Genomic DNA, 71221 nt, shown 5'->3' with positions numbered 1-71221 from the left:
TGTGGAAGTAAAAATATACAAAAGAACTCGTGTGATTGCATTGTGTTTTACACACGAAAAATTGGGTTTTTTCACACGATTTTTTGTGTGAATCACGCGATAAAGCATGAGATTAAGGCCGAGAGAATCGTGTAAAATACGCGATTTCTCATGTAACTGGGCAATTTCTCGTGTGTCATTTTTTCCCCGAAAAATCGTGTGACAATACACAATTTTTTGTGTGATTCACGCGAGAAGAATTTAGTGTGATTTTAAATTTTAGTCTGCGACCTGAGCCTGGCAAGGCTTGCATTTCGATTTGCATGTCTTGGCCAGGGCAACTTGGATTTACAGGGGGTTATAGTGATAAGGACTGAATTTACAGAAGATTTGTTGAATATAAACAACTGTTTTATAGATATCACGTGGAGGACGGTTGGAAGGGCTATTACGACATTGCTCTTCTCCAGATAAATGAGCAACAACCTTCAGATTCCGTTATTAGACTATGTACAGAAACACTTGATCATGGCCATTTGCTACATCTCATCACAATGGGATCTGTGTCACTTAACTACGGCTTATTTCCTTCGTTGTTACAACAAGCTGCGTTCTTTGAGTCGAAATTCAAGCATCTGTTTCCTTAGTAATCCGGCGGAGTATACAAGAATTTTGCAAGGCTTGCAATAATTTTGGTATTTAGAGGAAAAATTGATCACCCAGGTTAATGTCCCAGACCCAAGCCACCTCTGATCAGACTATCTTCAGACTTCGGTGTCTGCTCAGACCGTGCCAGGCCAAAATTAACGCTTATCAGATTCTCGTGCAAAAATTAACCCTGAAAACGTGGCACGTGACAAAATTTTTTATTCGAAATTTTTGCTCAAATTTTTCTGAAAAGTTACTTTTGACTTGGGAATTAACTTGCAAGAGTTATACAAGTCTTTGTCAAGACTTGTAAGACTTGTAATTATACTTGCCCAGTACTGAAAAGCGATATAAGACTTGTATTTGGACTTGTCTAGTACTGATATAGACTTGGAGTTCGGTTCGGGCGTATTTGCATCTCAGGGGCAAAAATAGAGATTAGAGGGTAACTTCCCTACAAAAAATTATCTTTCGACACAAAGTAATTTTGAACCTCGACCTACGGTCTTTTCATACCCACTGTACACCAATAATGGGTGTGAAAGGACAATGAAAGGACTATGTTGGGTAAGAAAGGACTGCGGAGGAACAAAATTGGGTATGAAAAGACTGTTCTTGACCAATTTGACGTATGAAAAGAATAGTCTGTTGATACCCAATACTGCTCGGCAACAGTCTTTTCACACCCATTGGTCAAACACTGAATTTTCATACACAATATCACTGTACCGCAGTGTTTTCACGCCCAACATTGGTCGATCACAGAGTTTACGCACTCCAATATTGGTCGGTCAGAGTCTTTACATAACCAATATTGGTCAACCACGGATACTTTATAGCCAATATTAGTGTACCAAATTCTCTTCACACCAAATATTGGTGGACCATATACTCTTCACGTCCAATAATGGTGTGCCACAGTCTTCTCAGACCCAGTATTGGTGTTCTGCAGTCTGATCATACACAATAGTGTTGTATCACACAGTTCATACTTTTGATCACTTTTCAAACCCAATTTAGGTCGACCAAACCAATTTTCATACCCTATATTTGTGTACAACAGTCTTTATATTGTAAATACTCTCAAAACTGGTCTTTTCTCATCCAATATTGGTGTACCACGGTCCTTTTATACTCAATATCCGTGTACCTCCTTAAAAACGCAGTCTTTAATGCCCAATATTGGTCGACAACCGTCTTTTCATACTCAATATTGGTGAATCAATGTCTTCTTCACACCGAATATCTATATCAACAACCGGCATTTCAAATCCAAAATTGGTGTACCAAAATCGTTTCGTATCCAATATTGGTCATCCACACTCTTTTGATTTCCAATATTTATGTACCACGGTCTTTTCAAAAACAATAATGGTCGATCACAACAACACTTTTATACCCAGTATTTGAGTAATACATGATGTTCTTGCCCAATATCAGTGAAGCACAATTTTTCATAAACACACAACGGCCGACCACAATTTTTTCAATCCATACATTTGTTTGCCAAAGACTCTTCACACCAAATATCGTCGACCGTCGTCTTACACGCCCAACGTCGGTGTACCACGGTCTTTCTATGCCCAACATTGGTCTACCACAGTTCTTTCATACCCAATTTAGTTCGTCCACAGTCCGTTCGTACGCAATATACGTCGACCACAGTTGTTCATACCCATTATCACACCCGTTAATTGGTATGAACCACTGTCTTTTCATACCCAATTTCAGTCGGTCACAGTCTCTCCATACCCAATAGCGGTCAACAGTGCTCTTTTCATAAGTCTAAGTCTTAACTAGGTGGGAGCTTTTTTGTGCCGAAGAAAAGGAAACAGTTGTCCAATTAAGATACCACAACATCTGGAATACCGAGTTCTGTCCAGATTACAACATATGCACAGATCAAGTCCTACCTGGAACATGGCTCTGCGAAGGAGACAGTGGCTCCCCTTTAGTCGAAATGTTCTGCCCTACCCAAGACTGGACTGGACTAGAGGATTGTCTGGTTGGAGTGGCCAGCTTTCATGAATATCGCATTAGCGAGAGTTTTTTGAACACGGACGAGAGCTTATGCCATTCTGGTAACTACTTCAGTAGCATACCTTATTTCCATGAGTGGATTATAGAAACAATTGAGAACAGTTCTGTGGCTTTGAATGTTATTTAATATCTCATAAAAACTCGTAATTGAAATTTGACCCAATGAATGTTTTACACAGCAGTGTTTCGAGCAAGAGATGTCACCGCCCGGGATCAATTGTCCTCCCCATTTTAATGTGATTTATGGTGGGGGGCACCTGTTGAGGGGAAAAAGTGAGAAAGCCTTTTGTAAAGGGGGGGGAGTTGCCTTTTTCAAAAGTCACTCAAATCATACTAAAAAACCAAAATTTAATTTTTGTCAGATTTATTTTAGTAATTTGTTTTCACTAGGGTTAGGTTTCATCAATATTACGTATTTATTATCCGTCATATCAATTATTCTGCAAGAAAGTGGAGATATTGAAACAAACCCTTGCCCAGCTCGAATAGAAAAATTGAAAACAATAGACCAGTACTACAAAGAAAAAAACAGAACAGACGATAATCTCAAGTTCTGAAACATGAAGCCTAAATAATAAATACGAAAAGTTATCAAATTTTATGACAACTTTCGACCAGTTGTCTTCCCTAGCTGTTAGCGAAACATGGATTAAAGAGAACAATACTATTCCAGATTCTTTTTTGAGCAGTAGTCGTCGATTTATTCACCAGCCGAGATCATCATCGACTGAACTGGAAAAAGGGGGAGGTGTAGACATATGCATACCCAAGAAGTTTTCAATCAAAATAAGAAACGACTTGAACACCATCAACCGGAGTTGTTTTGAATCACTATGGATAGAAGTAACTGAGCCTCTGAAAGAAAAACTGCTCATAAATGTGGCGTATTGTTCAAACGTAAACCTTTCAAAATTCTTCCTTGATGAAATGACATCAGAAATTTCAAATGTTTACTCTAGCACTGACCATCTAATCCTGTTTGGAGATTACAACGTAAATATACTTAAAGAAACTGGGAAACAATTACTAAACAACTTCATTGCAGATAACGAGATTCAATATGAAAACACAAAAAAGCAACATGGGCAAATGGAGAAAAATTTTCTTTAATCGACCACTGCTTTATTTCTAAAAATCAAATCTTCAAAACAGATATAATAGAGTCAATACTTTAAAATGATCATTTCACTATTGTAAATCAATCATCATTGAAATTAGAATGGAAGCAGCAAAAGACAGAATATCTATTGCGAGATAAAAAGAGATGCACAAGAACTAAGTTTAACCGTGATATTGCTTTGCAAGACTGGTCACTAATGTACAAAATTATCTGAGCAAATGAAGATTTTCATAAATTTATTGAAATTTTCCAAAATGTATTAAATAGTCATGCACCTTTGAAAAATATAGAAATGAAAACAAAAAAAGAGCACAAAAAATGGCTATCAAAAGAACTGCGTAGTCTCATTAATGAAAAGCATCGTGTAATCAATGATTGGAAAAAAGATCCTAATCAAGAGCTCTTTAACAGTTACAAAGTACTTAGAAACAATGTTAATAGAAAATTGCGTAAAACATCTGACGATTATACAAAACAAATTTTCGAGAATCTCCCAACTTCAAAAGAACAATGGAAATTTATCAAGAACAAAATTAACTCAAATAAACAGACAGAAAAAATTGCAAAGCTGAAAGAGGGCCATAAGGTAATATGAGATGAAAAAAGCATTGCTAACTGTTTGAATAATTGTTTTGCCCGTCTTGGACTTTACAAGGGCGAAATAATTGCCCCTAAGTTGCCATCTTTTAATTTTAAGGGAAATGAATTCTATTTCAGGCCTGTAACCAGAAGAGAACTATACAAAGTTATTGACAAACTACCAACACAAAAATCAGCTGGACCAGGGTATATACCGTCTTGGGCATTGAAAGATTGTAAGTTGTCCATTGGAACCCATTTACAGTTTGCTATTAATGAGTGTATAAACGCAAACACATTCCCTGAAATTTTTAAAGAAGCCTATGTCACTCCCATCTATAAGAAAGCAGACAGGCATAACCCTGAAAACTATCAACCAATTTCGGTCACTCCAACGTTAGCAAAAGTTTTTGAAAGACTTCTCTTGGAGCAAATGTCCGAACATTTAGATATGAATAAAATAATTAACAAAAATCAATTTGGTTTCCAAAAACAAAAGTCCTGTCTTAATTCAATAATTGCACTGACAGAGAAAATAAATCATTATGTTGAAGAAAAAGATATAGTCTTAACGATCTTTTTGGATTTAGCGAAAGCTTTTAACTCAATATCTTTGGACATTTTTATTCAAAAAATTGAAAAATATGGTTTTGGAGAAAACGCAAGAGTCTTATTGAATTCGTTTCTAATTAACAGGAAACAGTGAGTTAGAAACGAAATAGTTGGATGCGACTGGACAATTATAAATCATGGTGTTCCACAAGGTACTATACTAGGACCACTAGTATTCATACTTTATGTAATTGATTTCGGTGAGGAAATAGGGAAAAGTTCGAATGTTTTACAATTTGCAGATGACACAGAAATATTATGTCCTGAAAAAAATGAACAGTGTTTAGAAGCAAAGGCTAAAAAAATATTGATGGAAACTGAACAATATATGAAACAAAACAAGTTAACTCTAAATGAAGGGAAAACAGAAATAATGGTTTTCAAAAATGAAAAGTTAGCAACTGTCAATTGCGTTGAATTTAATAGTCATTCATTGAAACCAACAGATGAATGCAGATACTTAGGTGTTATTCTTGACAAAGAGTTGACATACCAAAAACAACTTAACAATGTGATCAGTGAAATGGATTTAGCTATCAGATCAATGTATTTGGTACGCAATCAAATACCTCTAAAGGCGCGAATAAATCTCTTTAGATCATTTGTTTTATCGCATTTAGAAATTAGTGCAATATTTTTTCAAAGTTTGCCGTCCTACTCAATTGACAGAATAAACAAACAAATTAGATGGGGCATAAAATATGACAGTTCTCATAAACTACTTCTTGAAAACAAAATAATTCCCGTAGAACTTCAAATAGCAAAAACTTCATTAAATAGACTTTTCGATATTGTCCAACAAACAAACATACAAGACCAAAAAAATTCAGAATAATCGGAGACGTTGAAATTAAAGTTAATAATCGTACATATGATTTTTCTCTCACAACATAATGTAAATCAAAATGGAGTCAAAATTCTATTATAAGAAACTTTGTTCGGAAATGGAATAAACTTCCAAGAGCTCTAAGAAAGGAAAAATCAAAGAAAAAGTTTAAAAAAGAATTAAAGGAAGAGATGCAAAAAAGACACGAACGATTTCCAATGGACAAAAAAAATTGAAGGCTTTAAAAGTTTATTTTTATAAAATAATTCACGAGAACTAGAAACTGACCCTTAGTTTTTTTTATTATTATTATTATTATTATTATTATTATTATTATTATTATTATGTTTAGTTATTCAAGGTAAAGATGTAGTATGTTTGATTTATAATATTACAACATGTAACTCTAACATTGGGGTTATTCGAATTTATATGTTTGAGATTCAAAAAAAGCTGGTGTAAGAAAATTAACATCGGGGACAGACGTTGAATGCTTCATTTTATGTAAAAGTTTTTCATGTGGCAGTTAGGTCATTTGGTAATTACTTCACGTGGCCAAGAAGTACCTCTTGGCAATACTCCTAGGTTGTGGATCTGTTTGGTCTGGCCGAGGGTTTGTGGGTCTGGCCGAGGGTTGGTCTTGAGTCTGTTTGGTCTGGTCCTGTGTTGGCCTTAGGTCTGTTCGGTCTGGCCCAGGGCGACCAAAGTTTGTTTGGTCTTGCCCAACAAGAATTTGTTTCTGTTCGGTCTGAACCCCCCCCCCCCCCCTGTATGTGACCGAAATCCGTCTGGCCCATCTATGTTTTGAGTCGAGGACCTCATCGGGATAGCCTCTCCATGTTTTCTAGAAGAAAAAGTTTTTTCTGTTGTTGTTAAAATCTTAAATGGCAGTGCTGAATAATTCAGTCGAAATAATATGAGCAGCTGGTTCAGTTGTTGAACTAAAACTATTTTTTTAAAACCCTCGATGGATCAGAGCATTCGTCAAGGAAAATCTGTAACCTTTTTCTGGAACTCTATGTCTGATTGAGTAAACTAACTTCATACAAACTGCCATATTCCTCCCCGGGTTGAATTCGAATGGTTAACTTGTAAGAACATGCAAGTTTCTTGAAAGTTCTTACAAGGCGATGCATCGCCTTGCAAGTTTTTCGTTCTAGCAAGTTTTTCGTGCAAATTTTTACAAGTTAACCATTCGACTAACAAGTTAACCATACGACTTGCTAGGCTCTTGACAGTTAAGCATCGACTCACAGTGTTTTTACAAGTTAAACATCTGACTTAATTTATATGTTCTAACATGAGTTCTTAGAATATTAAGTTGTTAAAAAATATGAATTCTGCCTATTTTGTAGCAAAAAAAAAACAATAAAAAGTTGCAAGATATGAATGTAAACAGATGGTTAAAAATATGAATCTGGAGAGGTGTGAAAATAAAAAAAAGATATATGAAATGAAGGTTCAATAAATTATTTTGGAAAACTGATGACATATGAATTTGAAACATCAAACAAAGTCAAAAAAAGGTATAAAACTTAAAGAAGTTTTTAAAAATTCAATCGTGAAGAAGCTAATTGAGATCTTTTTTGAAAAACTGAATTGAAAAAAGACTTCTTGAGTTGATAAAATTGATAAACACTATTTTTGTTAAATTAGTTTGCTGGGTATTGTGTTATCCAAACTGAGCAAATAACTCCCACGCGCTTTCTACGGTTAATGAGTGAATGTTAAATTGAATTAACAAAAAAGAGTTCAGCCCAACCGGAACTAACTCGCAAGAAACTTAAAGGTTAACCATTCGACTTGCAAGTTCTTACAAGTTCACAATCTTTTGCGAGAAACTTGCAAATTTATACAAATTAACTATTTTTCAGCAGGAAACTTGCAAATTCTTAAAAATTAACAATTAGGTATCAGCCGGCGTCAATGGGGTGTTGGCATCTTTGTTGAGGGAAGAAACCTCATTATATTGCTCAAATTGAACATCATTGCATTTCCTCAAAACACAACATCCGATCAACTTTTTTTTCTCTTTGCTAGAATTTTTGCCAGCATAAAATTATTTGAAAAAATTTTTATTTAGGTTCAACTTCTGTTGAAAATGTTGGCTATCACAGGTTCTGCCAGTTGTAGTTCAAAATTTTTCAACATAGTTAGAATCATCATTCGTTTGATAAAGCAACCAAATTTTTATATCTATTTGAAATAATTGGGCATAAAACAATGCGCACATTGTGTACTTATTTAATTTTTTGAAAAAATTTAAACTGTCTGCTAAATTTTTGGCAATTAGAATATAACCTCTCAAAATTGCTTGTAAAAATTAATAGTTCCTTGAAAGTCTCAATTGAAAACGGTAATAGACCAAATAAAACAATATAATATGATATAATTATTGTAGCGAAAACTTAAGCACAGACACTTGTTGTATCAGATTTTAGCTTATAGAAAACGCCAACAATTAAAACTAGATTATTTTAGAAATTGTTTGACGAAATTGAAAAGAAAACAGCGGAAAAAGTCTTTCACTATTGTAAAATTTCATTTAAAAAATGCAGCACTCGCAAAACAAATAAATTCATCAATTGGATCAAGAAAAACCGTGGCTGATGACAATATTTTTTTCATAGGTAGAGGTGAACTGTATTGATTGGATTAATTAAACCAAAATTTAAAAAAGTGTAATGTGTATACTGCTTCTGAAGCGGTAAGATAGGGGGAGACATAAAAAAATTGTGTTGTTCATTTTTGATGTATTTCTGATATCAATAATAAAAATACAAAAACGTTAAAACTGTGATTTTATTGTAAATTCCCCAGTCGATTTCGAATGGTTATCTAGAAAGATTCTGCCAGAATCTTGCAAGATTATGCATAATCTTGCAACATTTCTGCCAGAATCTTGTAAGATAACCATTCATTCTGCCAGAAACTTGCAAGATAACCATTTTTCTGCCAGAATCTTGCAAGATAACCATTTTTCTGCCAGAATCTTGCAAGATAGCAATTTTTCTGCCAGAATCCTGCAAGATAATCATTTCTCTGTCAGAATCCTCTAATATATCCACTCTTTTGCACAAGACCCTATAAGATGAATTGATTAATGCGAGTAATTCTGACAGCAAGAGATTTGCGCGAAAGCTCTTCTAAAGTCCTTCGAAGCTCAAAAAAAATGGCAAGCCGTGAATAATCACATTTTTTGGGCATTGGCAAGAAAACTTAAGCGCAAGGAGCTGAATTAAATGAAAGGAAGCTGTTTAAGATGCAAAGAATAATATCAAATAATTTTTTCATCAAGAAAGGTAATCTAGAATTTATAAATCTGGATAAAGTTGAAAAAAAAAACAGTTTTTAATAGTAATTTATTTTGTGCTAACAATTCTCAAAGGCAGATTTTAATTTGTTTCCTTCAGATAATTCATATTTCCAGATTCAAAATCTATTTAAATGATTATTTTTCTTAAAAAACACCCAACTGATTCTGAAGTAAGTTTCTGGTCAAAATGAAATGTGTTGCATGAATGAGAGCCAATAAGAGGACAGCTCGACCGGAACGAACTTGCAAGAATCTTGGAAGATAACCATTTTTCTGGCAGATCTTGCAAGATAGCCATTTTCTGGCAGATCTTTCAAGATAACCATCTTTCTGCCAGATCTGGCAAGATAGACAGTTTTTGCAAGATTTTGGCAGAATCTTGCAAGATAACCATCTGGTCTCGACTGGGGTTTATAATTGATATCGAAATTATGTCAAAAATGAAGATCACATTTTTTTTATGTCTGCTCCTCTCTTACCGCTGCGGGTACATTTTACAAATTACTAAAAAGTCATAATTAATATCTTCCGAATCTCTGAAAATTATTAACGTACAATACAAACTGTACCAAAATTTGGACCAAATCATAGCAAGTGTCCCTAAATCAAAGTCTGAAAACTAATCAAAAGCGTGAAAACATTTGAAAGTAAATTTTGCAGAAGTTCACGGTGAAAGGCATGAGTATAAGCGTTCTCGATTTTACATGTCGCTTTATACCGGTTTTGGTGTTATTTTGAATTGCTTGAAAAGAATCAAGATCAAAATTTGATACTCCTCAAAACCCGTGTCAAAGTTACTCCCCTGATTATCTCCCAGATTGATGTAAGAGTACGGGTTAATTGTCTATGGGGGGGGGGGGGTAAAACGATGTAAGATTGGGAGGGCGGTAAGGGGGAATTTTTAGTTTTTACCCCCCAAAAAATTACCCCCCCCCCCCAAAAAAAAAGATTTAAGATTAGGGGGGGGGGGGGGGTGAGGTAAATAGGGGTAATGGGGGGAGTTTTAAATTTTACCACCCAAAAAAGACCCCCAAAAAAGATGTAAGATGGGGGGTAATTTTTGTGGGGGGGGGGGGGGGGGTTGGGTTGGTAAAACGATACCTCACAAAAATTATAATAAGAGTTTTTTTGTTTCTGAGTGGTCCATGTTTTAAATGAGGTTTAATGATGTTTAAGTTTGAACTTTTGTTTTTAAATATTTTGATTTTGATATTATATTTAGACACCAACACTTATTGGATGATCGCATTCTTTGTTTCTGCAGAAAAAAACTGAGGAGTTTTTTTAAAATTCTGACCATTGAGCAGATCCTAATCATTCAGGAAAAGTTTGAAAAGGCGGATTACTTTGGTCAAGTTACCTTTTATAGTTATATTCCTAACTTTTTTATAATTTTGTGCCAACTAGGGTTCAAGTTTTCAAATAATGATAGCAAATAAAGCATTGTGCCCAATAAGTTGGAAGCTCAAAGGAGCGTTTCAAAATTGTTTGAAATTTTCTAAGGTCAAATGGATTAGCAAAACGCGAAAAAATCTAGCTTGCTAATTCGGCAGTTCATCAGCGTTCACTAACTTAATGAGAACTCAACCGTATTAGTAAATTGGATGCACCGCTTTACACTGTTGCAATAAAAATAGCTATTAAAATCATGATCCTTTTTAATTTCCATCAACTGTTCATGAAAATAGTGATTTGAATCCATGGAATAAAGTAGGGCACATTCGCAAAAAATATTCCACTATTACCGAACTCTTTTTCTCTCCCCAAAATGACTGCACTCGAGTCAACCTGCGAATAACTGGCCAATCCCATCAAACATTCGGACTTAAAAATACAGTCCACTTTGTAAAGTGGGCTTCCGCCGTCTCCAAAAGTGAGCAGAGTTCCAGGAATCGCTGGTGCTGCACATACGTTGTACTCTGGACATGTTTCTAGGTTCCAGATGTTGGCGTATCTGAAATGAGACCCGTAAAAAGAGACTCGTTGCAGCTCTGTTGGTATGTCAATGTCCATGGACTGTTCACTGGATTCCTTTGAAGTGGAACCAAAACTTACAAGGTGGAACTTAAAGTCCACTTGGCGGCTTGCCGGACAAATTTTGATTGTGTGTGAGACATCAACAGGGTTTACAAGTTTCAGCAGCGCAATGTCGAATATTGGAAATCCGGTCTCAATTTTGAACCTATAACAATGAATTCTATGATGATAATGTTGTCACCCTTGGAAACTGGTCGAGAGGGATCTTAACTTTTTCACCTACCTGTATCCCACCTTCCGGTATCATTTATGACCCCCCCCCCCCCCCCCACTTATAAATTACTTGATATATAGCTCGTCACTAGGTAAAATAATAGCATGGAAGAGCGTACAAAGATACGGACATAAATGATGCGGACAGCAGTATGTTGATTATTCCGCTCTTTTTATGTCCAGATCTTTGTAAAAATTGTCGTCTCCATCCAAGTTAGTTAATCTTTAAGAAATCTGGATCAGATTTTAAATTTAAATTAATACAGATAATGAACAGAAAATTTTAAGAATTTTAACTCTGACATTTTTTTGCTCATTCTCTACATTCATTTAATTTACAATGTGCTCAGATCTCAGAGTTTAATCAACAAATTTTGATAAATTGATACAAAGAGTTTAGTAGATATCTAAGAGTAGTAGAGTCTAGTAAATTTTTGGAAGTATGGAAATTGTGCAAGAAAATGGCTGAAAAAGGTGCTGAATTTTTGCAAGAAATTGGTTGACAAGTGCTGAAAATATTTTTATTCAGCACCTTCAGCGCCTAAGGCTAAATTTTCAACACATTCAGCATATTTCTTGCATAATTTCATCACATTGAGCGCATTTCTTACCAAACTTTCCGCTTACACCCGCTCACCTCTCGACCCGGGATCTCATGAACCGAAACTTAATACATCTTGATAAAACTAATAACATAGCATAATAAATCCTGCCAAGAGCTTAACTAAAAACTTCCTAGAAATCTAAATGCAAAATTGCTTTTGTCTTTGAAATCAATACTTTTGAGTTTTTGAAATTAAAATCTTGAGTTGTGAGAAAAAAATACTCCAATGAAAAATAACAGTTAGAGGTCTAAGGAAATCCTTTGACAAATATAGACTAAAAACTACATCCTTTATAGAGAAGTTGACCCAAACCAAAATAAAAAACGCATATCTGTTCGTGTCCGAATGCTTTAAAACTCTCTCGCAAAATTTGACATTGATTTTATTTTTAAAAAAATTGTGAGAAAAACAGTTAAATAAAATGCTAGATTTGCTTTTGATAATATTATCATTGATTCTGCTTTATTCGAAAAGTAATTTTGTAGTACTGTTGTAAGAAATGTAAAAATTGTCATTGTTTGGCCTTTTCAACATTATTTTCCAAGATTAGCTTCTTCTGCTCAGTTTTTTTAGTAAATGACTACTGTGTAATTAAAATAGATTTCGGCTTCTCTATATAAATATTTGCTTACTTCTTTAAGGGGATGTTTTTGGCTATTCAATTTCATATGAAAAATTCTATCGAGTCTTATTTCAATTACGTAACCAATTGGTGATTGACTCTGAAACAGCTCCTAAACGGTGCTTAGACAGACAAAATGCCTCCTATGAATCGTTTTGAACGGCGCTAATTGATTACTAAACTTAAAGTATTTTTTGTTATTGTAATCGTACCAAAAACGAATTGATTTTAAAAGGTCATTTCGAAATTCGGAAAGCGGTTTACTGTAGATAAATTCAGCAGATCTCTCAAAGCCTCTTAAAAATGGCTAAATATTTTGAGTACTTTGAACTCTTCTTGATAATCCTCATTACACTGTCGCGCACGCGCGCTTGAAATTATCAAAAAACCCTTTACCTGAAAATATGAAACGAAGCTTTCGAGCTACAATTAACCAACCGATATCATCTCTTGGTGGATGTTTCTTAAAAGCTCATTTCCTACATTGCAATAATTTTTCTCAAATATTACATTTCATTCCGTTCAACCCATTCTTTTCATGCATTTCTACAATACGTCGCCTTCATTTTTTATTTTTATCATGTATATTCCGCGCATATCATACTCTATTCTGCTGTTTCTACTCATTTCCTCGATAAAAATTATTCTCACTGGAGTTTGTTCACTTACAATTTTTTTGCTCATTCTCTACATTCATTTAATTTACAATGTGCTCAGATCTCAGAGTTTAATCAACAAATTTTGATAAATTGATACAAAGAGTTTAGTAGATATCTAAGAGTAGTAGAGTCTAGTAAATTTTTGGAAGTATGGAAATTGTGCAAGAAAAGGGCTGAAAAAGGTGCTGAATTTTTGCAAGAAATTGGTTGACAAGTGCTGAAAATATTTTTATTCAGCACCTTCAGCGCCTAAGGCTAAATTTTCAACACATTCAGCATATTCCTTGCATAATTTCATCACATTGAGCGCATTTCTTACCAAACTTTCCGCTTACACCCGCTCACCTCTCGACCCGGGATCTCATGAACCGAAACTTAATACATCTTGATAAAACTAATAACATAACATAATAAATCCTGCCAAGAGCTTAACTAAAAACTTCCTAGAAATCTAAATGCAAAATTGCTTTTGTCTGTGAAATCAATACTTTTGAGTTTTTGAAATTAAAATCTTGAGTTGTGAGAAAAAAATACTCCAATAAAAAATAACAGTTAGAGGTCTAAGGAAATCCTTTGATAAATATAGACTAAAAACTACATCCTTTATAGAGAAGTTGACCCAAACCAAAATAAAAAACGCATATCTGTTCGTGTCCGAATGCTTTAAAACTCTCTCGCAAAATTTGACATTGATTTTATTTTTAAAAAATTGTGAGAAAAACAGTTAAATAAAATGCTAGATTTGCTTTTGATAATATTATCATTGATTCTGCTTTATTCGAAAAGTAATTTTGTAGTACTGTTGTAAGAAATGTAAAAATTGTCATTGTTTGGCCTTTTCAACATTATTTTCCAAGATTAGCTTCTTCTGCTCAGTTTTTTTAGTAAATGACTACTGTGTAATTAAAACAGATTTCGGCTTCTCTATATAAATATTTGCTTACTTCTTTAAGGGGATGTTTTTGGCTATTCAATTTCATATGAAAAATTCTATCGAGTCTTATTTCAATTACGTAACCAATTGGTGATTGACTCTGAAACAGCTCCTAAACGGTGCTTAGACAGACAAAATGCCTCCTATGAATCGTTTTGAACGGCGCTAATTGATTACTAAACTTAAAGTATTTGTTGTTATTGTAATCGTACCAAAAACGAATTGATTTTAAAAGGTCATTTCGAAGCTCGGAAAGCGGTTTACTGTAGATAAATTCAGCAGATCTCTCAAAGCCTCTTAAAAATGGCTAAATATTTTGAGTACTTTGAACTCTTCTTGATAATCCTCATTACACTGTCGCGCACGCGCGCTTGAAATTATCAAAAAACCCTTTACCTGAAAATATGAAACGAAGCTTTCGAGCTACAATTAACCAACCGATATCATCTCTTGGTGGAGGTTTCTTAAAAGCTCATTTCCTACATTCCAATAATTTTTCTCAAATATTACATTTCATTCCGTTCAACCCATTCTTTTCATGCATTTCTACAATACGTCGCCTTCATTTTTTATTTTTATCATGTATATTCCGCGCATATCATACTCTATTCTGCTGTTTCTACTCATTTCCTCGATAAAAATTATTCTCACTGGAGTTTGTTCACTTACAATTTTTCCATAATTACGCTCAAAACATTCAAAATGAAAATTTTTCATCATGCAGCTCAATATGACCATACGAAAATTACGTTTTCACTCTTTATCCGACACTCTTTGAACGATTGAAGAAGTTTTGTCAATGTGTCTTTTTTCACAAACTGCTTATGGTTCAAGTTGAAGAGCTTAAATTGCCAATATTTGCACACACTGATTTAACTGTGACAGTTATTGAACAATTGAAGCCAGATTAATTCCAGTTTGATGGTCTACTAAGACCAATGCAAGTCTGAGCATTCATAATCGAGTGAACAAGAGAGCTCTGCGCGAAAATTACAGTGTTGAGGGCCAGAAGAAGGCATGAAAGTGTGGTCAAGTGCCTAGCACCTCAATCTTGAAGGTGTCTGATCAGCGCGCATACCATCCCTCAAAAAGAGTTCCGTTAAAGTCCGATAAGAGTTGTCTTTAGACTGACAAATCCCAATGAGTATGTAATGTAAATTTTAAGTTCTTAGAGTGCATAAAAAATTGACAGCTCAGTTCAATTTTCTTGAAGAGAAGTCAACCTAACCCAGCGGCCTTTTTTATTATAAACAATGAAAAGGATATTTTTTGCTTTGAACTCCTAGTTCTGCCGACCTCAAAATTTATTTGGGGGTCATAAAAACTATTGCGCCAGTTTGGCTCTTTTTAGTCATTTGCGGATGGATAAAAAAGTACCATAAAACCGCTCTTGAAAACTGAAAAGATTCCTCGAAAGACCAGTTTTATCTTCTCTCCAGGAAAAGTGAGGCTTGACTATTTAAATATTAGTTTTTGTGTTTCCCTATTTTTCTTGAAATGGGTACCTGTGCTTAATCAAAATTTAGATAAATTAGAAAATGCATATTTTGCAATTGCTGAAAGAAATTTAAAAAAATTCGGCAGCTATAGAATGGCAGCAGATACATGACAAAATTTAAGGTCGGACAAGGCAGAAATATTAACCAATTTTAGAAGTCGTTCGTCGGAAGTTTCGGACTTTTTTCAAAGGTTTCATCATTTTTGATCTCGTCTCCTCCCCCCTTTTCCCACATACACTTGTTTCCCCAGATACACTTGGTGTCAATTCCCACTTGGTGTCAAGTTTTTATCATAGCATATTGGAGGTACTCATATATATATATATATATATATATATATAATATATATATATATATATATATATATATATATATATATATATATATATATATATATATATATATATACACATTTATATACATTTTTATATATATATATATATATATATATATATATATATATATATTGTTACGTAGTAAATAGACGAATTTTAGCCAATCAGAATCGAGTATTTAAATAGGAATTTAAATGCGTATAAAACGTTCAAATATATGTAGAAAGTTCCAAAAAAGTTCATTTAACATAACTTTAAGTAAATATAACCACTATATGTATCGATTAAGCTGGGTTTCGGCCTAATATTTTTAGAGGTTTTCTAGACAATTGTCGACTGAATACGAACTGATTTGCCGTCAATGACATCAGACAAAAACCGGTAAAAGAGCATCAAAAAACCTTGCCGTCTAAGTTTCACGCGTTGTCTTGATCGTTGATTACACGTTGCTTTGTACATTGATAAAGCTTGTACGTCTTATATGCTAGAACGTCGCTTCCAGAACGTGTTGCTTTATGTCGATAAAAGAATTGAATCGTCCGAACAACTTATCGTTTTGTCAGAGTTTACATAGTGCCGCTCCCGGCTCAAGAACATAAAATTACATTTCTGTTTTAATATTATTGGGTGTCCTCGACCTGCGACATTTCACAATTGCGTCAAGCTGACAGAAGGGTGTGAAGATGTATACAATTTGGCTGGTGACATGGGTGGTATGGGATTCATTAAGAGCAACGGGAGTGTCCTCGTGTTCAACAAATGGACTAAAAACTGTAAGACAGAACTAAATTTTTATACGAATTTTTTTGCAGTAAATTTATTTTGAATTTAGACGGCAAGAAACACAATCCCTAAATTCGTTTTCTCGATTTTGCATGGGGAAGTCAAATCAATTTTTTTGGACAACTGATTACCAATAACCCGTACAGCTGACTTTTTTAAGAGCGGGAAAACATCAATTTTGAAAATTTTTGGCCGAATTATCAAAAATTCGAGAAAAATGATATAGTCGATTGGTATATCAAAAAAAAGCTCTGATATTGAGAAAAATGAGGGAAAATAGGGCTTAATTAAGCATCTTCGAAAATTTTTGGTCAATTTTGAGGCAATTCAAAAAAAATTAGAAAATTAATGCCAAAAATTGATAAACCGTATTTTCGAGCATAAAACTGTCCAGTTAGTGGATTACCGTTCCGTATTAAAGAAATTGCATTAAAATTGATTAAAAAAGAGCAAAAATAGAAAAAAGCATTGAACTTTTGACAAAGTTGTAAAAAATCAATTTCTCCCACAACAAAGTTCGTTAATTGAGTGAAACTCAATACACAGAAAAAGTTGTGAAAATTTTCACTACGTCCGGCCTACAAAAAATTATTGAGTTCCCATAATTTTTCTCGTCGCTCGTTTATGTACCGTTTCATCAGCGTCCTTTTCGTCTTTTAACTTTTCAAGTCTCCGTGTTCCGTTTTTTTTCAATAACGTTGCTCTCCCAAAATTCTCTTATCGTTTTCTTCCACTACTTTTCCGGATTTTGATGTAGTATGTCATATGTGATGAAGCATGTTGTTATTTTTGCTATAGTATGTTGAGTATGCTAGTATGCTGGTTTGTTGTTTAGGTGTTATTGCTTTCTAGGGTGTGACTTAAGGTTATTCTCTAGTTACGGCTGGATTGTCCTTTGACTTTTCAATTTTACTAATTTACTAGCCCTCCTGTTTTAGTATATTAATTTTTCTGCCGTATGTTTGTGTGTACCTGTATGATTGCTAGTTGGTTTGTTCTCTTTGCCTTCTAGGGTGTGACTTAAGCTTATTCTCGAGTTACGGCTGGATTGTTTCTTGATTTTTCCAACTGCCTTAGTCTACAAATACACTATTGTAGTTTATTCAATTTTGCTGTAGTTTGCTTAATACCGTTAGTATGCTGATTGTTTTTGTGTTGTGGGTTTTGCTAGGATGTGACTTAAGTTTATTCTGGATATACGGCTAGTAATTTTCTCGACCTTTTCATCCTTTTAGTGTACTACTGCATTGCCGTAAATAAATTTATTGTTATATTAAGCCCCATAATGAACTATGCTAGATTGTCTTGCAGTAGCTTCTCTCCTTGAGTTAAGTTCGTGACTTAAGTTTGTTCTAGAGTTACGGCTAGGTTGTTTGGTTGAGCTTTCGCTGTGGTCTGCTAACATAGTTCTTTCCAACCTCATTTCCCGCCCGTTCTTTCCCACCGTCCCGTTTCGTTGTGTTACGCGTTTTTCGCTCGCTTTCCCGCACGTCCCGTTTCCGATCCGTCGCGCACTGCTCGCTCGACTTCTCGTCTGTCCCGTTTCCGTTGCGTCGCGCGTTGCTCGCTCGACTTCCCGTCCGTAACGTTTCCGTTTCGTCGCGCGTTGCATAGCATTCAGCGCTGCACTTCTGTTTTTGTCGGGCACTGTGTGCTCGACGACTTTTTCTGCTCTTTGGGCGGTTTGTTATACAGACCGTCTACAGTGTGTTGTGTTTAGTGTCTGTTGCGTTGAGTTTGTTTTGCGTAGATTTCCTTTGTTTGGAGTGCGGGTATAATAGATAACCGTGTGCAGTGTTAGTTTTGCTCATTTTTCCAAATAGTAACATCGTGATGTCTAATAGTCTGGATCAAAAAGTCAAAAAATTGTACGCTGCCAGGTCAAAGCTGTGAAGCTGAATTGCATGCTATACATGAAGATATCCTTCATTGTCTAAATAGTCAAAGTAGGCGAGTGAAAGTTGAACGCCTAGTAACAAAGTGCAATGAAGCCTTTATAACTGTTGTAGACAAAAATGAGAAATTGATTGCGTTTGCTGGAAAAACAGAGAATCCAAGCGCATTTTTTCCTTCATTAAAGTCTTACTTGGAGGCAATGACAACTAATAACGACAAGATTCTCACTTCAGCACGAAACTACATCAACTCTGCTGATGATAAAGTGAGCGAGTTTCAGGAACCGAGGGCTTCCATTCGTTCTAGAGTTTCTTCACTGATGGCCTCGCCAAAAACTTCTAGTCAGCGTAAACATGATTACGTAATCGCTAAATTGAAGCGCAAAGAAATTGAAAAACAAAATGAGGCGGCCATTCGCCATGCTAAACAGAAAAAGTAAATGGAATTAGATGAACTGGAGGAAAACAACAGGAAACGGTTGGCAGAGGCAACTCTGCAAGAATTTGAATTGCTGGCGGCCGTTTCTAAAGGTAGCCAATCTGAAACAGTCGCAAGTACTAGGAGCTCAATGAGAAGTGAAAAGGCTGTGCAGTACTAGATCAACACCTCACTTGCATTAAGTTTTAACAATGAGGAGAAAACTAGTGAACCAGAGGTTACGAAAGACCCTCCAGAATGCCTTAGACACAACAACGGCGAAACAGTGGAAGATCACAATAATGAAATTTCCAGACACTCTATTCCAAAAAATTGTCAAGGCAATTACATTTTAACCAATGAGACCTTGCAGCAACTCCACCCTTAATATACTCCACCTGAATTTTTTTTGGCTGCTGCTAACACACAGGCGTTGTACCGGGCACACCTACGGGCGCAAATTAATCAAACAGGCCAACAAGGCACGGCGCTTCTGAGCATAACTAACCAAGAAACCGCAGATAGTCACCCGCCTTCTGTACACGCCCCTGAGGCTTCTTCACCACCCATTCAACAGCCCGTTCTACCACAGCCGTTCACACCGCAAGTAAATCAAAATAATGCATCCGAGATCTTTCCACACGCACTTCTTCAAATTTCAGAATCCAGGGGACCTGAAACATGAAGTCTACCCAAAAAAAAATTCGACCCAGCGTGTATGCCCCCGACAACAAAATAATTTTGTTCCCAGTTAACAAACGCCACTATTCCTCCTTTTCCGACAAAAAATCATCCAGCCCCCAAAATAAACGTTCCCTTGCACACAAGCGCCCCATCAAGTCCAAACACTCAGCGGCACAACTCCGAACTCGCTCATCCTAATGACCTTCCAATTCCGAACCCAGTCTTCGCACCTAACCTCACTTCTCCCATCCCACAGGCTTCTTTGATTAATCAGCCTCTCGTCAACAACAATTTTCAGAATAATAATAACCGATTACACAAAGTCGTACGTTCCGTTGCTCCTCCTGTCCCAAATATGCCCAATATCCCTCATGGCCAAAACTTTGTGCCAAATATTAGTCAATGGTGGTTTCCACAGCACAGATCATCAATAGTCAATCAGGACATTAATACCGTGAAAAGTGTACCTCCAAATGTATAAGCTCACATTTCGCCCTCAAAAATTAATATTCCACAACAAATATATTCGAGTTCACCCCCATTGTATTGATATGCAATCACCATCCCGCACACAACAGAAAAACCCAATCGCAACTTCTAGTAATGTTGTACCTGGTCTAGCCACTCCGGTTTTTCAGCCAACATATCCTTATGTTGGGCCCACACCGCTGAGTTGGAGTGGCCCGCAGGTGTCTGCACCTGTCCCTTCAATTGCAGACAATGCGTCATTGATTAAAGAATTGGCTGATGAATTAACAAGTAAGAAAAGCGACCCTTTGCCCAAGTGGAAACTTGCACAATTTAACGGCGACCCATTACAGTGGCATGAGTTGTATAGTCAATTCAAAAGCGCGATTGACTCGCAGGTGCTCATTGATGACGTTAAGTTGACATACCTTAATACACTCGTCACCGGTAAAGCAAAGATTGCAATCGCCGAGTTTGCTTACTGTGGTTTAATGGACAATGATGCACTAAGGACTTTAGAACGTAAATTTAGCCAGCCACAGGCAGTCATAAGTGCACACTTGGATAACCTAAGCAATTTTCCGCCTCTTAGAATGCACAATAGTGATAACATCATTAACTATTCTGCAGCTATATTCAGCCTCGTTGGGGTTTTCAGGTCACTATCATATGATGCTTACTTGAAGAGCGCTTCGCTAATTAACCAAGTGGTACAGAAGTTACCACCAAACATGAAAGAGTCGTGGTCGATCTTTACGGTTAAGGAGCACTGGGTTAAACCTATCCTCCTTGACGTTAACGATTGGCTTAAAGAAAAGGAAGAAAAGGCTGAGGCCCATGATCTTATGAAGCAAAGCGCAACCAAGGCAAGGCCAGCACTTCAGTAACAAAGACCAAACCAGCCTCAAAAGTGTTTGCATCAAATTCACAACAGAGGGAAACAAAGAAATAAATGCCATTTTCTTCCGCAAACACTTACTCTCGCTGCATTGTATGCAAAGGTAGCCACCGGCTATGGGAGTGTCGAGTTTTCAAGGAAAAGACAAGCAGGAAAGTGCAGGGCAGAGGGATGTATTAGTTCGCATAACACACTATTGCATGGAGCAGATAGGGTTTTCCCAGCAAAACAGTCAACCAATTCCAATACTATTCAGCCTTCTGACAACATAGGTCAAAGTAAAGCAACCACTAGTCAACAGCCGTCTAATAAGACCACAACAAAGTCATTTGTTACTGATGTTAAGTGGCTCCTTCAGGTAACGGAATTGCACATGATCAATTCTTCCGGTGTAGATACCAAGGCTTTAGAATTGTGTGATACCGCCTGCGGTAACTCTTGGGTGGCCGGTACTCTCGCAAATAGACTCAGTTTGCACGTTAAAGCACTAAAACTAACTGTCAAGGGTATTACTACCGAAGAATGAGTTGATACTAGAGTTGTTGAAGACATTGTGAAACCAAGAGAACATCAGGATTTCGAACCATTTACCATCAACTCTTTCTTTAAAGAGAGTCTGAACGTTGGCTCTGATATACAAATTGTAGAGGCCCTGCAAGAGACTTACCCACACTTAGCAGTCCTTGATCCCGTGACATATTCCTATAAAGACTTTGAGATGATACTCGGACAAGATGTCTATCATGCCATCCGCCCGTTAGAATACTTCTCTGCCAATAAGGAGCGTTCACCCGTTGCCATACGCTTACCCATGGGTTGGGTCTTAAACGGTCCGTTACCATCAAGTTCTTGTTTAACCTCAAGATGCTTTAAAGTGAATCTCGAAAATGACAATGAGTTAGCAAGTCAAGTAAAGTCATGGTACGACATTGAATCATTCGGGGTAAACAAGCAGATCGACTCAAGATCTGCAGCAGACGCAAGGGCTCAAGAAATCCTTGATAGTCATGGCCTGAGAATGGCCTGAGATACACAATGGCCTGAGATACAATGGCCTGAGATACAATGTTGGAATGCTGTAGGCTGCAGACAACACTAAGCTCCCAAATAATTACTTCTCCTCCCTTGTGCAACTAAAATCTCTCGAAAAACGATTGGCCAAGGATAAAGACCTTAGAGAAAAGTAAACTAGTACCATCAAGGAAGACCTAAATAAGGGGTATGTAATTGAGGTTCCATACGCTCACACGGTTGAGAGCCGGTCCGATAAAGAGTGGTACCTCCCCACCATCCGGTTTTAAACCCGACCAAACCGGGTAAAGTGCGCAGAGTGCTCAATGGAGCAGCCAAAATTCATGGTGCCTCACTGAATAAATCCTTGCTCACTGGCCCTGATCTGTTCCAAAACCTTACTTACGTACTTCTTCGCTTCCGACAACATCCATATGCCGTCTCTGCTGACATCGAGGGAATGTTTCTACAGGTTGGTGTATTACAATCTGATAAGTCATCACGTCGCTTCACCAGAATTAACATTGTAGTGTATCAATATACGCTCCTAGTATTCGGGGCTAAAGACTCGCCCACATGCGCCAACTATGCATTACAACGCACTGCGAGAGACAATGCCAAGTTTTTTCCCGAAGCTGCAAAAGCCGTCCTTGAAAACTTCTACATGGACGACTACCTTGATTCAGTGGAGTCTCCTGAGAAAGCCATCAATAGATCGAAGGAAAAGGTATATCTTCTCCATCTCGTTGGCTTCAAGCTTAAAAAGTTCGTAAGCATTGTGCCAAATCTGGCTGACCAAATTGATGGTTCTCCTCAGTCTACTGGGCCCAAGGTTTTTGTGTCATATCAAGAGGATTCATCGCATGTGCTCAGGGCTAAAGGGAAATCACGCTAATGACACTTTAGTTGTGAGTAGGGGTACAAGCTGCGCTATCACCAAGTCCCTCACGCAACGATTGGTCCTAAGTTTTGTCTCGAAAGTCTTTGACACCATTGGTCTTGTCGCACCGTTTACTGTCGGTGCTCGACTGCTCTTAAAGGACATCTGGCGTGTCACAAGACAACAATGGGATGACGAGGTTCCACAGAACATGGTTCAAAGATTTTTGGTTTGGAGTGCGGACTTACAAAAGCTTGAAAACATCAAAATTCCCCGCCGTTACCTTAGTGGACCCTTTGATAATATAGAGTTGCATATGTTCGGTGGCAGTTCCCAGGATATTTTCAGTGCGGTCGCATTCTTGCGAGCCCGAGTAAAAACTCCCACGGGCGAAGAAAAACAGAGCTTGCGTTTGTTTTGGGGAACGCGCGCGTGGAGCCAATGATACTAATGGTTGTCCTAAAACTCGAACTACAAGCAGCTCTACTTGCCGCTCGACTGAAAAGGGAAATTACACAAGCACTTACTGTAACTGTTAACCAAGTTTTCATGTGGACAGACAGCACGACCGTTCTCCAATGGATTAACTCTAATGAAAAGCAACCAATCCTTGTTGCAAACCGTGTTTGCGATATTTTGGAGTATATCAGCGTTGACCAATGGAACCACGTAGCAACTAATGATAATCCAGCTGACGCTGGCACGCTTGGAATGTCCGCTGAGATTTTGCAACTAAGCAGTTGGGTCAAAGGTCCACATTTTTTAACTTATTCACGTTTCCCGTTCGTACCGAACAAAGACGTCATTAAAAACATCAAACTTGACGTCAACCAAGCAGTGACTATAGAAGACACTGTATCCCTGACTACATCTGTCAAAAATTAGATAACTCCCGCTCTTTCATTTTTTCCGTTTGATAAGTTTACTTCTAATCAAAAGTACTTGCCCATTGCCGCATACGTTCTCCGGTTTTTGCCGAAACATGCCGGCTACCGTAACCTTTATGGTAGCATTACTGACCCTTCTGAGCTTGACGAAGCCGAGCGTCATCTACAGTACTTGGTTCAAGGAGAGTCTTTTGAAACCGAAAAAAATCTTCGTGACAATAAATCTGTTAAACGGAGTAGCCGATTTGCTCCACATTCACGGTTTTTTAGTCCAAATGGGCTAATCCGTTCCTCGGGCCGCATCAAGCAGTTAATGGAAGTTAGGTTTAACGTAAAGTACCCAATCATCCTAAATGCAAATGTAAATCCGTTTGTAAAACTGTTCTTTGAACACACGCACGTAAAGCATTATCATCAAGGCGTTGAATACTTAAGATCAATTGTGCAGGAACACTATACAGTACTGAAACTAAGATTATTTTTGCGTTCCATCAGAGCGCACTGCCTGAGATGCCGAGAATTCCAAGCTGTAACTATGCAACCAATCATGTCTGACTTAATTAAAGAGAGACTTGCTTACCAGTCTCCTCCCATCACGAACACTGGCGTTGACTACATTGGGCCATTCTATGTTACTGTCCGCCGCACTAGTGAGAAAAGGTGGGGCTTCCTCTTCACCTGTCTCACTACTCGCGCTGTCCGTGTCCAGATAGTTACATCCATGGACACCAGTTCTTGTGTTATGGGAGTTGAGCGGTTCGTGGCACGTAGGGGTACACCTGCCATGATTTGGTCCGACAACGGCACTAACTTTATTGGAGCGGAGGAAGAACTCCGAGAAAGTATTGAAAAGTGGAACGTTATCAAAATTGCAGCTTAACACAAAGGTATAAAGTGCAGGTTCAATCCACCCAGCGCACCACATCGAGGTAGTATCTGGAAGAGGTTGGTACGCAGCTTCAAACGCGTGTTGAATACTATTCTTGGCACGCGTCGCCTCACGGATGATGTACTGCATACTACCTTTTGTCTCGTGGAGAATGCTCTCAATTCGCGTTCTTTAACACCCGTAAGCGCTGATCCGTGCAATTTGAACGCTATAACGCCTAACCACTTTCTTTCAGGAGAATACTCTACCGGTATTCCGTCTGTTGTCGGCAATAATGAGTTTGATCATCGTAAACTTTACGCCCGTGCGCAGTCGTACGCTTATGCGATCTGGTGCCGTTGGATCAGAGAGTACGTACCGACCCTGAATCGCCAATCTAAGTGGCAGGCGCCTGCCGAGCAAAACCTTAAGACCGACGACTTGGTTTGGATAGTTGAGGAAACCAACCCTAGGGGTTATTACCCAATTGCTCGGGTTGTGGAACTCCGTTACGGCTCCGATAGCGTCCTGCGCTCCGCCGTTTTACGTACGTCGACCGGTTTACTCGTCCGTCCGCTTGTAAAACTTGTACCAGTTTTCCCAACATCTTCTTCCGGGCCGGAGGATGTTACGTAGTAAATGGACGAATTATAGCCAATCAGAATCGAGTATTTAAATACGAATTTAAATGCGTATAAAACGTTCAAATATACGTAGAAAGTTCCGAAAAAGTTCATTTAAACTAATTTTAAGTAAATATAACCACTATATGTATCGATTAAGCTGGTTTCGGCCTAATATTTTTAGGTTTTCTAGACAATTGTCGATTGAATAGGAACTGATTTGACGTCAATGACATCAGACGAAAAACCGGTAAAAGAGCATCAAATAAACCTTGCTATCTAAGTTTCACTTGTTGTCTTGATTGTTGATTACACGTTGCTTTGTATATTGAAAAAGCTGGTTCGTCTTATATGCTAGAATGTTGTTTCCAGAACGTGTTGCTATATGTCGATAAAGGAATCGAATCGTCCGAACTACTGATCGTTTTGAGTTTACATATATATATATATATATATAAATATATATATATATATATATATATATATATATATATTTACACACACACACACGCACAGACACACACACACACACACACACACACACACACACACACACATATATATATATATATATATATATATATATATATACATATTTAATTGTATCAAAATCTGCTAAAATTGCGCATGAAGACACATTGTTTTATCGAATAAAGACACATATTTTTAGATCTTAGTTGCTGTGATAAGACGTCTTTCGCTGTGTGTGAAAATTACAACCGAGATTTTTTGCTACCCATGCACTGCAAACTCTGAGAGCACGCAAGAAAGTAGAATTCCTTGGACCGGTTTTAGGAGACCCAGAACTCTACGATGTTGTTTACAAATTTGCTGCCCATATCTTTTCCCCAGAGTTTTCCAGTGCTGTGGCATTTAATCAAAACATAACTGTAACATAGTTATCCAAGAGCAACTTGAATGCTAAGACTGTGCAGTTTACAACACGACTACTCTCATCTGCACATAAGAAACATCCGTATGACTGGCTTGTGCCCAGAGCTAATCACATGCCCTTTAGATCCAAATTCTGTTCATAAAACCGTGCACTACAAACGCAAAACTATAGATAAAACTGTCCTTCGTGAGAATGCTAAAACCACCGCTCTATTTTATCAGTTTATATGTCTTGAACTTCCCGAAATCTGTCTGAAAACCAGCTCGAAAGCATCAATAATTATAGGCAACAACAGTATCCAACTGAGCTCACTACCTACACTCTTCAACCGCCCCAACTCTAATCCACCACACACACAATAAAGTACGAATGGAAATCTAAATTTCCTTCGATATTCATAAAACTTGCTCTATCAAGGGCCAAAACTTTTACTTTCATCTTGCAGAGCTACATGCAGGGTCGGTGAACAAGCTTCCGAACGGGAAAGCCCACATGGAAATACGGGATAGAAAAGTGCGCATAGGGCTAGATCCAATTGGATTGTGTCGCAAAATAAACGCTTCCGCCAAGATTGAGCGTCATTTCGCTTATATTTATTTTTTTAGGTAAATTTTTGGTAAATGTTTGTTGTAAAGTAAAAGGAGTTGGCGGAGGGGGTTGAGGGCGGAAAAGGGGGTGAGGTGAGGGCGGGTGTGTGTGAGGTGAGGGCGAGGGGGGTTGGTAGGGCTATACAGTGTATGCAAAGAAAACTGGATGGAAGTGAGTTGGGAAGAGGGATTGATCTTAACTGGTATAAACCAGCTAGACGGTGCAAGGAGGCTATAATAAAGCGTGGGAAGGTGCATGAAACATTTTTTGGTCCCATAAAAAGACTAATTGTTCAGAAAACTCACTGAGAAAGTTTGTTAAGAAAACAACTGAAAAATTAAGTTGGAATGCTGCAAAAACCAGCACAGTTCAATCAGTTATTTACGATCTAACTAAACAAAAAACTTTTTTGATCTAACTAAACAAAAAACAAAAACTGTTGTCTGTTTGTGTGTGCTGTGGGGGGGGGGGGGGGGGGGGGGGTTGAGGACTAGAGGTGGGGGTGGTTGAGAGTATATGTGGAGAGCCCAGTTGGATACTGTTGTGGCCTCTAATTATTGATGCTTTCCAGCTGGATTACAGACAGATTTCGAGAGTGTCAAAACAGATAATCTGATACAAGAGAGCCGTCATCTAAACTTTTGGACTAGCTGTTGAACAGTCGTGGGCGCAGCAGGCCGAGGTTTAGCAAATGTTTTTGACCCAGTTCCCTGACCCTGCAAGTAGCTCTGCAAGCTGAGAATGACAACAACGATTTCATTTAGAAGCAAAGTTTAGTTGGAGATGAAAAGAAAGAATCCCTACAGATTTTGACGAATCAATGAAGGAACGATATTTAGGAAGTTTCAAGTCAGTATAAACACTCAGAGGTCAAAGAATGAAACAACTTGTCTCCTAATCATTAATTTGTGTCTTCATTGATCAGTCTAAGTCACCTTTTTATGTTAATTTTTTCAGTTCACAAAAGCTTGTTCAATGGCGTGTAAAACAGCAGCAAGTAAAGAGAATTATAGAAATGAAAGAAATTGTTTTTTTAAGTAGAGCATAAGAACAATTACCGAGCAAATATTGCACGTTAGCAAGTTGGGTTTGTTCACGCTCAAATGGTTCGTAATTTTTCCGAGCCAGATTAAAACCAGACAAGCGCTACTGATGAACAACTGAAAAGCAGTCTGTTTTAACTGCGTGAACATGATAAAACCTAAGCCAATTATCGAGAATGTCACTTCAGTACAGGCTGTAAATGAAAAAGTACAGGCTGTAAATTATGGAAAGTGACATGTACCTCAAAAACACTTGCAAGATCAGCACGATGCATTGTGGCACTGATTGAGGGCTGAACACCTTTAATAGGTACCTATGGGTGTTCAGAAGCAACTTTCCTTTTGCAGGGTTTGCGCAGAAATTAATTTGAGCGGGCGCAATTATTAGACAGAATTTTATGCATGTAAACTCCTAAATTAAGCCAAATCCGTTTTCAGATTCTGGCAGGTCCGTCTGGTCGTAGGCCATTTTGTTATTTTTGTCTTGGAAGAACAATTAATTTCCCAGAATCTTCAATAGAAATAAAATGCATCTAATTTATTCGGTGATTATCGTCAATCGATTAAAGCCAATTTTGTTGAGATTGTTTTATGAAAAAAATTAAAATAAGACTCTCGTAAGTTGATCTACCGGTAAATCTTTTAAGAAAAAAGTTCTGTTACAATTGTTGATGAGCACCTTCAAATTGGTTTCGAAGGCAATTTTACAATTGTTTGTTCCAAAACTTCTTTGTTCCAAAATATTTTGTTTATGCTGCGATATTAGCGTTTTATTTTAAATTATTTTTCTCAAATATGCAAAGTTGTCTACAACACTTTTTTACCTGAAATTAACAATCTTTTCCGGCGAAGAAAAATCAGTTTTGATGAAATGAACATCCAATTTTTGCGGTCGAGCAACAGTTTCAAGCTACTCATGCAAATGTTCATTTCTGCCGTCAGTAATTTTTGTGACTGTTTGATTCAAAGTCAGTTTCTTTATATTAGTTTACTCAATTAGTCAGAGTTTATTCAAGCTTTTTCGTGAGTAAACTCTATTACCAAAAAAATCATGGATTTGAGTTGCTCCAAACGTGTTTTTGAATCTGGCCAGTTTAGCGGCAGTCGGCACTTAAATCTGTCCAGTTAACAGTCGGTTGACAATTAAATCTGGCCAGTTGAAAGTCGGTCGGCAATTAAATCTGCGCCAGTTGAAAGTCGGTCGGCAATTAAATCTGTCCAGTTGAAAGTCGGTCGACCATTAAATCTGGCCAGTTGAAAGTCGGTCGGCAATTAAATCTGTCCAGTTGAAAGTCGGTCGACAATTAAATCTGGGCAGTTGAAAGTCTGTCGGCAATTACCTGTCCAGTTAAAATTCGGTCGGCAATTAAGTCTGAGCAGTTAATAGGCATGATGACTTCAACCATGTTCATCCAGGGCCAGACTAATGACTCATTAGTAAGGAATTTTTTCATGATAAAAAATTTGTAAATTTCGACTTGAACAGATACATGGCGAGCTAATTTTGCATGATGTTTTTTTAATGATTCATAATGTTATACCTTGTCACCAACCTCCGGGATAGCATCAAAACATTAATTTTTTTTCTTTACCAGGATCCATATCTTGCAAAATTCTTGAAAGAAAATTGCAAGTTTTGCATCCGCTTGCAAGAATCTTGTAATATTTGGACCCTCTAATCTCTATTGGGTGCATCTACTCTACTCACCTTTTCAATTTAAAAGGATCGTCGTGATGAATGAAAATCTCAACGGATATATGACCAACCTCGAAGGTACTTTGATTAAGCTGACATCAGTGCTTCTATTCCTAGCTGCATTAGAATCTGAGAAGTTTCCACTTTCAACTTGCACTCTCGAAGCTAAAACATCAAAGAACAGAACGACTATTAGTCCCTGTGTCTCCTTTCTAGTAACAATAAGCAAATATACTTATTAGCTGTCATAACAAAGACACAAAAAGAGTGTGTCATACGGACTGGATAGTTGTCATTCTGAATAAAACTATTTGAAAAACTCTCCAAACTTTGTTATTTTTTATTATTTTTATATTCTACTAGTATATAACCGGTGAATAAGTACTAATTTTCTGATTATATTTTATTAAAATTTATCAATTTCTTCCACAGGCGGAATTGTCATACGGACTGGATATTTGTCATTAGAATATCCATTACCCTGTTTATTTCTTAGTTAACTTTTTTCTCATTTTCCAGGGCAGTTGATTTAGTTCATTTGTCATTTGTCATATGATTGTTATTTCACATTTGTTCAGTTAGTAGACAGGAAACTGTCTGTTGATACCTATAAACAAATACTTATTTCCTCATTCGTGCGTGAATAAACTCATAATTTTGTTAACTTCCTCTTAATCTAATTTTGTTTAATCTTTATTTTCACTCTTCTCATTTGCGCTCAAATAACTCAATTGCAGTTCCATTTAGCCAACTGCTTTTCAAAATGAAGCTTTAGTACAGCATAATCATTCCCGTCGCGAATGCTCAACTCCTAAATTGGAATTCAAATACAATATTTCAAGTTCCATAATCCAACCGTTATGGCCCAAGTAAACAGATAGACACACAAGTGTAGCTCAATTGGCTAGTAACACAGTCCTTAAGTACAACATGGAGCAGCCAGCAGTTGATTCTCGCAAGACTCCTCTTCATATCGACGCTTTCTATCAAGCCTATCATAACACCACCCCTTTCTTGAGACAAATGGACGCAACAAAGGAAAATGGCATTGTTGGCTAAAGAGAGGAAACAATTGGAGACATTGCTCAACGTACCAAACACAATGGCCGCGTACCAACCCGAACCTGTGTAAGAGGAACCAGTAAAGAACCACACTCAAGCACCTGAAGGTGATAGAAAAGTCCGCAATCGACATGTAAAGGTGACGTGGCAAAACAGATGTAAGAAAATTGACGAAATTGGTATCTTGGGTGGCAATAAACCTTCGGAACATTGTGGACAGAAAGCTTCGTCTCTTCTCTCTCTATTTATTAATACAGAAGGCCGTAGAGTTTTCAAAATAAAACTTCCGCCTTTCCTCATAGAAAAAGAGCCGATGAAAGAACTTTGGCGCCTAATGGAAGATTCTTCCATAAAAACGAAAAATTATAACCGTTTCGTTTTCTTCTCTTCAAAACATCAAAAAGCGAATCGGTAGAAAGTTCCTATGGACGGCTCATATAACTATCGGAAAATTGTAGCTTGGAAGATGAAGAAACAACATTATTTCGAGACACTTTCACTCTCAATATGTTGGGTTTTTGTACCAAAGAAGAAGTTCATAGAGAGACCATTTCGCCAAAAAAAGACCTATTGAAATTTCAATCCACATGGAGATGGGGGCTCAAAAACAACAAAATATAAACCAAAACCTGAACACCAACGCTCAATCAGTAAATATCGTTATCAACTTTCAAGGACCTAATCGCAACACGGTTTACCATTAGTAACGAAAAGACTTCACTCGCTATCCAACTGTCAACTGTCCCCCCAAACTACCAATACACCAGTATTTGTGCTATTTGTGGTCAACTTTGGAGCCTTAGTCATCGTCAAATTTGCCCTGCAACGGTTGAGAAATGTAATAACTGCAGAATCATGGGACACTTCGCCAAAAAAATGTCGCAAAGCTAAAAACTCACAGGCTCAATCGTCACAACCTTAACAAACAAACTTCAACCAGATTGACACAAACACGACCAAAAGTGATGACGAGGAATCTGTTAAGTACATAACTAGTTATCAACAACTTTATTATCAAATCTACGATTCCAAATACGACAGTAATTCTTGTGACTATGTATCAAATAACTCTAGTGATGCTGCAAATCAACTTGAATCTCTTAATGCGAGAAAGAATCCGACAACTTTATAATCAAATCTACGATTCCAAATACGATAGTGATTCTGATGACTATGAGTCAAATAACTCTAGTGATGCTGCAAATCAACTTGAATCTCATAATGAGAGAATGAATCCGATAAAGTAAAAATGTTCGCGAACTCGATGATCGACTCAGGCAGTGTATGCAGTGTCATTACAAAAGTTCAAGCTGATCAAATTCTCAAAAGTAAACCATCTGCACGCTGCATCACCACAAAACGAGATAAAGATCTCAAAACATTCTCTAATGAACCGATAAATGTCCTGGTCAAAATTGCAACCAAGGTCATTTGCAACGATTGGATATGTGAAGATACCTCTCTAACAGTTGTAGACGATGGTCGCAAACTGATCATTTGGAAGAGACCTTTTCAGCAGCCTTGGGTTGACAGTGGTGCAACAACGAGAAAAAAGGGGTAAATGCGTTATCAAAATTGATAATTCTACATGCAAATTAAAACAGACAATTGCGTCGCAATTTCCTCATCTGGTTTTATGAGTTGAATTATCCAAGACACATGTAGTTCAATTAAAGTTTCGTCAAAATTTACAGCAAAGCATCAAAAAGGCCGCCGCGTCCCGATTAACCTCCAACCTAGAGTTAAAGTTAAATAAGATTGTCTAGAAAAAAAGGACGCCTTGAAAAATTATCTAGCTTCTCTGATGAAAATTTATATTACCAATAGTAATTAAAGTAAAGAAAGATCCATCAATAAAGTCAGCATTGGACTGTAAAGTCCTCAACAAATCAATTCATAAAAATAAATATCAATTGCCTAATATAGAAATGTCATTAGACTCAATATCACCACACGCTATAGACACACAAAGTGGCCAACAAGCGTATTTTCAACAATAGACCTTAAATATGCCTATATTCAGTTACAAGTACACAAAGACACCGCAAAATATTTTAATTTCAATATCATTTGTGGAGAATCCACAGGCACATACAGATTTAATACGGGATTTTACAATCTCGTGGACATGCCAGCTCAATTTCAAAGAACAATGGACTACGCAATTGTAGGCCTTCAAAACACCTATTGTTTCCTTGATGATATCATAAACGTTAGTACTGGATCAGAATCTGATCAATTCAGTTATGTCATTAAATGGCTTAAAAAATTGGGTTACGATAACTTGAGAATTAATCTTCAAAAATATCATTTCGCCTAAACAGAGATTGGATAGCTCGGATACAAATTTACCCGAACTGTTATATCACCACTTGAATTTAGAATCGCAGCTATTTTAGCCATATCTCCACCATCAAAATTAAAAAGCTTAAGATCCTTCCGGGGATCAGTACACTACATTAGTAAATTTATATCAAACTTTAAACAGCTTTGCCACCCTCTTAGACTACTTCTGTAAAAATTTACCAAAGTTCTCTGGACTGAAATTCATATCAAAAATTTTAATATTATAAAGAAAAGAAAAAAATTGCTGCAAGCACTGATAATTGTCATTATAATCCAAATAATCCCAAATTGGACGTTCGATTAAAGTGCGATGCATCCCGTTCTGGATCCTTCTGAGCAAAACACTCCTGATGGGTGGAAAGGAAGCCAATAGCATCTGCATCCCGTTTTCTCAATTTCACAGAGGAACGCTACAGTGTTACAGATTTGGAACTAATGGGTGTTGTTTGGTTAATTGACTATTTTAAATGCTATCTCTACGGAAAGGATTTCACTCTAATAACTGACCTTCGAGCTTTACTATCAATCCACAAGGAACATCGATCAAATAAATCATATACTAGCCGGCTCTCCAGGTGAATCGATTGCCTACTTCCTTATAATTTCACGACTGAACAGATGCCTGGATCAAAAATAGGCCTTGTAGATTACATCTCTCGAAAACTTTTTGCCAAAGTTAAGAAACTGCATCTTACAATAAACACTTTTTGCTAGCAACGGTATCTAAAATCCGGAATTCTCCTAAAAATGTTATTGAACATGAACCACAGACATTAAAAAAGTTTGATAGCATTCTAAAGTCAATTTCACCATTACTAAAGTCAACAATGTCAATTGCACCGCAAACACCTAATATAATTCGCATTTTCAGATTAAAGCAATTGCTTTGCATTCACCAACTCAGAATACTTCATTACCAATTGTATCGCAATTGACACAACCAAATAAATCTATTAATCCCCACTTAATAACGTCAACCGCGTTGCAAATAAACTTTACTAATTCTAAACCACAAATTGCACTAAATAAATAACTACTGAATAAATCACATTACATTATTAAATTTGCTGCATCTACACTGCAAATGTCAGAAAACAAAAAATGTGAACAATCCAAACAATTAAGCTCAAAAAAGCTCACATTTGACAACCAATCAAATAATCACCACATATTCTTTAAAAATAGGCGCGAAAACAAAAAAAATACAACTATAAATACAACTCCCCTAAAAATACCTCGCTTTTTGCCCATAGTAACTATAGAATCAACTACTCAGAGAAACATTCAATCAACACCAAAAATGCCAAGAGTTATATCCAACAAATCTACACCTACCAAAGCCCGAGTATTTTTATCGGACAACTCACCCTCAAACAGCACCAGGAACAAACAATTCCTCTAATACAGAAAAAAACGCCATCAACCAGTTCCATGGATACTACGGATGACCTTAAACTGACAGATACAATTAATCGTATTTTCAGTAAAAACTTCTGTTAATTTTCACTGGGAAACACACCATCATCAAGGAGGATAGAGATTGTGTTATCCGTAACGATGAAGAACGGTCAAAGATAAAAGCCCCTATATCCACCCCTACTGGCAAGACATGAGCGTCAAACACGGATGTCTGGGTATTGACGAACAAATAGCGATACCAAAAGCAATCGAATATGCCCTACAAAAGTATATTCATTCTACCCATCCAGGGAGTTTCGCCATGCTTTCGCTGGCCGAAAAAATCTGGTGGTCTTATATCCACCAAGATATAGTAATTAATGCTAGTGAGAGCAAAGCCTGCACATAAATGCGTAAAAATTTAAAATCAGTTATTCCGCATAGCAAATGGTCACCTTTACTCAATTGCATTGAACCGAATGACGAAATCCAAATAGATTTTGGTGGACCTATTATTATGAAATGGGAATAGAACAATATTTGTTAGCAAGCATTGATCGCTTTTCAAAACACTCTACAGTAGAAATAGTTAAAAACGGTTCTAGTAAAATTATATTCAAATTCCTGAATATATATATATATATATATATATATATATATATATATATATATACAAACATTGAGTGCCAAAAACAGTTAGATTAGATCAAGGTAGATGTCTAACAGGTAAAAAGTCTGAAACATTTCGTTTTGAAAATAACCTTGAACCAATACATGCACTGCAATTTATCATAAAGCAGTATGTCTAGAAGAACGTTTTTTTCAAACTATTGAACGACAGTTATCATGCATGAAAGCGCATCTATAAGAAAAATTATTCTTGAACATGCAATACAAGCAATCATTCAGCGAATAAGAAAAACTAAACAAAAAACAACAAATATCACTCCATTTGAAGCACACCTTGGCGGACAATGTAAAACACCAATCTCTAGTGTCACAGCCAAATCAAATAAAAATAATCTAAATTATAATAATATAATTAAACATTAATTAGACGAGGACACCATCCCCGGCCGTTCGTATCTCACCGAAAATCAGAATAAGTTCCAATGTGGAGATAGAAAAGGTTATCTGTGCCGTGAAGGCCATTGCTTATGAAGAGAAGCAAAAACTGAAAGACGATGAGGCCAGGCTGATGTGGTCAGAGGTTAATTCGAGACCAATTCCGAGCAGCGAACGGGGAATTCAAATCAAGGTTGATAGAAAACTACACCCAGCACATCGGCAGAAAAAAATCTGGACAGTCTTTACGATGTCTTGGCTCCAAGAAGTACGGCTGGAAAAGTCAGTCCAACAACTAGCGTCATCAAAAAACCTAATAGACCAGAAGTACGTGTCCGCAAATCGGACATAGCCAAAATTGGGACAAGGCACGAACGCAATACGGAACTAGGCCAATATACTGATAGAAGACTAAGGAAAATTCAAGAAAGACCATTGAAAAAAAGATTACTAACCACAAAAAGGAACTTTTGAGGAAAGATCTTGGGAGAAAAAAGATTAAACATTCCTGAAAACGGCCTGGTGACATAAGTATGACATCATCTGAACGGTCATGTATTTTTACGTCAAGCAACGTGGCCAGAGCTCTCAAAATGAGAATTCCTAAGAGAAATCCGAAAAACGATGAAGCGCTGGATCTACCGCAGTTTCTTCAATTTAGCCCAGCAGAGCCAATTGCGGCTCCACCTACACAGCCGTCTGAAGCATGTCTAACCGCGCCGTAAATTAACCGATTTTAAAAAAAAGAAACAATAAAAGTCAGCGATACTTCTATTCGGACATATCATCGGTGCGAAGAAATAAAAGACAACTAAAGAAGCAAATGAAGGCTTCTGATAAACAAACTCAGTTCATCATTCAAAATATACAGAATACGCAGGGGTATTGTACTGAATTTTCTATCCCAGATATAATGTTCATTAGTGAAGCCTACCCTAGAAAACCCAATGAAAGATGGGAAGCAGATCCTAATCCCGACTTGCCAACGAAACGAAAAATGACACTAAATGTGGTAGAATAACAATCAGATAATTCTGAATAAAACTATTTGTAAGCTCTCCAAACTTTATGTTTTTTCTATTTTTTTATTATTTTACTAGTATATAACAGGTCGTTAATACTAATTTTCTGATTTTATTTTGATAAAACTAATCAATTTCTTCAACAGGGGAATTGTCATACGGACTGGATATTTGTCATCAGAATATCCATTACCCTATTTATTTCTTAGTTAACTTTTTTCTCAATTTCCAGGGCAGTTGATTTAGTTCATTTGTCATTTGTCATATGATTGTCATTTCACGTTTGTTCAGTTAGTAGACAGGAAACTGTCTGTTGATACCTATAAACAAATACTTATTTCCTCATTCGTGCGTGAATAAACTCATAATTTTGTTAACTTCCTCTTAATCTAATTTTGTTTAATCCTCACTTTCACTCTTCTCATTTGCGCTCAAATAACTCAGTTGCATTTCAGTTTAGTCAACTGCTTTTCAAAAGTGAACTTTGGTACAGCATTGTCTTTCGCGTCTCGAATTCTCAATTCCTGAGTTGGAATTCAAATTCAATTTTTCAAGATCGGCAATCGCACCGCAATCGCCCAAGTAAACCGACAGGCACACAATTGTAGCTCAATTGGCTAGTAACACAGTCAATAAGTACAATAGAGTGATAAGAATGCGTGTCGGGGTCTTACAGAAAAATATTTTAAGATTTGAGGTGGACGGCGGTGGAAATTTTTGATTTTCAACGCCAAGAGTCTGCAGCGTTTAGCGTTGAATACTTTCAGTTAGTGTAAAAAGGCCGTTAAAAGCGGCAAAAAAATGTTTCTCGCCTCAATGCGCTGACATGTTTTGTCGCTGATTGCGTTATTTTTTGTATCAATTGGGGAGAATTTAGTTGATGTTTTATCAATGGGACAAAGGTTTTTCATTTAAGGAAAAATGTTTCTACTGAAACGTATAACTACGACGAAAATTAGCACTAATTATTCCCCATGGCAAACAACTATAACGAAACCTCTACAAAATGTCTCCCAATAATTCGAAATTGAGCTTCTTAGTAAGAGTTCTTGTTAGTTGCTCTTGGTACACCATCAAAAGATTCTAACTTTACATAATAAAAGATTATAATAAGGACAATAACCATCAAAAGATAATTTATAACTGCCTAACAAAGCGCTCATTCGATGAAGTTATCATATTCAGACTGGTAATTTTTTTGAAATTTTTAGATTTAAATTGGAAGGTATTGCAGTTGGTATAACTGCAATCTGATCAACTTTATAGAGGTGATAAAAAACGTTTGGACTGCTGCAGCTAAACTAGAAAGAAGCAATGAATTATTAGTTGAAAACATTCAGCTGTTTAACAACGAAGCGGTTACAACCTTATTGTTCCGACCCACTTTATTGGGGGAGAATTATATGCTCAACTGTTTTTTTTTTTCAATAAAATTTTGCCAATCGACATATTAACATTAGAGAACTTTATTGAGTAGAATCAATAGAAAGCTCGCACAGCGAAGAATATAGTACTAAAAAGAGTTCTTTTTAATAGCAGCGAAGCGATAGCGGCTATTATTGGGGACATTATGGTTTTTAAAAATTCAAAAAAATTGAATTGTATTGGGATGTTGTCTTTTTTAAGATCTGTCCACACATTTTCATGATTTTTGAAGTCAAATTGGAGTAGTAATTTTGGTCACGCCGAATCAGGAAGTGGAGCGAAAAAGCGAGTGATTTTACGGCGTGAAATTTTTCACTCTAAATTTAAAGTAGAGTGAGAAAACGGTGTTTGAAAAAAAACTCGCTCTCTCGCTAGTGGTTTTTTGTTTACATGCAGCATTTTGGTTTTTTTTCAGTTTTCGGTCTGATCTTTTAAAAATGGTTTTCCCAGTTTCCTCCTTGTCCGTTCTAGGTCTGATTTTTTGCTTAGTCAATGAAAATCCTTGAATTGTACGTCAGGACTTGTCCTGCTATGTTTATTTTTAATTTGTCGTCTCTATCGACAATTCTTACGACCTGACTTCTTGGAATTTACGTTTAGTAGTTTCTACTGCTTTTAGGACAATTGCTTGACTTAACACACTCAAAAAAATGACTTCAGAAATCACTCAATGAACTTTAAATTTTATGAACATTTACTAGTTAAAGATCAATAGATCAATAGTGGGCATCCATTTTTGAAAATGCTCAATTAGGACATATTCCGTATAGAGCCTATGTGTTTCATTAAAATGATAGTCCAAATTAAACCCAAAAAGTCTAGTGGTCTGTTAAATGACTTGTGGTCAATCTGTATTTCTTATTTCTTTACTTGTTTCAATTCAGTGGAAGGCCACAAGCGTCTATCGCGGCTATTTTCCGCGGCAACCTGCCGGCTATGTTAAATTGGTTTTCCGGGAAATTTTTGATATTTAATTTTTCGTGAAAATCATAATGATATCAGTTGTTTTTTTGGGAACTTTAGCCAAATTTTTTGTTAATTTTTCTAAAATTTCGTGTATTTTTCTAATCAATAGTTGTTTTGGTTTTTTCTGTTAACACAGAGGAGAGTTGATGACTCGTTTGATTTCAAAACTTAATTTCAAAATTTGGTGAATTCTTAAAAAATAAGACTTTGAAATAAAATGTGGCACCAAATTTAACTTAGCCCCTTTTTTCAAGTTTTTTGGAAACAGAAACTTAAAAATTGCAGAAATGTTTTTTCTTTCACACAACAGGCGGCTAATTCCAATTCATCTTTCCTTAGGAGTGTTCTGAATTAGAGATTTTGGCGGTTATTTTTGCAAACAAAAAATAAGCCTTGTCAAAAATTCAACCTTCAATTCTAATGTATTGCATTTTTTGTTACCAAAATATCCATTTCGTTCTCATTTGGAACGATTACTTGCTGTTTTGGACCACGCCGCAACATCGAGGGTAGTTTTGGTCTCATTATGGATAAATTTAGCAAATTTTGTATTTTTATGTTTTTTACGGACCGGAACAAATTCCCCTCAGACGTCAGTTATTGATGGCAAATACAAACGTGAAAATTCGACCCAATCATCATATAACATCTTTTCAGGGAAAATTTTATGAGTTTTAGGGTTTACACTAGAATTTCTTTCGTAAACTTGAACTGTACTCATTCTTGAATTATTTATACCCGAACTCGTTCTCTTTTCCATCTCCTGGCTGAGTTTCAATTACATAAGATGCAAATGACTTCCCAAATGATTGTAAGTAAATTTAATCAATTCCGTCTGTTAATAACTAACGGTTTTTATGTCTTTGAATAAATTGTTTTAAGAAAATTACTGTGTTTGATCTTTGCCCATTATAAAAAAAATCTGTCAACTCTTTGCTTAGTCTTAGAAAATTTAGTTTGCACCTTCTTTCCAGTGACAGAATCTTTAATTTTGCGTTTCATTTAAGTGTTAAATATTGTTTCCAAGGATTTGGTACCCCGAGTCTCCATAAAACAATTTTTGACTTTTGCAGATTTGCACATTTTATAAGTTGTTTTTTGTTGTCACCTTTTCACATTGTCTCAAAAACAACATTATCACTATTAGCTTTGAATGAAAACTCAGTTGACCAGTCAAACTTTGCTCCCGATTAGCGTAAGATTTTTAATGACTTCGAAATAGTGTTCATGCAAAATTTATTTTGAATTTTTAATCTTTTCCTAGGTTTGTTGATATTTTTGTTGTCCTATCATATGTTCTCGACGAAAATAGGTCTCAGTGGAGACATAAACATGTTTTAGAGACAATGTGAACTTATTTATTGTTTTCATTTGATAGCTAACGGTATAATTGAATGTAAATAAAATGTTTTGAAAAACTGATCGTTTTTGTTCTTATTTTTGGCAACTTGGATGTCATTCTAATGAATGACAGATCTCATTTGATCATCAAATGTGATTCAATCAAATAGTCAATATCTTTCCAATCGATAACTGTTGGTTCTAAAGCTTCAACATTTTGGTTTCATTCAATTCTCATTTATGTGGTTTTTATTGTAATTTAGAGGAATTCTGACTGTATTCTTTACTTTGCAGTGTTAAAACTTAGTTGGTGCTAATGAGACGTAAACCGGGCTTTCGCGGAATTTCCACATTAATCTAATTATTCTGTGTATGTTGGAAAAGTATGGTGCTTTTGAAAAAAGAAATGTTTGAAAAATCAGTTTTTTCCATTTGCTTATCTACTTTCTGTCACTTTGTCGCATTAAAAAAAGTTCTCTTAATTATTGACCTTGTGGTCCTGATGCATCGAGTTGTCAGAAAATGAAGTTTCTTAATATTTGCCAATAATTGGTTTTAAAAAATCTTCACCAGTTACAACGACAACCATGGTTCCCATTGGCTTTGAAGGTGAGACTTGTTGAAACTGCATAAAGTTTTAATAAATACTTGATGTCTTTAACAGCTTCGACTTAATTTGCTAACAAAAATTATGTGAGTTTTAGGTTTTTAGATGTATTTTTTATGACTTATTCTGGATGTAGGCAGGCCTCAAGGGCTTCATATGGAAAAAATAAAAAAATGCCCTGAAATTTTCAGTGGATAGTTAATGGTTTTATTGATTGTAGTCGATTGTATTTAATTCTTCTCAAAAAAGTAAATTTATTTTTGATTTTTGCCCGTTTCATTTTTGTCAATTTGTTATCAAGTTTTGTTAATGACCGGTCCCATATTGTTCCTGGAATTGTGAAGTTATTTTTGGATGCTCTTTTTGCTGGTATACTGTTTATCTGAGGCTTTTTAGATGCTATTTGATTTTGTTATTTGTATTCTGTTCCATTTGTAGACAATGGTAAGTAATTTCATTAGTTAGCCATAGTTGCACTATTAATTCATCTTCTCCCTAATGGCCAATCCCAATGGCTCCAAAGAAACTATAAAAGAAACTATCTGGTATTTTTAGATGAAAGCTGGTGGTTTTAATGAATATTGCCCCTTTTACTTTTGTTTTTGTTGAATTGTTACCCAATTTGTGGACAGGTCACAGCCTTTTTGAAGGGAAATACCATTTGGTTTGCACGGGAATTGTTTTGAGCACGCTTTAAACAGAGTTAGATTTGAAAGCGCGTTGCAGTGAAAAATAGGGAGTCATGGGATTATTACAATTAACTGAAAAATGTCAGTAGAGTGCAATCTAGTCAAAATTTACCTAAAATTGGTCTTGTTTTATGAATCAAACATTTGGTATGCCAATAAAACTATCGTCAAACGAATGAAAAACCTGCAGAGAAAAAGTTTGAAATGGTTACAATCAAGCAGCCATTTTACTGATAAGAATACAATGATTGGATCAATAAATTTAATCCAAACTCATATCAACTTGTCTTCACGGATCTCGTGGTTTTGAACAAAATTTCGGCTAGTAAATTTCTATTTCGGGGAGAGCAATTTCAGCAAATGAGAAATGGACATCCCAAAACACGGTCTACCAAACAAGTCTGTTTCTTCGCTAAAAAGAAGCGGTTGCATTTTTTGAGCAATGAAAACGTCGAAAGCGGTAAATTTTTGTATGATTTGGAGCTTTTAGCGGCAAATTTTTATCCATCGCATTCATTTGAAATTTTTCGACAAAATCTCTACCAAGGTTCGAACCTCTCAGCTCATGCTTTTCCGCTACTTCAGATTCCACTGCGGCACCTGCCACTTAGTTTTACGATATATCATTAGAGTTTTGGTAAGATTAGCGGTGAAAAAGATCACTAAGTAAGAAGAAGCAGTGAAAAATAAAAAAAATCCTCTTCCAATTCTGTCCACTTCTAAGCTATGAAAATTCTTGAAAGTGGCTAAATTTGAATACAAAAGGTCACCTTCATACTGTTTCATATTCGGTGCCGTCACACAAGACGCAGTAGTGACGACCCAATTAACCTGAACAGCAGCACCTCCACAAATTATGCTTCTGTTTCGATGGTCATCCGTTATGTGAATACGGACATAGAAGGGCGCCTCACTGACATCAATAGGCACACCATTAGTTACTAATTTTGTGAATTTGCTGGTAAATTTTACAGATTTATCAGAATTAGATTGCTCGTTTACCAAAGCGAGAGGAAAATGAGGAATAATAGCCGAAGTAAGGATAAGTATAGAAACAACAATATTCATGTTCCTTGTATAAGAAATTATTGACATCTTCCCTCGTCTGAAAACTTTAACTTCAATAGCGAGTTTAGATTTAACTGAACTTTAACCCAGTAATAAAGTACTTCAGCTATGTTCTCGTCAACTAAGTAACGAATCTCGTTTCAAAAGTTCAGATATCAATGTCGAGTAAATTGAACAAGTTTGTAAATTGATGCTTGCATTAATTACACAATGTCATAAACTTTGAACTTCTATAAAATTAGAAACAGATTTGGTGAAACCTGATTAATCTTTTTGGGCAGCAAAAACTCCTTAGTTGCGTGCAAATTTTTACATTCGATGGCAAAAAAAAACAACTATTGATTTGTATCACTGAATTTGACCCCTGATTTTTTAAAGTACTTTAGAATTCTAATAGATATGGATAGCCAGAATTGGCAATAAATACACGACCCAGATTTGGTGGTTCATATGGTACTGTTTTTCTTTTAAAAAAAAAACAACATACTTCAGCAAAACTGTTTTTTCAAACGAAATTGTGTTTAAAGTTGTAAGTTTACTCAAAGTTTCCTTAAAGTTAACGTATAAGTAATTCAAGATTACAAATGGATAAAATAAAAAGTTAAGAAAGTGTAAAATTTTGAAGACAACATGACCACATATATAGAAAGAATTTTTGAAGACTACATGTCATACTGGAGACTGGGCTGCTACTTTTCCACAGTTTCGGAAATCCATAATCACCACAATCTGGACCGCATAGCCCAAAATTTTTTTTTATTAAAATTTGCGAAAAGACGTACATTTGAATGAATTCTCTTTATTGTTTGATACCAATTAGGAAACCTGGTTTTCTCAAAAATTCCTCCTTACTCAAATTTCTTGGAAGAAAAACTCACGTGAATATGTTTTTCTTAGAACTTTTCTCTGAATCTCATTAAATTTTGTAATGTCATTGGATTGAAAACTTTCAAAAAAAATCCAACCGATGTGCTCAATTTATTATCATTTGAATTTTTTGAAGCAGCGGCACAATATCAATGTCTAACCAACTTATTTGAAAAAAATTATTTCAGAAAAAAAAACCTTAAAAATCATATTACTAAACTTAAAACGAATTATATAACCAAAAAAATCAACTTTTGTATCTAATTGTTTCCAGCAACAATTTTTTATAAAATTTTTATCGCATGATACCATAAAATTGATGAAACAATCGATGAACTTTAGTTCTGATTAATCTGTGCTATCAGTTAAATTTTAAACCAGAAATTTGCCTTCTGCTCATTGTTTCGACAAATTTTTAAGGGATAGGAGTCTTATAATCAAAAGTTGCTCCTTTTTGCCGCTAAATTGTACGAGTAAGGTTATTGCGAGGAGAAATGCGAACAATAACATAAGATAATTGATCATCAGCAAACGCCCATTTTGTGCAGCGTTCCAGAATTTCAATTAAAGAAGGGCAGGGGATTTTTTATTTAATTTTTTGTAATTAAATTTTAGTCATTATTTTTTGGGTTCAATCTTGTAATTTGTTTTCTTTTGATTCTCTTCTGAACTGTGTGACAAGAGTCACCAAAAAGTGTGTTTTTTTTGAAATTCTCATAATAAAGATATCAACAGATGATGGGTTGCTCAGACTTTAAAACATCATTCTTTGTAAAATTTTGTAATGCGTCTTCTCTCCAATAATATTAGTATAATGGGATTTTAAACTCTTTTTGTCACTTTTTTCTTTATGAATTGAAACCAGAGAAATAATATCATGATTTATACACTTTGTTTTGGTCTTGGCAATGTCATAATTATTTCAAAAATATCCATGAGCAAAGTAAATACATTTAGTTTTTCGGCTACATAATTGAGATATCTGACAATTTTTCATTCCTGTGTAATCACTACTCTAAACGCCTTGAACTTTTAGGTTGTTAAAAAGTATAGAAGAAAATCTAAGCAATTGGTAATTTCCATATTTGTACATAAGGACTTAGTTCAAACCGACTGTGCATCTTATCTTTTTATCTTACCAAAACATTTTATAGTAAACTTGCGGGACCTAAACCCAAAACTTTTGGAGCAAATTTTTAGGAGGGCAGTTCCGAGATCTAAACCCATAATTTTTGGAGCAATAGTAGACTTCTAGATGTGGCACCGGAATACCGAAACGTTGGGCAATTTAATTAAATATTTGTATTAGTTTCCTTTGCTCCAATTTTTCTGTCTGAGCTGTCTGAAATTAGTTGTCTTAAAACTATTTAAATCTTGCTTCGAAAAATTAAAAAATAATTTGATTTTGTCACATTATTAAGAAGTTTTGTTCGTTAATCGTTCCTACAATTTCAGAGATAATGTCTGAATATTTTTTTCTATAACAAAACGTTACCAGGGTGGAATTGTCACATTTAGGAATGTCCAGATTTTTTTTATCAAAATAGCTGTCGATTACATCTTGATTGTTTCAATCCCCATAATTTTGGGGTTTCCTTTAAGTAATGAAGGGTTTTCAATTCCCATACAGGGTATTAAACGTTCAAAATGTAGGTTTTGATACATGGGTGAGAGCAGTTCAAACACGATATAACTTGCATTTTTGTTGCTACAGCAAAAAAGAAAATGTAATTGAAATCCGATTTCAAAAACTCTCTCCCATGTATTAAAATTTGCAAAATACACTAGTTCCAGCACATGTACTCGCAAACTAAATTACCAAACGCTTCGTTAAAGTTTTGAAGCTTATTGCAGTCTGCTTTAGAAACATTAGAGAACTCAGGGTACAATTTTTTTGGTCGCTAAAACCTGGAGGCACGTGCAATTAGCAATTAGCACGTGCAAAAGAGAATGCTAAGTTTTGCGGCCCTAACTTAGCGGCCCGATCGCAGTAAGGAAACATAATTTTTGGCGGTGAGGCCAAACCCACTAATACTTTTTACATTTCCCATCAAAATCTGAAACGAAAGCACTTGCCTCGCCTTGGAAACGGAAACATTTGGCTTATTCACAACTTTTAAAAGGCTTCTCCAAATACTCCCTCTTTTGAAAAAGAGGAACCTCCAGCAACTACTCCCAGCAGCCTTTTGAAAAACAGGAAAAAATTAGAAAAATTGACAAAAACTTTTCGTTTAATAATTTGCAATACTGTACTCTTAACTGTACTCGCTGAGATTCATGTGCTAACATATACTTACCGCAGTTGTCTGTTCAGGCTAAAATTTGTGCCATCGATTCTTTCATTCTGCTTGTAAAGAAACATTGATGGCTCTGCCACTAATTAATTACTGGTACTTAATTACTTCTGCTAGTCAATTACTGACTCTTCTTTCTGTTTCTAATGGAAAAAGTACCAAGGACGAACTCGGGGAAAATGGGTCAAGCATAGGACAGTTATCTGCCGATCTAGGGTATAACTAATTAAAACCCAATCTGAATTCATCTTTTTTTGCCTCAAAAAATCACCTTAAATGCTCTATGAAGTTAAAACTTGATTTCAGCCCTAGTGATTAAAAAATTTAAAAACTTGCAAGAATCATGCAAGCTATCTTGCAAGAGAATACATACTTCTTGCAAGATTCTTGCAAGATTCTTGCAAGATTTTGAATCCTGGCTAATTTTTTTTTCATTGAATTATGTTTTGTAACTTGTTCAGTAAACAATAATTTGCTTCAAATATATTTCCTAAAGCATTTGTACCCCGATTTATTTTTTGGCCTTGATTGATATCTTGCAAGATTCTTGCAAGAATCTTGCAAGTTTTGAATCATCTTGCAAGATTTTTGCAAGATTTGAATCCGCTCATCACTAGGGAGGTTTACGAATGCGTGAATGTTAATTATTAATTTCTCCGTTGAATTTGACTTAATTACCGCCGTTTGTTGGTTAATTTCTGACGGACAACACATAAATGTAACATGATAAAGTTGTTTAGCTTGACTATGATATAAAATTATTATACTGATCTTTTGTCCTGAGTGTTATGTTGCCACCTGAATCAGAGCTTGCCGTTATCAGAATGAGAGGATTCGAATATCATTAGCGGTGAACGCAAAGCAAGCCGAAGTAAAAGTAAGCCGACATAAGAGAAAGCCGAAAGTTATGTAATAGATATGTAATCTATCGGAAATAATACATTGTTAACCGTTACAATCAACACTGCGCATAATATTATAGAGCATAATGTATTCCAATGCACCAAAGAAACAAAAGAACGTCAATTTTTAGACATCTAGTGGGTACGGGCCTCAGCAGACGGCTGTCCATGGCCATGCCTCTCATTCGCTGTAGGATGTAATCCGGAAATCGCAGGCCGGTTATCGCGGCGGTTACCGCGGGCGGGTTATCGCGGCCCGCCAGGGGCAACTAAAAATTCGGGTATCCCAAAATTTTTCGGCCTTCTTGACCTCATTTTCAAAATTCGGCTTGCTTGCCTATCTGCTTGCTTGACCGCCACCATTATTAGCATTCGCTCCCCGGATCATAGTCTCAGAGTAACCCAGTACTGAAGCATGAACTTTCGATTCTGGAATTTTACTATGGCCATATTCTGATCATGGGACCTTTAACACTGTCAAGAGAAAAAATCAGAGAAAAACATCGGATGTCTGAATTGTCTCTGGCCAGTTTCCAAACTAATTCTGGAAATATTATGCCCAGACAAAATTTTCATCAAGAAAAAACTTTTTTATCAGAGACTTTGAGAGAATTAGGAAAAATTCTAGATAAAAAAGCTCAGACAATGATGAATTTTAAAAAAAAGCATTACGAGGTCTATCTTTATTGGATTTTTAAATAAAATTTTGAATCGATCGAATTCGATGGGAGCCCAAACTAGGACGCAGCACCTCAAACGAAGAACTCACTATAGGACAAAACATGCTCAGCTCAAAATAAAATTCTATCACAATAGTGGTTTATATTATATAATTTTCAATAGTTTTAGCTATCCATTCATAAAAATAAGGAATGCTTGTAAAGTAACTTCCAGAATTGCAGTCGTTAATCGGTCGATTAAAATCTTGATCACTTTTGTCGCTGTGATAATAACTTGCAACACCCATCAGACATTCCCCCTTAAGGGGCTTTCTTGCAAAGGTACATGCCTTCTCATAGAGAGGACTTCCAGAATCTCCTTCGCATAAATGGCTCCCAGATGTCACTGGATCAGTGCAGATGTTGTATTCCGGACAAAATTCCATTTTCCATATGTTCGAGTACTGAAAGTATACTTCTATGTATTTTATTTTTTGATACCAACTTAATATCTGTATTCTCTTTCAATCCGAAACCTCCATAATGCACTATAGATAGCTCCTGTTTGTTGTTATGCAGAAGTAGTGATCATAGAACTTCCATTTATGGAAAAGCTGAAATCATAGATCTTCCATTCATGAAAAAGTTGTAGTCATAGAACTCTCATTATGAAAAAGTTATAGTAACAAAAATTCATTTATGACAAAGTCGTAGTCCTACCATTTTCTTTTTAAATGTATGAAGTCGATGCTCCATAATATGAAAGTTCTATGATTAAAACTTTTTGTCAGCCCGTGAATTCCCATCAAAAGCAGTTTTGGGCCAATATTTGTTTGTCCAAATACCAAACAATTCTGCAAGCAGACACTAAAAAAGCTACACAAAATAGTCTAAAAATGTTTTTTTTTGCCTTTTAAACAAATTGGCACATCATAATGATATCTTTTCAAATAACATTGATGCAAAGACAACTGAAGCAAGATGACAGAGAAATGTAAAATATGTTTATATATATATATATATATATATATATATATATATATATATATGTGTATATATATATATATATATATATATATATATATATATATATATATATATATATTGCATAGCTTGTTTGAAAAGTAACAATTATTTCTCGAACAGTTTCGTCGCTGGAGATGAGCACTCCAATTTTATTGGTAAAACATGATTCTGCCATTAAAAGAAAGGCATCTTGAGCGTATTGTTACACCATTTTGAACGAACGAAAACAACTGCTTTTTTCATCAAAATTATTATTATTTGCAGCGTTTCTCAAAAGAACACATTATTTTTGGAAACATAACTAACTGTACCTCTGAAAATTGAACTGGAGCAAGAAAAAGCGTTTTTTATCTTTCTAATACGCTCAAGCGAGGGTTTCCAATCTTTTAAAACATCTTCAACTAGCTTTTTTAGGATTTTTATGACAATCATGGGTCTTCTGTTCACTTTTTTGGATTTTGTGGTAACTTCTGCTCGAATCTATTATTTTTCCGATAAAATTTTTGCGCATACTGTGCACTGGATCATGTTGTGAGGTTGTTTTTGCCGTATTTTTGTCGTAAAATCTATCAGCTCGTAGCGCATGAACTTGGCAAACAGCGAAAGAACAAAGTGGTTTAGCCATCATTTATAGTCAGTCTGAGAAAATGACAATAAAATTTTTTTTCAAACTTCTAAATTTCACACCGTTTTTTCTCGCCTGGGTGCAAATCATGCTTATCAAGCGCGAATCGTGCTTTAAAAGCAGAAATTAAGCTGTAGTAGCTTTTTGGTAGCATACAGTAAAGCAGCAAGCAACAAACAATGAACAAAAATAATCGGTAACAATTGACATCGACGTTATTCTACCTACAATACATAACTAAACTTTTATCCTTGTAACAATTGTAACAAAATATGAAATTGTAACAAAATATGATAGTTCTGTTGCACTGAGGTTGAAAATCTCAGTTGCAGCTTAAGGCCTAACGGAAAACGTATCTCGTTTGTAGAAACGAGATACGCTTTCTATTGACACAGCAGCAAATAAGATAAAATTGATAGTGCATTTTTACTTCTACATTTGCTTTGCTACAAATTAGTCAGAATTAATCAGTAGTCTACAAACATGGAAAAAGGTTGAAGAAAAGTGTTCTATATAGTAAAAAAAAGTTGCGGAAAGTTTTGCATTGCTTACGGCTTTGAAAGGTATAAAAAGCTGAAACGCAGCTGTAACCATCGTTTACTCAACGAGCCGCTACAACCTGACAAATAGAAAAACTGGCATTTAAATGCCATCTCCGCATTTATGAAAAAAGAACTAACAGAAAAAAGAAAACCTTAAACATAGAATCAATTTTCAAAACCCTGAAAACTGAAGAATCGCTTGAGGTCCGATCAGCAAAACATAGAAAAGAGACGTTTAAAGTTGGAGTCATTTTTGTTTTTCAAATTTGCGGTAACTTTTAAATAAAAATCTTTATTTTTCTCAAAATGCAGCTGGGTGCAACTTCAGTTAAGTGCTTTATTGCACTGTTCTACTGGTCAGAGAAAACGTTCAAAAGAAAAAACAGAACTCTGTCTATAGCACCAAGTGTTTCCTCAATAAAGTATATTGAATCCCCGCCCCGTTAATACAAAATGCTATATTAACCAATGTTTTCTAAATCAAGATTTCTTTTTCAAAATATGTTTCGAAAAACAACGTGGCTGGTTTTTCCTCTAAAGAAAGAAGGATGTTGTTAAGCTGTAAAATTTTCTAAAAAGACTAACAGCAATAACAGCTAAATTTGGTGCAGTCGTTATTTTCTACAACCCAAAAATAATTCGGATGGCAATCGGTCGCTGACTTTTTAAAAATCTTTTTGCTTTTTTTATTTACATTACAGAGCAGAAAGAGTGAAATTGAGATTTACTAATTCCCAGTCCAATTGCATTACCATGAAGTTTCATGGAGGCTCATCTATTTTTTCAAGTGAAAAGTCTATGATCGTTTTGACTTTTATAAAAATTTGTTATCAAAATAAAAATTGGATAACAAAGCGTTGCCAATTTTTTTCTCATTTTTTCCCTGGTCAACTGGCAGCTCAGAGTCAACAACGAAAGATTGCGTTGTCTTTATAATATAATGGAATTTAACATTTATTGTGGTTCTACATTTTAAATGTTCATTTTCAGCTGTGTGAAGCTACGAGTTTTAAGAAAAAAAATGATTTCTTTTAAGTTTCTGTCTTTTTCCCATTTTTGATTAAACATTTTTTCTTGTCTTGTTATATTATTGAAATGTGATATTTCTGATTGTCGACGCTTATAAAGAGAACAGAATGGAATCTTTCAATTTTTCCTCAATCAAATACTGGTTTTAACGGCTCGACACCGTCTTCTTTTTGATTTTGCTGTTTTTTTATATTTGTCTTTAGTTGTCGTTCTTGAGGAAATGAATGAATATTTCTGAATAAATGCAGGTGATTTGCGTAACGATTTCAGTTGATATCTAATGGTTTTCATTATTTGAAACCTGCGGCTTTCAAAAAATTTAAACGTAATTTTCAACTTTGCCTTTCGCCCCATATTTTTGCTTGTGAAATAAAAAATCAATTTGTTGAGTTTTGATTGCATTTGACGCTATTCTGACTTTGTAGTTAAGTATTTTTTAAGTGTTGTTTCATGTATTGTTGTTATTTGACTTTATTGCTTGTCTTGTCTTGTAGTGTTAATAATGGCAGGTCTCATCGGTCTTCTAATGCGATATTAATTTCTATACTAAAAGATTTTAGCTCAAAGCAATTTTTGTCATCCACCAATTGTTTTTTTTTAATAATATTTGAATTTTGATAGTTATTTATCTGTTCCTTAATTGGTTGACAGTTAAGCCGAAAATATGGATGAGCGGCGTTGGAACATTATGTCGTTTGGTTTTAAAAACCGACCATACCGTCGATACCAAGGAATAATGCTTAAGTGCTTTTGCGGTTTTTCTCTAACTACACTGACTATCTACACTAACTACAATCGAGCATACAGATAATTTTTCTTAATTAGAAAAACAACAATTTCAGGACTACGGGAGGAAGGCTAAGTACGTATATTTGGAACCTTGAATTTGGATTCAGTGAATGCGACTTGTTGCAGTCGATCTGGAAGTTGCAAACTGTCAGAGGATGTAGATCCCATTGTCAATAGAGTCAATAGAGATCCGTGGTTTGTATCAACTATGCACATCCTGATTGGTTTTCTCTTTGCCAATGGAGTCCCAACTCGTATTAGACCAATGTCGTTCATCGGAGAGCCATCATCCATGTACGAAAAGCTGAAAGTTAAACAACTAAATTTTTCATCTAAGCACTAAATAACACCGACCGGAAACATTTTCTTGTAAACAATGGCCGACTGTGGGGTGAGGATGCTGGCCAGATTACGGCCAGTGGGCTAGCCAGGTTGAGGCGATCTTTAATGATCAGGCAATTAGAGTGCAGAGGGGGAAGTGCGTTTTTATTACACGGGTAAGTTTGCTGGTCAAATTCTGGATAGTGTCTGATTATAAAGGAGATAGTCTGCTCATGGCAATTATTGTGTGCAAAATTAAAACGTAGCTAAAGCCTTATCAGACTGACTTTGTCTGGATGTGTCTGACCAATAACGAGCACCTCAACTTCGTTACCCACTGATGAGGTTGAACAGAAAGATGGCTCACCAGAGCGCATCGTTTTTGACAATTATTTTTTTTTTGGGGGGGGGGATCAGTGTGAAAATCTTTCATTGTTTTGATTGGTTTGATTTGTTTTTATTGTTTTTGATTGCATGTTTTATAAACGAAGGGAATGACCGCTTTGCCTGGTATTCAAAAAAGCACATGATAAATCAGCGCTGAACTAGTATTTCTCGGTCTGTGATTTCACTGTGAACATATTATAATCATGTCATTTTGTAGCACGAGAAGAGTATTTTCAGACAAAAACTAATTACACCTAAAGCTTCTGTTTTCCAAGTCAAAGCGCGAACAGAAAAACGGAAAAGCAGCATCTTTTTGACAACACCGCCATTCAGACTAATTGCCAGGAAATGGGTACTTTGACATAATTTGCTGGTCTTAACGCCGTTTCAATACAATTTTTAAAGATAATCCAACAGAAGAAAACATTATTTTTCTGCTTTCTGCAATGTTCGAAGAGAATAAATCAGTATTTTTTTCACAGCTAATGATGATTCATGACGATAGTTCCCAGCACTTGACTTCTGCCTGGAAAGCACATTTTTTTTACAAGATCATAGTATGGTCACTGTAAACAAATTATGGTGATATCAGTCTCAATATAAGATTAATTTCCTTTTAGCAGGAGTGTGAGAAGCACAGTCGAGCAAAAAAATCTAGCTAAACCTAAATTTACTCGAGTAAATCTGATGGTTCATTGGTTGTTCATTATAAATATAAAAAAACTTTAAAATCTTTTTTCAAAATACTCTTGCAATTTGCAAAAAGCATAATGTGTACCACTTGCAATCATCGATGCTTACAACCTAAAATAGTTTTGTTTATTGTTTATTTTAGTTGCATTTTTGTTTATTTTAGTTGCTAAATGTGAAATTAATGATTTCAGTAAAAATTGACTATTAAGCTTTAGGCTAGGTATGGTATAACTTAGCATCTATTTGAGAAGGACATTTGAAGAGCAATCCTTAAGAGACTGCCAAAAATGCGAGGTGCAGACCAGTTAGCCTAAATTTGGAGACAAATTGTTGGTAGTATAATTTTTGTCAAGAAAACATTTAAAATGTTTCAGTCATGTAATTTCAGGGCCAAAACTGTGCATCAAATCATCAAATCCTTTCATTTGTATTCTCGTGTTTAATTTTCACCGTCTTTCGAACGTAGGAAACGGCCTATTTTATCAATATTTTTAGAAGATTTGTGTTCACATTTCTTTCTAACGATCTTTATATCAAAGAAATGACAAATTTGCCAAAATTTTTCTCCAATCTTTCGTTTTCAGGGATTTTGGCCGATTGTAAGGCTAATAATTTACGGTTATTAATAAATATTTTCAACGCCCGTTTTTGAAAAAGTAACATAAATATATGAAATAAAACAGAAACTAGAAATATGAACAACCGATTGGTTTCGAATGTCCAGTTGGAGCAGTTGGTCCAAAAGTTTTACAGTAGCAACTATTATTAACCCATGAACACTCTGGTCAAGATAAGAAACGTACGTTAGGTCAATTGTGCAACAAAGTCGAAACTAACCACAAAACACAATTGTCAACAATTTTTGCTAAGAAGTGCGTTTAAAACCGTCTTCTAACTTGCGACCAGCACCACTTTTAAAGAAAAAAAAGAAAAATGTCAACCACTAAAACGATGTAAAAAACGTCCATGAAAGCGTTCAAAAACCGCCATAATTTGAACCTACGAATTAATGGTCCTTTCCTCAAAAGATTGCCACTTTTACAGGTCTTCATATGTAGGGGATTCTTCTAAGTTTTGAGATAATGCCTCGCAAAGCGTTCCAAGTCTTAATCGGTACTTCTCTAGCAAAATACGCGTCTTGAATTGACAAATCAGTACTGATCACGTCTTATTTCAAGTCTTAAATCTTGTGAAAACATATCAAGACGTCTCAAGTCTAAGTCAAGTCTTGGTTAAGACTTGGCAAGATTCAGCAAGTCTTGACCATGGCTTGACAAGTCTTGATTTTTGCGTTGTTGATAAACAAGGTAAAATTTTGAGAAAAAATATATAACTATTGCGTTTCAAAAATAGCAGAAAAGGGTTTAAAATATTTTACGAAAACATTGCTATTCTGACCAAGCTTTTTTATGTGAACACATACTTGCTGAAGATGTCCCGTTAAAAAGTCTTCACTCCTAAACCAGACTTTTTTCAATGGGCAGAAAGAAATGGCCATTACTGGTATCTTTGGGCGATATCAGAATTTTTTCTTTATTTTCTATCAATTGAAATTTGTGGAGGTGCTAGCGTTTTCTTGTGCTTCTTCTTTCACTTTAGAAAATTTTATAGGCAAGCTACTATAGATGGCGGCCTTTTTTCTTTCGTTACTAAACAAAAACAAACTGTGTTTAATACTTGATCCAAGATTTGTCAAGTCATGGCCAAGACTCGCTCAAGACCTGCTAAAATTATGGCCAAGACTTGACTCAAGACGTTTCATGTGTTAGGACTTAATTTTAGACGAGCCAAGTCTAAAAAGTGACCTGATTAGAGCTATGATGCAGTACTGATTCAAGACTTGCGATTCCGCTAAATCAGTACTGATTAACACTTGACGTTCAGTCAAGGGATTCAAATTCAGTTCTTGCCGTTGTTAATCGTAATGGCATTTGCTCAAAATTTGAATTAGATTCCAAATCAACCCGGGTTGAAATTTCTTTGATTTCATACAAGGATCATATATGATTTCATACTGTCCATACTCGATTTCTTAGTACGATCCTTCTATGAAATCCAAGAAATCATATATGATCCTTGAATGAAATCCAAGAAGTCATATATGATCCCAGCATGAAGTCAAAGTATTCATACATGATCCTTTCATGAAAAGTAAGAATTCATGCTCAAAAAAGTGTATGATTCTATTATGAAAACAAAGAAATCATATATGATCCTAATATGAAATCAAAGAAATCATATATGGACCTAGTATGAAACCAAAGAAGTCATACATGATCCTATTATGAAATCAAAGAATTCATACATGTCTACTTCCATGAAACCCAAGAATTCATTCTAATAGGGTGTATAATCTTAGTTTGAAATCAAAGAAATCATATATGATCCTAATATGAGATCAAAGAAATCATATATGATCCTAATATGAAACCAAAGAAATTGTAAATGATCTGTGTACTAAACCTCAATGAAGCCCCGGAGTTGAATCCAAAGCGCAAGGATCCTCAAGGCGCAAGGTTGGATCCAAGGAAATTATTTGTATTTAAATATATACATAAATATTTATACAGATATATGAACCTAATAAGAAATCAAAGAAATTATAAAGGATCCTAGTATGAAATCAAAGAGCTAATGTTTGATGTAAACGAAATCTAATTATCGCCGTGAGGTTTGCATCTGACACCTAAGAAAACTTAAGAGTCAACATGCAATCTGTCAGCAAACTAACGAGTAAACAAACCTCAATCGCTTCTTCAAATAATAAAAATAATAGTGCTTCTGAACAACGCCTGTATGATACTTAAAACAATTTTCATTGTGTCCCTCTAATTTGAACCTTTAATCAGTCCTTAAGATACATTTCCTTTAAAACTTATTTCATCAAAATTGGTGGACATCTCAAGAACGAAAAGTTGGATGAATAATATTTTATTTCTTTGGAAAGGTGCAAACAAAACCACAATCGGTTCTTCAACTGACATTATGGTGCCTACTATCAAGTTTCAATATCAAGTCTGTTAAACGTCTGTTTAGATTAGAATGAGATACTATGAATCAAGTGAATCGAATTTGAATCACTATATTCAATCGACAGAACCACAATCGGTTTTTCATATTAATTAAAGAAATGAAACATCTTTACAATATGAAATAAGTTTTCTGATTAGGATTGCACCAAATAAATATTTCGACTGATGACAACAAGTTTGACGAGCTCCAAAGCACTTGATGATTGCAACAAAATGAAGTTCCGATATACAGCTCAGTCATGTTCAAATATATTGAGCATTGGGACAAGATACATAGTTCCCGACATTTTAAAGGAAATAAGTTTTCCAGTAATAAGTTTTTTATGAACAACGATAACTTCGTCGGTTTCTTCAATTTTGTAGAACGAATGAACAGGCACATACGATTTAACAGGCGAACCATAGGAACTAACAATTTTGTACTTTTCGATCACCGCATATTCCTGGTCGTTTTCAACAAAAAATATACGTATCCTTCCACAAATTATACTCTGATTTTCAAAAGCCATAGCAAAGCAGTCCTTTTCGTTAGGAAAGGACTCCAACAAAAAACTATCAAATTTTAAGCGCTGAAAATAATTTCTGCCTGGTTTATTGCAGATTCCTGGAACACGCGAAATCGGAACAGACTTTTCTGTGTGAGACTTCTCATTTCGAATTTTTCTACAGAATGAGGATAATCCATCTTGGCCCCTGATCGGATGTCTAGAGGCTTCTTTGTTTCTATGATATCTTTCTACTGTGAGGGATAGGTGGTTCACAGTTCCTGTAAACTTAGAACTGAGCAAATAGTTTGCCGACTCGAACATCATTCCTGATGTTGTCCACAGCAGCCCAAAGTTTCGAACTTGCCAACCAAGGTGAGTTAGCGCATGAACATTTGCAGAAAAAGCAATATCCGTAAACTCGTCTCTTGTTCTTGAAAGAAAACAATGAATTTGCTTTTCGCCTTTTTTCGCGTAATCAGAGGAAATCATTAGCAGCCTAATGCCATAGCTAAGCAAGCAGAATCTATCAGCAAGATTTTCATTAATTGTCTCCCTAAAGATCGCCGGGCCAATGTAGAGCAGCCAAACCTTGAGCTCGTTTGCTTTAAAAAACTCTAAATCATCTAGTGGGCGCACAGATCGTTTGAATTCACTTGGCAACCTAATTTTGGATATCACTTTTTTGATACACTCGAGTTCGCTAGCAAAAGTTTTCTTTTTTATCACCTGTAACAGAACCTTGGTGACTCCAATGTAAACCTGATGCATGCAGTCTACAGGTGCACTAAGCGGTAAATTATTGATGATCTTGAACAATTTACTCTGACCTTTTACACCTCTGAAAGACTTCAAGTTTTCATCTTCAACTTTCTTCACGTGAATTTCGTGTAGCCTAGAGGTTCTCATTGGACATTTTTTGTATGGAAAAAAAGAATTCGGTCTTCGGTTTTTGTATCGATTAAACATAGCGTGCATCCGTACTTAGCACGATGGTGGTTCATGTTTAGCATCGAAGCAGTTGCCGGTATATCTGACACTAGAACTATAACTTTGGCGACAATGGCGAAATTTGTTTTTTTGTACTGAATAATTGGTTGACACGAGAGCTTCTCAGAGATCTCAGAAAAAAGTTTATCCCAATCAGGCTTACCAATTCCTGACCAAAGAGCCGCGAGGACAATATTTTTAAAGGCACAACGCATTTTTGGAGGGAGATTAGCAAGAGCAAGCCAAACAGGCCAAAGATGCTTTGGGCTAGATTTTATAAATCGAACACCATCGGAGTTCATTATCAGTGAAATAGTTAGCGTTCGGTTTTCGAAAGAAAAGCAAGGGCTTAAATCAAAATCTGTAGTTGCATCGTGTGAAGAAGAATATTCCTCGATAACTTTTAGGTTTGTTTTTACAATTTCAACAATTTCAGAAATAAAATTCAACATCCAGTACTCACCTTGACCACAAGGTCTAACAAAGTTTTTATGCAACAACTGAGGGACATGATACTGGTTTTTAATATTGTAAAATGTTGGTATTTGGGCAGAAGGGAAAGCCAATCGCATAAGAGAGATCCAATCCTTCACCTTCTCGTCCGGTGTTGCATGCTTTGCAGCTATCAAATTTACAGCAGTAACAAAGTTTTGTTTCGAAAAAATAACAGAATTAATAGGCTCATGAAATTCGGTTAACGAAGACAAAGAGGCTTCATCATTATTGCCTGTAGGAGGCTCCTCCATTTGTACAGGCAAGGTTGTATCGGTGTAATTGATTTCCAAGATATGGGGTGCAGTAGCCTGCGTTTCATCTTCCCTGTTTTGTACAATATCAATATCATCAGTTTCCATCAGTTCTCCGCCACGAAAATTACCTTGGTCTTCAATGAGCGTGTCGACAAATTCTTCCGACAAAGAGTCGCTAGTTGTGAAGTGCCGCAGCTCAGTGCATCTCCTTTTCTTGGGTGGAGATTGGCGGGTTTTTCTTTTGTACAAATGAACAAAACGCTTTTCAATGTTTGCTGATATGAGCTGCTCTTGACGCATAGAAAAAACTAACGGCCGTTCCGCATGGAGATCTACGTGAGGGCACTTGCAGTCCCAGTTGCCTTCTCCAAAAAAATCGTTGCCATAAAAAACGTGGATCTGATCACCCTTGTGTATACTTTTCAGTAATTTCAACTTAACACATTTGACATTTCCATATTGAGAAGCAACGTATTCAGTGTTAGGCTTGCAGGAATGGTTTGCAAACCTCACGGGTCCCACCATTATTCGGTTTTTTCGGCAAAGATCAGTAGCCGAAAAAATAGAAATTGACACAAATTCAGACATATCATTATTTTCAACGGTTTGCAGAATTGCATTCAGATCTGGAAGTACAATATCTCTCGACTTGTTCACAATAATCGGATCGTCACGATCATAGACAAGACCATAACCACCATACGTGTCGTGTTCAAAAATGTATTTAGCATTGATGGCATCAGAGTAACATTTCGTTAACAAATCGTGACATTGTTTATAAGTTTTATTTGTAATAAGCGCAATTCTAAAATCATCATCGTTAATTTCCGCCACCATAGATTTTATCCGACGCCCATTTTTCATTAACAGATTGTTTGAAACTACTGTGTCGCACTGTGCGAGAACAATAGATTTGCTGACACTCATCACTGTTTGTGTTTTCTGTCTTCTGTTATAAATTCATGATGTTTAAGTTGGATTTACTAAAAACGTCCAGAAAAACACCGATGCCACATTCGGCATTACTAGTAAAAATCACGAGGATGGTAAAGAGACTACAAGATGATTATCAGGAAGAAACGGCCGACGTAGTACGCTGATTTGACAGTAGTGTTTTGCAAAAGACAATGACAGACAGAAATGTGCCTCAATCAGCACTCCCAAATTTCATATAGACGGAACGATTTTCAGGTACAATATGGAATGTGTTTCGGCTTCGTTTTATTATTCAATAGTCATAGTGTTGATGAAACGACTCCTTTATTATAAGCGATAATGTACGACTGGTTTCAATCTGAATGGTTGCATCACAGTTAACATTTAGAATCAATTAATCTGGAAAACAACACTCAGGCAGTTTATTGAGTAATATACCAGGTCCTGTAACCTGACATTGTGATTGAACAAAATACAAGTTGAAGTCCCAAAAAAGGGACTTTTCTAGCTTCGTATGCGTTTTTTTTTCAAATATATAACAAACTAGCCATGCTTATAAAACATCAAAAATTGCTCTATCTGAGTCTAGGTTTAAAAACTCACCATTAGTTGGCGAAACATACCATTCCATGATTAAACATACCAATCATTGGAACAATTTTTGACCAATTTCCTCGAAAGGTAGTGTTATCAAGAGCAAAACGGACCAAAAGCAACAAAATTTTCTTGAGATTAGGTTGGCTTAAGGTACGCACAAGACGAGCACAGGTTACGAGGTGATCAGAAAGTTGAATAAAAGAAAATTTGAACAATTTAACAAACTAGTAAACGGACGGTATTAAAGAAGGCTGCCTGAGGAAGAAATGACAGCTGCGACAAACGTGCTAACAAGATTGCGTACATTATTTTATGCAAAGAAACAATCAGAATTGATGATTATAACAATAATATAAATTGATTCAACAATGATCGAGTAACTTCTTCGGCAAAACTTTAAAAAACTAAGTTTTTTTGTCAGCAATGCACATAACACAGAATGTCAACTGCTATCGATATGGCCATTAGATAAACAAGAAAGCAAACTAAAACATAATTTAAAAATAACTGCAGAATAGCACACAAGTTGACTGAGAGAGAACAAAATACTGATGAATAATTATCAAGGTCAATGATTGAAGCAATCCTTTACGAAATGGTTCATTGCTGCCACCAAATTTGAAAACTTCCCAAGCAGTAAAGATACTATGGCTAAAAACACGAAATCAAAACTAAGTAATTTTATGGAAGAGCACAATTGAGCAGTGGGGCTTTTTTTCGCGATTGTTGACTAATTTTATTCTTTTCTTGCTTTCAACAAACGTTTCAACGAACATGACATTATTTTAGCGGATCAAAAAATTGAACTGTTGCATCTATTAGATTCTCCTATTACCTTACAACATGCCAAGGTCTAAGTTGTTGGAGAAGATAATAGATGCAACAGTTCAAAATTGTAATTGGTTACAATGCTGTCATGTTCGTTGGAGCGTTTGTAAAAGCAAAAAAGTAGAGAAGCAGTCCACAGTCGAAATATCTTTGTTTTCAACAACCTTGTTATCATGTTTATTGAAAATGAGCTAAAAAAATTTCTGGGCCACAATCGGCGCAACTGTTATTTTTGATTGAGGGTTCATCAACGTGATAAAACGTTTCTAAGAGAAGTTTTTTGGAAAAAATTCTTGAACTTAAATGAACAGTCTTGAGATTATATGAGCCACAATCGGCTCTTCCGCTTGTTTTTGAGTGTTGATTTTTTGTACGTTTAGTTAATAGAATTCATCTTCTGTTTCGTCTGCTCGACTTTCCAACACTGCTGCTTTCATCACTTTCTTTTTGTAATCTAACCCCAGCTGATTCGCCGCTACCCGTGCTTCTCGGAGGCAAAACTCTGGCTCTCGTGGATACTTTTTCCTGACCACAGTTGCGAACAACCTTTCAAGTCCAAAATCCACGCGCGGTCTAGAGTTCATTTTACATCGTTCGTTGCCAATCATGTAGTTGATAAGCATGCACTTGTCGTTTTCTCCAAAAATAGCTTTGGCCAGCTCACGACCGAATTGAGATGGATCGGGACCAGCAGCAATAGCCATCAAATTAACGTTGTTATGCATTACTGTTTCATCGGATTCATTATCAGCTCTGACACGTTCCCCAGACAATTCACTTTGTACAACGTTCAAGAACTCTATGTTGTCGGCTTTCATCTCCTGTCGAACTTGCTTCAGCCGAAATTTATGTTGCTTTATGAGAGAGTCCAGACGATTACTTAAGTTCGTTAATTGATCCTGCTGTTTCGGAGTTGACGTACTACCAATGTCCTGTGCACTTTGAATCACATTTGGAGTCTGCGAAGTTTCAACATGTGCATCTTCATTATTGATCTCGGTCACATCAAGATTTTGGTTTCCTTTAAACGTCGTGTCAATGTTGCCATCGTCACCTGTATGATTCAAATTGTTCGCTGCTGAAGAATCCTCCTCAGACTCTGAACTGCTGTCAAGCAGCCTTCTTTTTTGAACACGTGGCATTCTAACTCTCTTAAACCAATCAAAAACTATATTCGTGTCGACTGAACCTGAACGATTATAAAACCAGTACAACAGACGAGAAAATCTTAAACATTTTACTACAGTTTGCTATATCGCTCAAAACTAATTAATTTGTATCTAGGAGCTCAGAAACTGTTAAAAACAATAGATTTTTAGGTAAACAGATTTATTTTCAAAGAAGCAAGATATCCGTTACTTGATACTTTTCAAAATATTACTTGGGAAAGTTGTTAAAAGCAGGGAATAAGTAAAACAACAGAAACTAAAATCAAGAAAGCATTTTGAAACATAGGAGTTTATCTAGCATCAGTTTTTCAATCAATGATTATTCAGGCTCTAGCCAAACTAAAAACGCTGTTTAAATTGCATGCTGGTTGGAAACACAGCGCGTTAACTATATACAACAAACAAAGACAACACAATAAAAACCAACACCAAATAAGATATTTTGGTTCAGAAGAAACGGTATCAACAAAGAACGGACAAGATTAGAGCCACATTCGGCTTGACGTAGTTTATCTTTTGACACTAGGATATTGACTTCAAATTCGAAAAAAATGAATCATTTTTGCAAAATGAAAAAAGAATTTACATTTTGCAAACGATTGATAGAAAATCGGTATCGAAGTAATCTACTAACATAGAAAATGCGATCATCTAAAGCAAAATCTGTGTGGCAATAATCATAAAAAATACGGTGACAATATGATAGATTTCCAATTAATTGAGTACTGCACTTTGAGTTTCTGAATCTCCACATTCGACAACTAAGGGTTATCGAAAGACATTCTCAGGATTATTTGTTTTGAATAGATATTCCTAATTAAATTCGGACAATGTGGTTAACTAGGAACAATGTCAAAACAACAGTAGAAACGAATCTATTGAATTCATAATTGGGTATCTTGTTGAGTATGATTAAAAGGAGCAAAGCTTGAATCTTGATTCAATCTATTAAAAACTACTTTAATTAAAATTAGATTTTAATATAAGCATAAAAGAGAACAAGATAGCGCACAACTACAAACATAACAATAAAATCAAATCTTGAACTAACTTAAATAAATCAAAAGAACCAAATTATCTAAGGGCCTAGAATTGAGAGCTGGATCAATATTGCTCCTAATAATCAAACAATGATAGATATGGATAAATAAGATAGCAACACAATAAAAAAATAGGTTTCAGAAAACAAAATTAAGACACTTTTCATGGCAGCACTCTTATAATTACGCATGGCTTGAACAGTTTCACAGTGAGAAGAATAATTAACGCAATGTTAGTTTTCTTTGAACTCGGTTCGTTTTGATGGGAAACCAACCATTACATTAGCCAGCACTTCATTCAAACGCCAGAAAAAAAGATCAACTGAAGTTCTAAATATGAGCAAGGGAAACATACTAATGAGCCTCACTCGGCTTTACACAGTCGTTCATAGAATAAAAGTTTGTGTTCAGAAGTTGTATGTGCTGAAGAATCGAATTAAACAAAAGTTTTGAAACAAAGTTTTTTCAAACAGCTTTTCAGGCCACAATCGGCCTTTCAATCGCTATCAGCGTTCGGGTCTCTGTTTTCAGCCCCATTTGGTTGTGCATATTTCGTCTTGAGGTCAGTTCCAAACTGGTTTGCACCGCGAATAGCGTCCTTTAGTGCTCGTTCTGTGCCGTTAGGATAAAAACGAGCAACGCATTCTTTGAATAAGGATTCCTTTTTAGGATCCGCTGGTTTACGGCAATTGTTTTTTGTAATACGGACATCCAATCGTTGATTTATGAGCTCACACTTCTCATCAGCTCCAAACAAAGTCGCGGCTAGTAGTCTTCCGAAGGACATAGCACCCCCCAGTGGTGTAAGTTTCATCAGATCAAAATTACCAAACATGAGAGGATCCGAGGAGTCAATTACAGGCTGCAGCGCGTCTTCACCTTTTTGTTTTTTGAGGAGCTCCGCAAACATCCCTCGCAACCGGCTATTTTCATGCGAAATTTTCCGTGCATGATCCTCTTGTATAGCGATCAGTTGACGAAACTTTCCATCTACGAGCTCAAATAGCTTGTCCGAAACACCGTCGAGGCAACAAGAACCCATCGAACTAGTTTCACTTTTTTGCACAGAATCCTCTAAATGCTCATTCAACGAAATTGATGGCTCTACTAGCGAGCTAAATTTTATTGACTTCTTTGCTTTAGTTGGTTTGACCAACGAATCGCTAGGGCGCTTTAGAACCGACCTAGCTGGCGATGGCGACGGCTGGCTACCGTTATAACTCACGTCGCTGAGCTGCCCGTCAGCGTCTCTCATCTTCTGGTGCACCAACGTTACGGCGTGACTGATAACAGATTTGTGCATTACACAAGTTAGGGAACATTCAATCTCTTTGTTCTCGTACATTAGATTCACCTTTGTTTTAGGAGGAGCCTTTTCTAGATTGACCTTTTGCCTGGTAGTCATATCCGTGGGCCACATTGAATGATTATAAGGTATAACAATAGGGTGCAAGTCCCCTTTCTTGACAAACATCCATTGAAGATCATAGGCACGCTTCATCAAATTATCATCGAAATCATCGAAATTTTGTGAACTTTGTCCTCTGGTTGTTCTAGCTGGTCGCTGCATTTCAGAACTATCGATTATAAATCTGAAAACAAGTTGGAGATAAGAATTGTAAGTTGCGCCAAATTTACGGTAAGGTCTATGAATTGTCCAAAGTTTTAACGAGCAGCAGCTAATTAAAGAAAATTGAAATCAAAATCTTTCTTGTTTCCTAAAAATCGCTTTCGGGTGTCCTGATGTCCTCGCATTCAGCGCAAACTGACAATTCAGAATTGAAGTACGATCGGGGAACGTAGCTTCGACATTTAGAGCACAAGCAAAAACTGCTATCACTAATGTTTTCGTGCACAGCTTGTCGACAAATAGGACAGGTCGGTAACTCGCCAAAAAGTTGACGGAAAAAAGTTTCCAGCCACTCCTTTACACAAACTTGGCAAGCAACGTGCTTGCAAAACGTGTTCTCGTGGAGCACCACCTGCTTGTCGCTTAATAACTCCAGGCAAATGGGACAGTTTGTATTTGCTGATGACATTAGCTAACGAAAAAACCAAAAATTATTTGCAGACATCAGCAATTAAAATGCCTCTCAGTTGACCTAAGTGAACTAACTAAAGATAAACTTGAGCGCAAAATCTGACAACATGTTGAGTACTTTTTTTTCTCACTTTGGATATTCCCACTCCTACGTAGAACCTCAATTGATTTGAATAAGTCCTTCGCTATATTGAAAAACACTTTTTGTTAAACCGTATATAGATAGTTTTTTGAGCGCAAAATCTGACAACTTGTTGAGTACTTTTTTCTCAGACCACCTAGAACGATAAATCTTTCTGCAATAGAATCTATTTGGGTATTCCCACTCCTACGTAGAACCTCAATTGATTGGAATAAGTCCTTCGCTATATTGAAAAACACTTTTTGTTGAACTGTGTATAGAAAAAATTTTGAGCGCAAAATCTGACAACGTGTTAAGTACTTGTTTCCCAGACCACCTAGAACAATAATTTTTTCTGCTGTAGAACCTATTTGGATATTCCCACTCCTACGTAGAACCTCAATTGATTTGAATAAGTCCTTCGCTATATTGAAAAACACTTTTTGTTAAAACGTATATAGATAGTTTTTTGAGCGCAAAATCTGACAACTTGTTAAGTACTTTTTTCTCAGACCACCTAGAACGATAAATCTTTCTGCAATAGAATCTATTTGGATATTCCCACTCCTACGTAGAACCTCAATTGATTTGAATAAGTCATTCACTATATTGAAAAACACTTTTTGTTAAACCGTTTATAGAAAGTTTTTTGAGCGCAAAATCTGACATGTTTAGTAATTTTTTCTCAGACCACCTAGAACAATAATTCTTTCTGCTGTAGAACCTATTTGGGTATTACCACTCCTACTTAGACCCTCAATTGATTTGAATTAGTTCTTCACTATATTGAAAAACACTTTTTGTTAAACTGTGTATAGATAAAATTTTGAGCTCAAAATCTGACAACGCGTTAAGTACTTGTTTCCCAGATCACCTAGAACAATAATTCTTTCTGCTGTAAAACTTTTTTGGATATTCCCACTCCTACGTAGAACCTCAATTGATTTGAATAAGTCCTTCGCTATATTGAAAAACGCTTTTTGTTAAACAGTATATAGATAGTTTTTTGAGCGCAAATTCTGACAACGTGTTAAGCACTTTTTTCTCAGACCACCTAGAACAATATTTCTTTCTGCTGTTGAACCTATTTGGATATTCTCACTCCTACGTAGAACCTCAATTGATTTGAAAAAGTACTTCTTTATATTGAAAAACACTTTTTGTTAAACCGTATAGAGATAGTTTTTTGAGCGCAAAATCTGACAACGTTTTAAGTACTTTTTTCTCAGACCACCTAGAACGATAATTTTTTCTGTTATGGAACCTATTTGGATATTCCCACTGCTACGTAGAACCTCAATTGATTTGAATAAGTCCTTCGCTATATTGAAAAACACTTTTTGTTAAACCGTATATAGATAGTTTTTTGAGCGCAAAATCTGACAACGTGTTAAGCACTTTTTTCTCAGACCACCTAGAACAATAATTTTTTCTGCTGTAGAACCTACTTGGGCATTACCACTCCTATTTAGACCCTCAATTGATTTGAATAAGTCCTTCGCTATATTGAAAAACACTTTTTGTTAAACCGTATATAGATAGTTTTTTGAGCGCAAAATCTGACAACGCGTTAAGTACTTGTTTCCCAGACCACCTAGAACAATAATTCTTTCTGCTGTAGAACCTATTTGGATATTCACACTCCTACGTAGAACCTCAATTGATTTGAATAAGTCCTTCGCTATATTGAAAAACGCTTTTTGTTAAACAGTATATAGATAGTTTTTTGAGCGCAAATTCTGACAACGTGTTAAGCACTTTTTTCTCAGACCACCTAGAACAATATTTCTTTCTGCTGTTGAACCTATTTGGATATTCTCACTCCTACGTAGAACCTCAATTGATTTGAAAAAGTACTTCTTTATATTGAAAAACACTTTTTGTTAAACCGTATATAGATAGTTTTTTGAGCGCAAAATCTGACAACGTTTTAAGTACTTTTTTCTCAGACAACCTAGAACGATAATTTTTTCTGTTATAGAACCTTTTTGGATATTCCCACTCCTACGTAGAACCTCAATTGATTTGAATAAGTCCTTCGCTATATTGAAAAACACTTTTTGTTAAACTGTGTATAGATAAAATTTTGAGCGCAAAATCTGACAACGTGTTAAGCACTTTTTTCTCAGACCACCTAGAACAATAATTCTTTCTGCTGTAGAACCTATTTGGGCATTACCACTCCTACTTAGACCCTCAATTGATATGAATTAGTCCTTCGCTATATTGAAAAACACTTTTTGTTAAACCGTATATAGATAGTTTTTTGAGCGCAAAATCTGACAACGTGTTAAGCACTTTTTTCTCAGACCACCTCGAACAAAAATTCTTTCTGCTGTAGAACCTATTTGTGCATTACCACTCCTACTTAGACCCTCAATTGATTTGAATAAGTCCTTCGCTATATTGAAAAACGCTTTTTGTTAAACAGTATATAGATAGTTTTTTGAGCGCAAATTCTGACAACGTGTTAAGCACTTTTTTCTCAGACCACCTAGAACAATATTTCTTTCTGCTGTTGAACCTATTTGGATATTCTCACTCCTACGTAGAACCTCAATTGATTTGAAAAAGCACTTCTTTATATTGAAAAACACTTTTTGTTAAACCGTATATAGATAGTTTTTTGAGCGCAAAATCTGACAACGTTTTAAGTACTTTTTGCTCAGACCACCTAGAACGATAATTTTTTCTGTTATAGAACCTTTTTGGATATTCCCACTCCTACGTAGAACCTCAATTGATTTGAATAAGTCCTTCGCTATATTGAAAAACACTTTTTGTTAAACTGTATAGATAAAATTTTGAGCGCAAAATCTGACAACGTGTTAAGTACTTGTTTTCCAGACCACCTAGAACAATAATTCTTTCTGCCTTAGAATCTATTTGGATATTCCCACTCCTACGTAGAACCTCAATTGATTTGAATAAGTCCTTCGCTATACTGAAAAACACTTTTTGTTAAACCGTGTATAGATAAAATTTTGAGCGCAAAATCTGACAACGTGTTAAGTACTTGTTTTCCAGACCACCTAGAACGATAATTTTTTCTGCTATAGAACCTAATTGAGTATTCCAACTCCTACGTAGAACCTCAATTGATTTGAAAAATCCTTCGCTATATTGAAAAACACTTTTTGTTAAACCGTATATAGATAGTTTTTTGAGCGCAAAGTCTGACAACATGTTAAGTACTTTTTTCTCAGACCACCTAGAACAATATTTCTTTCTGCAATAGAACCTAATTGAGTATTCCCACTCCTACGTAGAACTTGAATTGATTTGAATAAGTCCTTCGCTATATTGAAAAACACTTTTTGTTAAACCGTATATAGATAGTTTTTTGAGCGCAAAATCTGACAACGTGTTAAGCACTTTTTTCTCAGACCACCTAGAACAATAATTCTTTCTGCTGTAGAACCTATTTGGGCATTACCACTCCTACTTAGACCCTCAATTGATTTGAATTAGTCCTTCACTATATTGAAAAGCACTTTTTGTTAAACTGTGTATAGATAAAATTTTGAGCGCAAAATCTGACAACGTGTTAAGTACTTGTTTTCCAGACCACCTAGAACGATAATTTTTTCTGCTATAGAACCTAATTGAGTATTCCAACTCCTACGTAGAACCTCAATTGATTTGAAAAAGTCCTTCGCTATATTGAAAAACACTTTTTGTTAAACCGTATATAGATAGTTTTTTGAGCGCAAAGTCTGACAACATGTTAAGTACTTTTTTCTCAGACCACCTAGAACAATATTTCTTTCTGCAATAGAACCTAATTGAGTATTCCCACTCCTACGTAGAACTTGAATTGATTTGAATGAGTCCTTCGCTATATTGAAAAACACTTTTTGTTAAACCGTATATAGATAGTTTTTTGAGCGCAAAATCTGACAACGTGTTAAGCACTTTTTTCTCAGACCACCTAGAACAATAATTCTTTCTGCTGTAGAACCTATTTGGGCATTACCACTCCTACTTAGACCCTCAATTGATTTGAATTAGTCCTTCACTATATTGAAAAGCACTTTTTGTTAAACTGTGTATAGATAAAATTTTGAGCGCAAAATCTGACAACGTGTTAAGTACTTGTTTTCCAGACCACCTAGAACGATAATTTTTTCTGCTATAGAACCTAATTGAGTATTCCAACTCCTACGTAGAACCTCAATTGATTTGAAAAAGTCCTTCGCTATATTGAAAAACACTTTTTGTTAAACCGTATATAGATAGTTTTTTGAGCGCAAAGTCTGACAACATGTTAAGTACTTTTTTCTCAGACCACCTAGAACAATATTTCTTTCTGCAATAGAACCTAATTGAGTATTCAAACTCCTACGTAGAACTTGAATTGATTTGAATAAGTCCTTCGCTATATTGAAAAACACTTTTTGTTAAACCGTATATAGATAGTTTTTGGAGCGCAAAATCTGACATCTTAAGTGCTTTTTTCTCAGACCACCTAGAACGACAACTTTTCCTGCTATAGAATCTATTTGGATATTCCCACTCCTACGTAGAACTTCAATTGATTTGAATAAGTCATTCACTATATTGAAGAACACTTTTTGTTAAACCGTTTATAGGTAGTTTTTTGAGCGCAAAATCTGACAACATGTTAAGTACTTTTTTCTCAGACCACCTAGAACGATAATTCTTTCTGCAATAGAACCTAATTGGATATTCCCACTCCTACGTAGTACCTCAATTGATTTGAATAAGTCATTCACTATATTGAAAAACACTTTTTGTTAAACCGTTTATAGATAGTTTTTTGAGCGCAAAATCTGAGAACATGTTAAGTACTTTTTTCTCAGACCACCTAGAACAATATTTCTTTCTGCAATAGAACCTAATTGAGTATTCAAACTCCTACGTAGAACTTGAATTGATTTGAATAAGTCCTTCGCTATATTGAAAAACACTTTTTGTTAAACCGTATATAGATAGTTTTTGGAGCGCAAAATCTGACATCTTAAGTGCTTTTTTCTCAGACCACCTAGAACGACAACTTTTCCTGCTATAGAATCTATTTGGATATTCCCACTCCTACGTAGAACTTCAATTGATTTGAATAAGTCATTCACTATATTGAAGAACACTTTTTGTTAAACCGTTTATAGGTAGTTTTTTGAGCGCAAAATCTGACAACATGTTAAGTACTTTTTTCTCAGACCACCTAGAACGATAATTCTTTCTGCAATAGAACCTAATTGGATATTCCCACTCCTACGTAGTACCTCAATTGATTTGAATAAGTCATTCACTATATTGAAAAACACTTTTTGTTAAACCGTTTATAGATAGTTTTTTGAGCGCAAAATCTGAGAACATGTTAAGTACTTTTTTCTCAGACCACCTAGAACGATATTTCTTTCTGCAATTGAACCTAATTGGGTATTCCCACTCCTACGTAGAACCTCAATTGAATTGAATAAGTCCTTAGCTATATTGAAAAACACTTTTTGTTAAACCGTATATAGATAGTTTTTTGGGCGCAAAATCTGACAACGTGTTAAGCACTTTTTTCTCAGACCACCTAGAAAAATAATTCTTTCTGCTGTAGAACCTAATTGTGTAATACCACTCCTACTTAGACCCTCAATCGATTTGAATTATTCCTTCACTATACTGGAAAATACTTTTTGTTAAACTGTGTATAGATAAAATTTTGAGCGCAAAATCTGACAACGTGTTAAGTACTTGTTTCCCAGACCAACTAGAACAATAATTCTTTCTGCAATTGAACCTAATTGGAAAATGCCACTCCTACGTAGAACCTCAATTGATTTGAATAGGTCATTCACTATATTGAAAAACACTTTTTGTTAAACCGTTTATAGATAGTTTTTTGAGCGCAAAGTCTGACAACATGTTAAGTACTTTTTTCTCAGACCACCTAGAACGATATTTCTTTCTGCAATTGAACCTAATTGGGTATTCCCAATCCTACGTAGAACCTCAATTGAATTGAATAAGTCCTTCGCTATATTGAAAAACACTTTTTGTTAAACCGTATATAGATAGTTTTTTGGGCGCAAAATCTGACAATGTGTTAAGCACTTTTTTCTCAGACCACCTAGAAAAATAATTCTTTCTGCTGTAGAACCTAATTGTGTATTACCACTCCTACTTAGACCCTCAATCGATTTGAATTATTCCTTCACTATACTAGAAAACACTTTTTGTTAAACTGTGCATAGATAAAATTTTGAGCGCAAAATCTGACAATGTGTTAAGTACTTGTTTCCCAGACCGCCTAGAACAATAATTTTTTCTGCTGTAGAACCTATTTGGATATTCCCACTCCTACGTAGAACCTCAATTGATTTGAATAAGTCCTTCGCTATATTGAAAAACACTTTTTGTTAAACCGTATATAGATAGTTTTTTGAGCGCAAAATCTGACAACGTGTTAAGCACTTTTTTCTCAGACCACCTAG

The 71221-nt window shown here is 35.7% G+C and overlaps 3 protein-coding genes across 12 annotated transcripts in view; 1 reads left to right on the top strand and 2 right to left on the bottom strand.

The window, feature by feature from the left end:
* Positions 1 to 2819, top strand: part of LOC142351585 (trypsin-like) — a 28439-nt gene extending 25620 nt beyond the window's left edge. For 8 of the 9 annotated variants that reach the window (XM_075403700.1, XM_075403703.1, XM_075403702.1 and 5 more), the window contains 2 exons: positions 398 to 610; positions 2476 to 2819. In XM_075403700.1, coding sequence (XP_075259815.1) covers positions 398 to 610; positions 2476 to 2794 — 532 coding nt within the window. In that variant the 3' untranslated portion in view covers positions 2795 to 2819. The remainder of the gene's footprint in view (positions 1 to 397; positions 611 to 2475) is intronic. The other variant, XM_075403696.1, reaches the window with a different exon arrangement.
* Positions 2820 to 10710: 7891 nt separating this feature from the next.
* LOC142351851 (uncharacterized) lies at positions 10711 to 42759 on the bottom strand. 2 transcript variants are annotated; one of them, XM_075404080.1, is made up of 3 exons: positions 42353 to 42759; positions 29733 to 29826; positions 10711 to 11302 (listed from the first exon to the last, which is right to left on the bottom strand). In XM_075404080.1, exons 1-3 carry the CDS (start codon positions 42675 to 42677, stop codon positions 10789 to 10791), a joined length of 933 nt encoding a protein of 310 aa, XP_075260195.1. In that variant the 5' UTR covers positions 42678 to 42759; the 3' UTR covers positions 10711 to 10788. The 2 variants fall into 2 exon arrangements, with proteins under 2 accessions (XP_075260195.1, XP_075260196.1); XM_075404081.1 differs by having other exon boundaries at positions 10711 to 11074.
* A 4745-nt stretch (positions 42760 to 47504) lies between these two features.
* LOC142352022 (uncharacterized) lies at positions 47505 to 51683 on the bottom strand. The gene is made up of 2 exons (XM_075404355.1): positions 51474 to 51683; positions 47505 to 47836 (listed from the first exon to the last, which is right to left on the bottom strand). The coding sequence occupies exons 1-2, from the start codon at positions 51675 to 51677 to the stop codon at positions 47534 to 47536; spliced, it is 507 nt and encodes a 168-aa protein (XP_075260470.1). The 5' UTR covers positions 51678 to 51683; the 3' UTR covers positions 47505 to 47533.
* Between the last annotated feature and the right edge of the window lie 19538 nt (positions 51684 to 71221).

Source organism: Convolutriloba macropyga, chromosome 13 (genome assembly GCF_964194025.1).
Source record: "Convolutriloba macropyga chromosome 13, txConMacr16.3, whole genome shotgun sequence".
NCBI classification, from domain to species: domain Eukaryota; kingdom Metazoa; phylum Xenacoelomorpha; order Acoela; family Convolutidae; genus Convolutriloba; species Convolutriloba macropyga.
Note: the sequence above shows the minus strand (reverse complement) of the source record. Positions and strands in the feature narration are given on the sequence as shown.

Excerpts from the sequence above, each read along its gene's own strand:
- LOC142351851 (XM_075404080.1), bottom strand. The coding sequence starts at position 42,677 with ATGTCAATAATTTCTTATACAAGGAACATGAATATTGTTGTTTCTATA. Across the intron at positions 29,827-42,352 it reads GAATATGAAACAGTATGAAG|CTTCGAGAGTGCAAGTTGAA; the intron begins GTGACCTTTTGT and ends TTGATGTTTTAG. Across the intron at positions 11,303-29,732 it reads TTAATCAAAGTACCTTCGAG|GTTCAAAATTGAGACCGGAT; the intron begins GTTGGTCATATA and ends TCATTGTTATAG.
- LOC142352022 (XM_075404355.1), bottom strand. The coding sequence starts at position 51,677 with ATGGATGATGGCTCTCCGATGAACGACATTGGTCTAATACGAGTTGGG. Across the intron at positions 47,837-51,473 it reads TCACTGAATCCAAATTCAAG|TACTCGAACATATGGAAAAT; the intron begins GTTCCAAATATA and ends GTATACTTTCAG.